The following is a 72,089-nucleotide window of genomic DNA, read 5'->3' as shown; positions in this document are numbered from 1 at the left end:
AAGTGTACATACATACTACAAGTTAGAAGGCCTTTCATTAAACTTTTACATCAGTCAAAAGGACAGAAAGATATGCATCTACTTGCAGCATGCAAATTATTTAGCAAAGACATGCCTCTTGTTGTCTCTGTCAATAAATTTTTGGGATTAGTCTCAGAGAGTTTGCTATTGCCACTGACCATTTTTTCTAATATAACTCTCAAGTGCTCATCAAATGGCAGAGTCTGTTCCCCACAGCAACACTTCCAACCATCAAGGCTCCTGCCTATGCCAGGGTCACGCACATAATGGTCCTGCAGATTCTAGAGGATGCTCACAGTCTGGGCTGATGTGCAACAAAACAAATTCATCATTCTACTGATCATGGGCATGATTTAACTTGTGCAAGACCTATGAATAAATCTGTACTTACAAAAACAAATCAAGTTGGAAAATAAGCTAAATATTCCAAATATTTCCTGGGATACTGAGAAGAGACTACATAAGGGAGGGGAGGGAAGGGAAGGGAAGGGAAGGGAAGGGATTAAAAAAAAGAAAATGCTTTGAAGAACTAAAATTAGAACTTTTAAAACACAAATCTCTGGGCTCTCATATTCCTACAGAGCCAAGCTGCCCACAGTCACACCGTCTGAAAGCCTCCATCCAGGAGCCTACAGCTTCACAGCTACAGAGCACAGGAACCTACAAGCCTGGGAAGTCCAGAAACCTGGAAAGCTGTTAGTCTGTGCAAGGGATGCCAGGGAGTGTGGGAGCTCCGAGACATGGGCAAACCGGCAGGAAAGCAGGCTAACCTCATTAAAAGTTCAGGGGAGACCGAAGGGTTGCATGGCATTGTGGTTCACATTCTACACACTGATTTTAGAAAATAAGAATGTTTTTATGTGGCATTACTAATTTTCTCTTAGGTTTAAAAGCACTTATTTTTCTTTGTTTGCTTCCAGAGGGCTAGTAGAAGCATAAAAGTTTTAACATGAGTTTGAGATCTTGTAACATTTTCTACAATGGGAGTTTTCATTAAAAGGACACTTACAGAAATCACCATTCCATATATTCTATATACCATTAGCAAAAATTCTGGCAAGTTACACAAATGACCTCGGTTTAGGTCAACAACAACATAAATGCAAAATAAATGAAAACATAAATGTCATTAGCAAAGGAAAGGACAAACCAAAGGTTTTCTTTCCACCTTTCTTCAAAAAAGTTTTGTAAATGATGGTTTGCAATAGGTAAATCAAGCACATTTTACTACCTACATCATGCTTAAACTTTGAAAGTCAACACCAAGAGAGAGTCATGTCTACTGCAAATACGCTACTATTTTTCAAAAAGTCAAGCACAGCAGAGAGGAATAGGGGCAAGCGAAGCTCAGTCCAAGTAATTCTGAGCTGTTGATGAGTCCTCCCACAATAAAGCAACATGAGAGCAGAATCTGGTACTTAAACATACTGAAATTGGACAAAAGAGTGAAACAAAAGTTCAAAGACGAGGGATCCCTAATTGCAGAAAAGATAGGCTAATGCCAAACAGACATAAAGTAAAATCTTCCAAAGTAAATTGCTTATACTGCTTATTTTCCTGTTACTTCTAGTCAAGAATCATATTTCTACTATTTTCCAAGGTCCCACAGATAAACCACAATTCTGAGAGGCCTCACATTGGAGTCAAGGAGAAGAAAACGTGCACAGAAATAAGACAAAATATGAGTTTTAAATTGTTCACTGTTTCTTAGGATCTGGAGTTAAATAACCTACCTATCAAGATTTAAAAAACGTGATAGTATTTTAAATACCACAGTGTGTTTACTACTGGAGAATGCTTGCTTAAATATGTTTGCTTTTATATGCAAATATTTCCTTGAATTTTAACAAATTCAATAAAGCTCATCAAAGTTTTCTTTGGAAAGCCTTTAAGGAGTGTATCTAAATTAAACAATGCTGGAATGCTGTATTTTAAGAAATAGCCCGCATGTATAGTAGTCTTTAAATTAGATCACCCTGGATTTTGGAGGGATGAGTCAAGGGAAGTGTTTGTAAAGAAATGTATTGCCTTTTTAGTAAAAGAAATCTGATAACAACGTGGCTCCTACTGCTTTTTGCTTCACAGGTACTGACATACACATTTGCCCCTCACATAGGATATACAAAAATTTCCAACAAACAAACAGTGACTTCTTGCGAGTAATACAGGTTCTAGGTTAAGAAATTCTTCCAGAAGGACTACGTTAATTTTGATTTTTTCTAGTCAATTATTATAATACAACTACGGTATGAAGTTGTTGGCTTATTTTAGTAACAGATAATGGAAGTATGTTTTATATTGCATGCATCTTAGAGTGCATTCACTCCTGCATAGGGCAACAGTTGCAGTTCTTGAAGTAAAAACACTGAAGAAATCTTTCCAAAGACTAAATAAACTATAAGATCATGTTCTCTGACAAGCAGAATGTACTGTACAAATAAACTCATGCGTAGGCTGCTTCTTGCTCCAAGACACATAAATTATGCTGGAGTGCGCAATACTTGAACTTCAAATAATAAACAGAATTACATATAATTGGCAGACCAGGATTGCCTCTATTTTAAAAAAGCCTGCTATTTACTTGTACAAAGTAGGTAATATAAAAATGTCATCTATTCCCACTGTGTATATAAGCTTATTTTTTACAAACTTTTTTATTTCTATTAAGTGGACATGTGTATTGACACATACTCACAATGCATATACATTTTATGGGTATTTTGATATAGAAAGAATCCTTATCCAAAACTCTGTGTACTTTTACTTAGGGATTTAAAGACAAATAAACAAAGCTAAAGCCGTAACATTGATCTACTTACCTCAGTAAGTAGAAAATTAGGGAAACAAGCAAACAATAATCCACATATAACAATAAACTATGAGCTCCAGCCTCCTTCCTGGGAAGTGAAATAGGTGGTATTACAAGGACACACTAAGGATAAAGAGACATAGACATTCTTAACAATTCTTACCGTTTTCACTGTAAAATAAACGTCCTACAGTATGCCTTGAGGACTGGGCCTTTTTTGACCTTAGAGTTCAAGCTCAGAAACAACGTTTAATTCCAGTTGTAACTGTATTCCATGATCTCGCAATGATCTCCGAAGCAGAAGGGCAAAGACAAAATGGCAAAGGGATTAAGGACATTCAGAGATAGAGATGCATCTCCAACCTCACAATTGTGATTTGTGAGACAGTCAGAAGGGATGAAGATATGCGGGAAGACTGCATGCGTCTGCTTCTGCATGTTAGAGACATTAAATACACATTTGGGGTCTGCCTATTGCGAGGAAGAATCAAAGAAGGTATTGTCCAGCAGTAGGTCTTTATTTTAATTCTTGTCCACAAGCACTATCAAATGGCTTTTCTATACACGGGATAGATTCAATGGCAACAGAAGACAATATTTAGCAATTACCACTGAAAATATTGCAAAAATCACTGTGTTGAAACACAGTTAAAAAGTAACAGACTCCCAATTGTGAAATCCTTAATAGAGATGTCTATTAAGTGGTTCTTCTTTTAACTTCTGATTATATTGTTTACCCAGATCTCTCATACTATTTTTCTGCTCTGTTTTTAAAGCTTCAAGGAGATGATTCCCGAAAGGAATTTGGACTAAAATGCAACACTAATACACCATCGCACTCCTGCATTTCTGACAAAGCAAAGAGCATGTATCCAGCCTTGCTGAGGCAATGTACTGCTGTGGGGGCAAGGAGAGGAACGGAAGAAGATAAGGAGTGCAGCATGTCATTAGCCTCTGTATCCTTCTTGCCTCTGCTGAGGTGGCCTTCCCTGCCATCTCCTTCTTCCTCTGTGCTCCTTCCCCCCACCTCCTTCTTCTTCCCTTCCTGCCCCCATTGCTAGAAGACTAGGGCAAAAACTCACTGTTTTATTGGGGTGGTATTTTTCACTTTAAGCTGCTTAAAGAGGATGGTGCCTGAGGGAAGTGATTTATTGCCATGCCTGAGCCAGTGCTGTCTAGATGGATTGCCACAGTCACTACTACCACAATGGGAAACTCTCTCTTCTGCAAGCTGTGTTTTTGTTCCCCCAACTAGGTAATTCTCTGCTTTGCTTATGCCGAAAGCTAATCAGGCACAAACTCGCCTGCCTTGGGATCTCCTGCCAGTAGCAACTGCAAAAGGAACTCTTACGCTCACCTTCCCAAGCTGTTATTTTGCAGCTATCATGCTTCACATGCAGACTGAAATGTAGGAAGATGTACTAACCACAAAGACTCCAGTGATACACGTGGCTGGCTGGTCATCTTTGTACATCTTTGTACTTCCAGCTGACCTGTGGAGACCGTCCTGAATCCCTTTTGCTTTTGGTCATAAACAGTGTCACCTCTGTCATGTCATAAAGAATTTTCAGTGTCATCACCACAGTGGCACCTTAGATGTAGTGGACAGCATGCTAGCTGAGAAAATACAAAATAGGATTATCTCAAAATGTATTAATACTTTATTGGTCACTAATACTTATTCTGTAAGGGGGACTCTGCACAATGTAAGTTGAGATAGGAGTACAAAGTTGTGATTAGTAACATTGAAAAATCAGGCCATTTATTAAGTAATTATTGGAGCAGTGTACAATACTGTACAACAGGGTGCTAATGTATAGTACAGCAAGTCCTTTAAAAGATTTGGCTCCTGCATACAGGAATATCCTTGAAAATTACATTTTCATCACCCTGGCACGAAAGCTACATTTTGCAACAAGATCATTCCTCTAGATATAAAAAGTTATTAAACTAAATCCAACTGGAGATTTTGGCAAGCAAATCCCTTTGAGAAACACGAGCATAGTTATTTGCTCACATAATGCCAATTTTTCATAAGTGTCTATGCTTGCCTTGTTGTTACCATTTTTTTTCTTTTATTGCCAAGCTAGCATTTGGAGATATCTACATGTTCACCTCCCCATTCATAAGATAACCAGTTAATAACACAAACACACCCCAAGCAGCTGGAAACTGAAAACAGCTAATCTGTGTGAAATATTCATGGCCTACAGCTTAGAAACACCAAGAGGTGACACGTACACATACAAAAATATTTTCTGTGCATGTAGTAGTGACTAGATCAAATCAATGCAAAGCTAATGACACATTAAAGTATCTGACTGAGTCATCATGTTTGTTTTTCTTTAGCCTCATGAGGTTTATCAATCAAGGTGGTTGCATATGACAGATCTCATTTACATTTCATATGAGAAGTTACATAAATGAACGTGAAGGATTATTTTTTTCAGAAGAACATCTCAGAAAACTAGTAAATACTTTTGGCTCTAGCTGGAATCAGCAGGTGCTGGAGCTTCTAAGGACTTCCAAGAATCAAGGCCCAGGCGGTGTTAGGACGGGCAACAGTCTAATTGGCTGTCAGACACTGCCAGCATTAACCGGCCTTAATGGCCCTGATGTGCATCACCCAGGACCCCCACTCACCCCCTCCTCCCCCAACAGGCCCAGGAGCTCTATTTAAGCTCAGGAAGAGCACTCTCTTGTCTTTTCTCTTGGGTGGACCTTGCTGTATCTTTATCTCTAATCCTACTTCCAGCCTCCTCTCCTGACTGGACTCCCTGGACCTGATTCATCCCCTTGCCTTGTCTGGGGCTGTTGATGGGCCCCTAGACCCTGCTGTGTTTAGGTGCTGTGGGACTGCTCCCTGGTCAGGGAGGGCACAGCCTGTGTTGGGGACCTCCTGGCACCTGGCTTGTCCCCCCTGCCTTTTTGAGCAGCCCTGCTCTTGCTGCTCCCTGACACTGGCTATATGAAATTCAGCTACAGAAATGTAAGTAGGTAGCTTTTTCTTTGGTTGTCTCTCAGACTAAGTGTGCTTGGGGAGGGGGAGAAAAATGGGGGAGCACAATGAGCATGTCAAAGCAAGCTTGAAATTCTGGTGTGCCAGAAACTATTAGCTGTAAAAAACACATATTCTTAATACAGAAAACTACAAGAGAAATCACATTTTACAATCATGTTTTTTACAATTATGTTTTAGGTAGTGGATGTTTGAGGAATGAGTTTCCCATGCATCAGAATGACTGGCTATAAGGATTCAGAAGAAATGGCCTGTGCATGTGTAGAGAGCTACAGGTATCCCTGCGTTATCTAAAAGCCCAAACACTGCTTAAAATTCTTTTCACCTGTGGCTCACTGTATGATGGTTCTCTGGCTTCTGAGGGACTTGTTTCCCCTCTTCACTTCCAGAAAACAAAAAGAGCATGTGAGGAGAAGAAAACTGAAAAATTGAGCCTAAGTTTTTTTGCCATTGAATTCACAGAAACCAGGATTTTATCACACAGTTGAGTTATACCATGATGACAAAGTACTTCTGAAAAGGGTGTGGCATATCAGATGCAAGTGGTCTCTCTTAAAAAAAAAGTTGTTGACAGATTCAGAATTGGGAGTTTATGTACACGAAAGTACTGCTAGCAAGAAGAAGTCACAGTGGTGGTGGTGGGAAATCTGCTATATTAGCTAACATTAAGAATAACACTTTGAATGTCAGGTAAAGTTTCTAATGCAATCAATTCAAGTACAAAATGAAAGAACAAGTGACAGATGTTCTCTGGCATGCTGTTTAACTTCATGATGGAAACATGAAAGCTGGGAAAACAGGGGCAAGTTGAAAGCTATCTTAGGCATGCCTGGAGGCTCAGGAGGCAAACATGCTGTTCCAGTCCTTTGAAGAATAATTCCGACAGCACTTTCACCTAAAAAGTCAACAGGATAATAAATACTGAATGCTTCCAACTGGTAGCTATACAGAACATCCTGATTAGAATTATGGGTGACTCTTAAACTGTTTTTTACTAGCAAGTACCCACAAAGCAGAAAAGCAATAGAAGCACTAAGCATCTAGATGGTTTCTTAGAGCTAGAATTTGTCTTATTTACTCATTGCTACAGTTTTTGCTTGGGACCTTCAGGTCGCAGATGTGCTCCTCAGTATTTTGACCCAGGTCAATGTGTGAGAAAACTTGCCTAGTGACCATGGGAAGACTTTTCCTGCTAGACTCCTACATTACCCTATTCCAAGACAGGTAAGATCAAATAAAAGCATGTTTTGACACCTCTTAAAAAAGGTATTGGGATATTAGACTCTTAGTACTCTAGAACAGTGATTATAAGGATAGCCAAAAATTAAAGGAAATGGAATGCATGTATGTTAGTCAGGTACCTTGAAATTGCCTAAAACTCAAGCCAAGTTTCACTAACAATCAACAAATATTTAAAGGATCTAAAACAGCACTTTATCCTGAAACAATCTGTCTTTGTTCAGCTCTTCCTGGCTTTCCCCATGCTTTAAAGACTTGGTTTTCTTGCATACCTTACATCTGAGACTGTATTCCCCAGAATACCCTTTGATCTTTCCCTTTCTATAGGGGTTACATTCAGACTCAAATCTTTATCTCAAAGTTAACTGACTCTTTAGAGGTGCTTTTGATCTTTCCCTACAAATGATTAGCTGTCCTCAAGAGTCGAGAAAGGTTAGGGTCCCTTTTACAGATCAGGTACTACTTGCTATATTTAATGAGTTGTTTGGGGAGTAATACCAAAAACACACTTGCCTGAACCTATCAGTAAAATGTGAAAGTCTTCCATGCCATTAATATTACTTCATCTAAAAAGTGGTGTTTATACATGTGGATTGTTTCAGTTCTTCATTTAGATCCTTTCTGGATGACAGTGAAATTGAACCCAATCTCTATTTATTCTGTATTTGGGGGATCCAAAGAAAACAAACTTATGAGCTTCATTCCTTCAGCAGTCAACAAAACTGTTCAAGGTGCAAGAAAATCTGAATAATACACCTTGATTCCCTGGGAAGTTATGGCTAAATTTTATTAGAATATGAATAAATTGTCATAATATATAGGTAAATATATCCTAGTGTGAACACAGCTTATACCAGCAAAACTATGACTTACTAGTAAAGCTTATTCCAAGGAAATTAGTACACAATAAATAAGGTACATTTTTATGGTCTACCCTATCAACAGTAAGGCTTTCTGTTAACATAATTACACCCATACTTCCCTACATCCTAGAAAAGTTGACAGAAGTTGGTAGTGTTGATGTGCCATAATGAGTGACTTGAGCATCCTAAAATATTACAAAATGATCTTTCATTTCCTATGGATTTGAGGTTTTGTGACCATTTAATGATTTGCAATGATCGAAACCTCCTTTAACGTCTTCTAGTCTTTACCTTCTCAGGTCCCCTTGATATCTTTAATGTGAGTACCCTGCTCATATTTCCTAAATTCCCACATCCCCTTATTTAACAAGAGTTAAAGTTTGCGTGACTGGCTCAGCATTACTGCTTAATATTCCAGTAATTTAGCTTAAGAAATATTGCTTTATGAAACATGACTAGAAAATTAAGATAGCTTTGTGTTGCTGAATTGATTTATATTGCTTAGTCATGAAGGAGAAAATGGTTTTACTTATCTATGGGGTGAATGTCATTCAGAAGGGCTGGGGAAGAAAACACTGACCTCAGTTCTACTTCTGTTCAGAACACAAGTGCACTCTTCCATTCTTATATCCATACAGTCACAATACTATCTGTACTTTCATTTCATAGCAACTTATAAAGTGGAATATCATGGTGCAAATGCTGTAACTGTTCAGGAAGTAAGGAACAAATAATATGGTGCTATTTTCTTTGCCTGAGTAGACTACTTATGCTAAGAAATTCTATAGCAAGAAGATTGTATAGCAAGGCTTGTATAGTCCCCTATAAAGTATGTATGTGTATAGGAATGCTCAGTGCATGAATGGACTTGTGTTATATGCTAGAAAACAAAATGCTACAGCAGGCAGAGAGTCAGTATAGAATCTCTTCCATTTCCCTTCCCTGCTGCTACATGATTCTCAATTTTCTACAGTAAAGGCAAACAGATATAAATTTTGCCTCCCTTTTGCCAGCTGATCCTGGGCTTCTGCAGTTATCTTCTCCTACCTGGGGTCTATGGAAACTTAGGTGACATTGTTCTATAAGACTAACTTATAAATCAGTGTGTCTCCCACTGACTTGACCATGAGACCTTTTGAGGTGTTTTTTTTCACACTAATAAAAGGTGCCACTTCCATATTTTCTCAAACCCTCTGACTAATGCAATTGTATTGAACTGAGAGTAAGTATTTCATAGCTGCCATTAACTTGAAATTTACTGTTGGTGTTTCAGATTAAAGAAAGGCTTGTGAGTTTGAAAGATTATCTCTTTATTCCTGCTACATCATCTTGGCTAATAAAAGTTATCTGTACAAACTATGCCTCACTGAAAAGACATCTTTACAGATATTTCCTTGTAATGTTGTTTGTTATGTTGGACAGCAATGTTGGATTCTGCTTTAATCCTGTCTTTGGATTGCATGCTCTTTCTGAAGTCTTGTTTGGCCTTCAAATGATATAGCAACTACAGGACAAATGGTAAGTATGGTTATATAAAAAAACAAACTCCAAACCCCAAAGATGTATGCATTCCCTAATGATCTTACATAATTCTCACTTAACGTTTTCCCACTACCGCAAGTCTTAAATTTTCTGATAAATCTTACAGAAAAATTGCTTATGAATCCTTTTCTGTTGTAAAAATGTCTTTATTAATATAGAAGCCTTCATACTTTCTATAGTGTATTCACCACATGGCCAGGATCAATTTCTATCCATGTTGTGTAAAAGTATAGTTCCATGTAACTTTAAAGAAATCTTCGTGTAGATTTGAATAGCCGTGCGTGACACCATTCTATTTTAAGAAGCACGAGCCAGGTTTTCCAAGTCTTCAATATGCTTTAAGTTGTTATAATGTAATTTTTGATTAACTGAAAAGCTATATTCCAGTGCCTGACAGTCTTTCACCAATCATCTTTAATTTGCATTTCTATGTCCCTCTGAAATGTAAATGTGCACTAGGAAAGGGTCACATGTAGCATTAAGCTTTGCAAATCAACAGATGTGCTGTTGAAAATGTTTGTGTCAGACATTAAATTTTTTTAGGGAAAAGCCAAAATACAAATAAAATGAAATAGCATACAATCTTGGTTACTCAACAAATTCTGTTTATTTTACTAGGATACATACAATCCTAGTAGGACCTGTTCACATAACTAAAAGAATCTCTCTACCATTATTCAGCCATTCATTCCAGATTTGCTTATTTCTTTTTTGTTTTAAAACCTAGGACTTTACTAGATATAAATTGTGAACATTTAAAGACAATTATTTTACTTTAATAGAAAGGTAATTGATTAATGACATGTGAGGAGTTGGAAAATGCATTTGCAAGGAATATTGACTTTTATATGAAATGTATATATTATGCAACTATGTTTTTAAAACAGAAAAAGATTCAACAGATTCTAAGAAAGAATTCTCTAGAGGTGAACAATCTACAAGGCTATTCCCACACTGTGAAACTGTTGTCTTCCCTCCTTTTGCTTCAGCTTTATTTAATCACATTTTACAAGAAGAAAAATTTTTCATCAGAAAAAAATTACAACTCCTTTATATTTCATTATTGGGTCATACCATAGTCTTGGACATCAAAATGTTTTCTGTTGGAGAGAAATTGAGCAGAATAATTTATAGCATAATAAACAATTCAGGGCTCAGTGATTTGTCTGTTAAGAGTTCTCTGTAGTCAAGAGTAAATCACATTCCAGCTCATGAAATGTTACAAGAAGCTGATTAATGGGTAAATTTCTTATTACGCTTTTGGGCTCTTATTTACTTAAAAGTATGTCATTACATTTAAGTTTCTTGGAGTTAAACTTAATAAAGGGTTTGGGGCAATATGATTTACCACCTGCAAGCATCTTATGTTAATTTTAATTTCATAATACATACAATTTTTCCTAGAGGACTATGGCTTTATTCAATGCATACAGTAGCTGATATTCACTTACCAATAATTCAGCATTCTGTGTTGCACATTGACCAATGTATACAGGAAACTTAATGCTATGCTTAATGCCAGCTAGCTAATGCCAGCAGCAAAGATGATTTTATTGATTTCTTCATGAGCCTTTCAAATTTATGCTATTTATGTCAGAAAACATTAATAAATGTGCATATTTTTCCATTGGGTGAAAAGATGGAACTGTCCTTCAGGTAGAGAGCCAAGACACAGAACATGAGATTCAGCTCTCCTAAATTTAGAGGCTAGTCTCAGCCACCTAAACTTGGGCATTTAATGCCAGTTTGGGATGTCAGAGGTATCAGACACTAGCAAATATGACACAAGAGCTCAGAACCATCTGGAGAGTCATCTGAAGATCAGGCATCTTTCTCCAAGGCATCCAGAATGGCACAAGATGCCTAGTTGTGGTTAACTGATTCAAGCCCTGGCTACATACAATGCCTGCACAGAAGCTGCATGCTTATACTTCTCTCATAGTGGAGACCTAGTCAGGGCAGCCAGGCAAGCATTTCACCTTATCCTAAATTAGACATCAGCATTTGGTCAAAAAAATGACTCTAAAATCTCTTAACTGTAAGTGATCTTCATTAATTATAGTGGAAGCTTACACCAAACGCTTGCATGTGGACATCCACCTACCTTGCAGGCACTGAAAGTTAGGGTAAACTCAATCCCACAGGGAAAAGTTAGTCAGATGTGTCCACTAATCTTTAAGAGCCCAATTTTTCACTATCCCATTTAACATCACATGTAAAATATGACTCCTGGTGTCTTCATCTATAGTTGTGTGAGTAGCCACCAAATCCAAGAGTCTGAGGGTTTTAAAGGCTAATGTTGGGCATACAGCATGGCTAAATTGCCCCCAGTTTGAAGACAGTATAAATGGTTAAGACAATATCACATGGGATTTCTGTGGCACAGGCAGGAATCAAATCCATTTCTAGTATTAGTTTACCTATATTGGCACCATTTTACTTTTTATTGAAATCTACTGCCTTGGCTTATCTAGTCTCTCAACAACTGAAAACTACTGAAAGCCAATTCATATGCTATACAAATTCTCCCTCTCACTTGGGGGAGAGGAAATTAATGCTTACTTTTTACAAAGAAAACTTGGATAATGAGTACAGAGGACTGCAACAGTTGCTGTGCACAACTGAGAGGAACAGAGACAATACAGAGATTGCAAAACCACAGTTCTCCTTTAAAACTAAGCATTTCAGAGTATCAGAGACTTTATACTGGGATCTGGCTCATTTCTTTTCTTTGGGATTGGCAGCAATGATAACATCTGAAGTACAAAATTCTTCCTCTCTGCTCTTATGACTAATGTCTTTGGCGATGTGCTAGTCATTAGTCACCTTAGTTAACACAATCACCTGCTTACTTGCCTGTCTGATTTCTAGCTCACAGTATAGTTCAAATGCATCTTTCTCACTCAAAGTCTATATTATTGTTTGTATGTCTTCCTTTTGTGCTCTATCAGTTACCTATTACCTATTGCTTTTTCCTTTCATTCTCATCTGTATACCCCCAATTTTTCACAATTCTGACTCTTTCCATGCTTTTGTTCTCATTTGTTGCTGCTTCTGCACTACACCATAGAATGTCTCGCTCCTCCTTTCTGTCTTCTTCAAGGTAATCCTTGCATATGTAAGTATCTTTCAGCCTCCCTCCATCATCTTTCAAAGCAACATTTAAGCATGTCTTCCACAAAGTGCACATTCCTTTTCATTGTGTATTATTTATACATATTCATAGTTGACCATGTGAATCCCTAAATAAAAAAACTTCACAATTTTTATATTACCTTAGGTAGAGGTTACTGTAGCGTTTAATTTATTAAATTATTTAAATGTTTTTAAATGAAAACACTGGCCCATGAAGTTGCATTCACTTAAGCAAGTTAAAAATCTGTCTCCTCATAGAAGGTTGGTCTTGAAGTGATGCAGACCAACTTAAACTGAATATTGCTGTCTTCCTATAAATTTACACTTCATATACTTCCTATAAATGTATGTGATATACAACATAGAAGCAGATACTTCTGTTGCACCTTACAATTATATAGACTCTACATCAATATAAAAATAGCAGCCTACTGCCACTGTCCCCTTTGAAGAGCCATCAAATCTATTTATAATCTAATCTTGCATTATTTCATTTGCTTGAATTTGTTTCCAATGGATGTCCAGACAGGACCCATACAATAATGCTATGTCTGTACCTTGTTCATAAAATCAGGCCTCAGTCTCAGTGGTTAAGACAGAAAACTACAATACTAGAGCCAGCTGAGAATGCAACATAGCTCTCTACTTGTTCTTCTCCCTTCCTTCATGGCATAGCCTAATTAGCCTAGAATTAAAAAACTTTACAATCAAGTCAGTCTAAACCAGAGTTTTGAGCTAAAGTTACTGACTCCACAGTGGAGCTGAACAAAGTAAGATCACTCATTATTTAACATAGTTTGTTTGATAGTGCAATGAAATAAAGGAGAAAGGCCCCAAGAAGGGGTTAGAAGCATTCTTAGAGTTGAAAAGTGGTTTAAGAGGCTACTGCTTACTACTTCTCACCTACCTGTTGGTGCATCTCAGCCCACTTTTCTCCTTGATACTGTTGTTCCATTCTCAGTACAGAGGAGAGCTCGGGCAAGACAGTTCTTATGATCATTGGGTTTCAAGGCAAGAGCTAAAAAGCTTTCTCAAATCACATTAATAAATGGGAGTATGAAGCTGAGCTCTGACCTGAGTCAAACACACAGTGCAGACATCTAATAGTAGGTGAGAACATGCTTTTTACTTGCTTGAAAATACTCCTGTTATAAAACAATTTGTATTTTCAAATAGATTTTCAAAGAATCTGGTAACGGTAGGTGTAACTATGATTTCAGACAAAGGAGTCTATTTTTGCAAAGGCGTTTGACATTTTCTGGCAGTATTTTGCCAGTATCTGGGCAATTCTTGGGATACTGCTGGAGTATAAGAACACTTCTATACAGTGTATGACAATTTTGACACCTAAGCCTTTGATTAATAAGTAGGTATATTCCAGCAAGCTGTTCATGTTACACGATTCAACTGCATTTAATATTACTAAAATTATTAAGATTTTTTCTTAAATAAAATGCTTAGTCCAGGCTTCAATCCAATTCTTTCATCTTCCAAACTTGACAGACTCTTAAAAAGAAATAGCCTCAATTTCACTTGTAATGGACTTTCTGAAATGTCTGTGAATAGTGAAAACATTCTAAGAAGGTCCATGATATGTAATATAAATAAGTAATTAAAAATTAAATACCTGACTATCACTTTGTATGCTTCTCCATCCTCAGCCCTTCAAATCTTGTCTGTGTGAAAGTGCTGTACACTGCAAATGAAAATAGAAAGCTGTTTCCTTTCTATTCAACAACATTCAGAAAGTTGAAGTATTTCATCTAACAAAAATATTCACCTCTATTCCATTTTTATTTCAATTTTTGTCTTAGGAATTTGAACAAACTGGACACTTTGAGGTAATCTCAAATTTACCTTTTTAGCATTCTTAAAATGTGGACCAGGCATTATCTAATTGTTATAACAGTTGGAATACCTAAATGCACTTAGTAGTTTTGGACAATCTGAAGGTAAAATATATCCTTGTATATTCACCCAGCAAGCTTCACATTTATTAAAAAGATTGCAGGAAGTGTTGGTATTGTAGGAATAAAAGCAGATGAGTCAGATGTGCCTTAAAACCACTGCAAAAATACCATCATACTACCTAAATAAAACCCAGCTCAGTACCATCCTCACCATTATAAACAGCCCTTGTCTGTGTTTCATGAAGTATTATGAAGCTCATAAAGCTCTTCTCCCAAAGAAATTGCTGATTTGCACCCTTAAAAGGGGAATCTGAGGAAAAAGCAATGAGAGGACAGGACGACTTTTACAAGGAAAAAGAAACAAGCACTGACAACTCCGCAATTCTAGCAAATTTACCTATAGAGGAAAAAAATGACAAAAGTCACGTTTTTAATACTTTTTAAAATTTGCTTTATATTTGTACAAATCAAATTTTCATCTTTCATTATATTATTATCCAATGGGCAGAATGAAATTTCCATTATTCCATGTGTTCCCTGTCCTCAGTTTCACAGCCACAAAAAGCAGAATGAACTGTACTTTTTCTACTAAGATTAGCAGGGGACTGGTAGATACTCTACATCCAAAAGCAGATGAGTCAAGTCTTTCCCCATAAAGAAAAGTACCTGCTCTCGGATTGCATAATATGGAACATCCACCAAAAAGCCTCAGGAATAAATTGATGATTCATTTGTTTAGTTATTATCCTTTTATAGTTGTTCTTTCAAACAGAATTTTTACATCAAGGAAGGCACTATGAACTGTGATTTAGAGTGACCTTTATTTATAAGTTTTTGTGTTTACAGAACAGAAATTTGTATCATTTACTAGGGAGGGGGCAGTCTTGTTGTAATACTCTGATAATTTGAGGAATTTATTTGCGATTTTTGAATTATATCTCTTTGGTTCTTGATTAGTTCTTCTTTTGCTATTATCTTCCTATTTTGTGATTATCTTGGGCTAATAGAGCAATGTCATGTGTGATATGCTGCAAACTTGTTGCCATCCTCTTGTGAGAATGCAGGTTTGTCTCTTAAAGAGTCCTTTGTGCTGTGGTCTAATCAGTGTGGGCCTTTTTGGGCTTGCCAGAAACAGCACATTCCTCAATTTGATTGCCTGGGAACCATCTTCTTCCACATAACTCACCTTTTTAAGCCTTTTTTTGCTGTTGCTTTCTCACACACACACACACACACACACATTTCCATTCATACCTCACTCATATCAATCCTACCACTTCTGTCACAAGTTTCTAAAAAGAGGCTGTGGAGATCCTCGGACACAAAGAAGACAAGTTGAGCAAAAGTGGGTAAGATGCTGACAGGACTTCATAGCTGAGGTGACCTAGCTGAGAAACCCACAAAGCTTAGAGAAAGAAAGCTTTGTTGGAAAAACTCCCTAGTTCAAAGTAGACTATAAATATTGCATGGTGGTCTCTGAAAAAATTCATGTAGTTCATTTATTGTATGTAATGTTTAAATACCATAACTGTCATATGTATTTACAATATTTGAACATTCAAAATTGTGATATGCAAAGTGTCTCTGCCTTCATAAGAAAAGCAATATAGTATAGGCTGGTTTAGAGGCTGGAAGAATGACTGATATTCAGAGTAGGAGAGAAAAGCTTGTAGACTGGTAGGAATAGAAAATGGCTGGAGATTTAGCAGAATGACAGACAGGGCTAATGGGCTAAATGCAGGCTGGATGAATGGGATATCAGATGAGTGTTTTAGAGAAAGATCAGGGCTGTTATGCAATGAGAGTGGAGGCACAAGTAGTCATTGGAAGAAAAAAGAAAAAGAACTGGAAGCTGTGAGACATCTGGAAGTAGGAAGGCAGGATTCTAGAAGGAGTACACTGAGCGATGGTTTCCTTTTGCTGGTCAGGCTTTGCTGTGCTCAGGGTTTCTACTGACGGTTGTGCTAGAGAAGAGGGTTAGCACATTCTTTCAGATAGGGGAGTCCCATAACTATTCATAAAATTCAAGAGAGGAGTCTGGAAGAAGTATCCTCTGGGATACAAAGATCTTCATTGGCCAGAGAAAGAAGACATCCCTTGACAAACTTCAAAGAGCACAAATGACATGGCAGGCTGGTTTGGTACCTGAAGAGGACAACGGAACAAGGGCTGCACTGTTCAGCATTCGGATTTCAAAATGAAGAAAATCTCTTTTGGAAAGAAGAAAATTTCAATATCAAGTGTAAGCTGGACTGATGAGAGGAACGTTCTTGTTGGTATTGCAATAATACTCAGGAGCACCAGTTCTTGACTATGTCGTCTTGGTGTAATATTGGCAACAAGCAGACCTGTGATGTGAACAGAGTTAGATGAGGTGTGGAAAAGGAACTGACAGAGCAGAGGTGTTCGTATTGTGAACTGCCAGGCCTTAGAAACTGCGGAACTGACTTCAGAAAGTCAAAAATATCCAAAATACACTTATATCCTGTAAATAAATACATTTGCTAGAGTCCACACTTTTAAAATAAGGAGGCAGTAGAGTCAGGCTTTCAAATTTTTCTGTGACAAGCATGGGGGCAGAAAAGCTGTCATGTGTAAAGCATGACCTCAGCTTCTCACGGTCCACGTAGCTCCAGGCTCTGCCGCGCTAAACCCCACAAACGCCACATGCCGTGTGACTCACCGAGGGCAACCGCAGCGCCCGCCTGGGTCCGGCGGTGTGCGCATGTCCTTGGGGCGACAGACCAGAACGGCAGCGGGGCCAGCGTCGTGTCCGGGCGCTGACTGCTCCTGGCCAGAGGTTTCCCCTGGGCGCCTGCACGGCGGGTCAGTCTTGGGGTGAGGGATGGCAGAGAACAAGACACCAGCCTCTGCGGTGGCGAGGCGCGGGCGGCCGCCCGCCTCAGCGCGGGGCGGCGCACCTGGGCCAACGGCCGCGAGTGGCTCCGCGCGGCGGAGCCGTTACGGATAACGGACACCGCCCCGCGCCCTGCCCGCGGCGGGGCTCTCCGCGCCCAGCCGCCGTCTTCCCCGGGAGCCGCCCACCCTGCCGCGCTGCCCGCCGCCGGGGCGGGGTGAGGCCGCGGAGGCAGGAGCGAGCGCCTTGTGCGAGCGGCTCCGCGGCCGCCGCCGCCGCCTCGCCCGCACCTCGCAGCAGCCCGTGAGTCCCGACGGAGGGAGAGGGGGTCGCCGCGGCCCCGGCCCTGCGGGGGAGGCGGCGGCTGCCTCCGCTCCTGCGCACCTGCTGCCCGGCGGGAGGCGGCGGCGGCGCCTCAGCGGCTCTCGCCGTTCCCCGGGGCCGTCCGGGCGGAGGGGACGCCGCGCCGCGCCCGCCTTGCCGCCGGCCCGATGCTGCCCGCCTGGGTGCCGGGCGCCGCGGCGGGCGTCGTGTCGCTGCACGTCATCCAGAGGCTGCTCTTCCCCTACTTCTGGGCCGACCTGAGGTACCTGCTCAAAGTGCTAAAGTACGGGCTGCGGGTGGAGGCCTACCGGCTGCGGGGCCGGGTCGTCACCGTGCTGGACAAGTTCGTGAAGCTGGCGGAGAGGCAGCCCCGCAAGCCGTTCCTCCTCTACGACGGCAAGGTGCACACCTATGGGGACGTGGACAGGAGGAGCAACAGGGTGGCCCAGGTCTTCCTCCAGCGCGGCGCCCTGCGGAAGGGCGACACGGTGGCCCTGCTGATGGGCAACGAGCCGGACTTCATCCACGTGTGGTTTGGGCTGGCCAAGCTGGGCTGCGTGGTGGCTTTCCTCAACTTCAACGTCCGCTCCAGGTCTCTCCTGCACTGTCTCAGCAGCTGTGAGCCCAAGATACTGGTTGTGGGAGCAGGTAGAGTATATGCCTGATGTGCGCCCCCAAAGCTTTTAATGTCATATCTCCCCCATTTATGCCTCTCTAGTTGCTTCACTGAAAACCTGATTTTCCCAGGTGTTTGTGGAATCAAAGAAACCTAGGGCTGGGAAGGGCTTCAGGAGATCATAAAGCATAAGCCTCTTGCGCTTGAGACAGCATCAAGTATACCTGTCTCCAGGGGACATCCATTTAACTTGTTCTTAAAAAATGTACGTTGCGGGAGCATTTACAGCACCTGAGTGCAGCTTGTTACAAGTGTTTAATCACTTCAATAGTTGCTTAATGTGTCTCAGGGAAGATTAAAATGGGATGTTAGGAATCATTTCCCATTCTTAAATTTTTAAACAGCTAATTTTAATCTTATTGAGTCATGTTGTTCTTTCTTTTGTTGTACTATACCACCATCCTCTTGGTGATCAAAACCACCATGAACTAGGAGGCCTAAGCTGCAGGTTGTACAATTTTTGTTGCACAACCATTTTTGGAGGCATGATTTTCTTCCACAGGTTACAACTTAAGAGTTTTGTTTTATAGGTGTAGCACGTAGGAGGTTGATTTATAATAACCAACTGACATTGGATTGTAGAAGAAATTGCTTTGCTTTGATTGAATAGGCAGTAATAGTGTGCTTTGTATTAGTTTCCAACTTACCACACTTTTTTTTTTAAGTGCTTCAAAAGAATTTTAAAAATGTTGACCTAGGTATTTTGTACATTGTATATTGTAATTAGGTTTTAATTATTGAGATGCATAAACCAAAACCAGAGATTCAAAATCTAAACTTGGCTTGTAGAGACATTTCAGCATTTATGGTCAAAATTTGTAAGTGAACCTACAATGCTAAAAGATTACACAGAACCTTTTGTCTTTTTCACTGGAGGAGGATATTTTAAAAGATCAAATACGAATGTTGTTCTGCCTCTAAAACTGCTGTTCTTGAGTGTACTCTGCCTTGTTTTTAGTTCACAACTTCTTGTCTTATTCTTACTACGCAGTTTGTGGGGTTTTGCCACCATGACACCTGATTTTTGCAGTTTCCTTCCATCTGCTCTCTGCTGCTGCAGATTTGTGCTTTAAGAAAAACTTATTTAAGTTTTTTCTCTGGCAGATTGTTAATTTAATCATAAATGCTTTTAATCTGATTGTACATATTATGCTCATTTAAGAATGGTAATTAAAACAAGCTCATGAAATGAGAGCCAACTTAAGTATGGTCACAAAATACATAATGACATACTTCTGAACAAATGGTTTTTCATTTTACCTTCTAACTTAATAATAATAAAAAAAATCTCTGTGTGCTTTTCAGTGTATGGATTGAGGAACAGAATTCATGTTCAGGTAATTCTTGTTCCTGGATGGTGATTAAGGAGAACTTTGGGTCAGAACTTGTATCTAAGAGGAGTTTTTAATAAAACAAGAGGTTAACTAATGAGTGAGAAAAGTACTTGTGAAGCAGGAACTGGGCCCATATTTCTCTTCTCTTAGTCTGCTAGCTGCAGCTGACAGGAACAGCAACTATGGTGATCTAACACAAGTTAGAGCTAGGTTCTAGGACTCCTGCTGGGCCAGTCACCCTTATACCTCTGCCCACTAGAGAAAAACCATCTGCAGACAGATAATACAACAGAGATACCAAAAAAATTAGTCTCCAAGTTAGTCTTTTGCAAGTTGGTTGTCTTCCTTCGTGGGTTTTAGTTTTTGCATTGTTGCTCAGTCCCCAGAGCCTGATGGATTCTTCACAATATTCTTCAGCATGTAGGGGCTTTTTTTCCTCTCTTGTGAAAGAAGTTGAAATTCTGTGTGTCCTTGACTATTGGCCATGACATATGAAAAAGGAGCCCCCTCCAAAGGGGTCCAAATTTTGCAATTCAAGATTTGTATGCTGTTGTGTGGCTGAGGGCTAACTCATGTAACTCTTTTTGTATAATAATATGTTTTTGTCTAATTGTTATACATAATACTTTTTCCCTAAAGCTTATAAAAATTGTTACTCAGTATTTAAGACTGAGGATACAGTCAGTTAGACTAACTCTCAGGTTAACATCTTTTTGTCAGGTGTTAGTATGGTTTTTTCAAGGACTTCTGCCTTGTATTATCAGTGGGAATGATCTGGACTTTTCTGTATGTTTTGCTGTTGTATCATGGCTTACCACAGGATTCTGGATAGCCTGAACATGGTGTGCTAAAAAGTATGTTCTTTTGCAAAATATTTACACTATAGACTTTAACTTGTGATTCCATCTATGGTTGCAATGGTCATGTATCATGTTTGGCAACTGAAGTTTTTTTTTTCTTTTTTCTTTCTTCCTTTTTTCTTTCCTTTTTTCTTTCCTTTTTTCTTTCCTTTTTTCTTTCTTCCTTTTTTCTTTCCTTTTTTCTTTCCTTTTTTCTTTCCTTTTTTCTTTCCTTTTTTCTTTCCTTTTTTCTTTCCTTTTTTCTTTCCTTTTTTCTTTCCTTTTTTCTTTCCTTTTTTCTTTCCTTCTTTCTTTCCTTCTTTCTTTCCTTCTTTCTTTCCTTCTTTCTTTCCTTCTTTCTTTCCTTCTTTCTTTCCTTCTTTCTTTCCTTCTTTCTTTCCTTCTTTCTTTCCTTCTTTCTTTCCTTCTTTCTTTCCTTCTTTCTTTCCTTCTTTCTTTCCTTCTTTCTTTCCTTCTTTCTTTCCTTCTTTCTTTCCTTCTTTCTTTCCTTCTTTCTTTCCTTCTTTTTTTCCTTCTTTCTTTCCTTCTTTCTTTCCTTCTTTCTTTCCTTCTTTCTTTCCTTCCTTTTTTCCTTCCTTTTTTCCTTCCTTTTTTCCTTCCTTTTTTCCTTCCTTTTTTCCTTCCTTTTTTCCTTCCTTTTTTCCTTCCTTTTTTCCTTCCTTTTTTCCTTCCTTTTTTCCTTCCTTTTTTTCCTTCCTTTTTTCCTTCCTTTTTTCCTTCCTTTTTTCCTTCCTTTTTTCCTTCCTTTTTTCCTTCCTTTTTTCCTTCCTTTTTTCCTTCCTTTTTTCCTTCCTTTTTTCCTTCCTTTTTTCCTTCCTTTTTTCCTTCCTTTTTTCCTTCCTTTTTTCCTTCCTTTTTTTCCTTCCTTTTTTCCTTCCTTTTTTCCTTCCTTTTTTCCTTCCTTTTTTCCTTCCTTTTTTCCTTCCTTTTTTCCTTCCTTTTTTCCTTCCTTTTTTCCTTCCTTTTTTCCTTCCTTTTTTCCTTCCTTTTTTCCTTCCTTTTTTCCTTCCTTTTTTCCTTCCTTTTTTCCTTCCTTTTTTCCTTCCTTTTTTCCTTCCTTTTTTCCTTCCTTTTTTCCTTCCTTTTTTCCTTCCTTTTTTCCTTCCTTTTTTCCTTTTTTCTTTCCTTCCTTTTTTCCTTTTTTCTTTCCTTCCTTTTTTCCTTTTTTCTTTCCTTCCTTTTTTCCTTTTTTCCTTTTTTCTTTCCTTCCTTTTTTCCTTTTTTCCTTTTTTCCTTTCTTTTTTTTTTTTATCAGACCTCATTTCATGTTTGCAGGCTTGACTTAGTAATTCCATTTAATTGAATTGAAACAGGAACAAAACTGTGTTTTCAGTATTTTGGACGACCTTTAATGTAGCTCATATACTGCAGCACAATAGAAATCATCCCCCTGCAATTTGACCATTAATTGTCTGTGCTCAACAAGACCAGATTTTCTCTTGAAATTCTTGTCTGTAATGGCACATTAAATCAGGAACCTGCATTCAAATCTACTTAATACTAAGATTGCATTTGTGTTGATAGGGACATTCCACTTTCTGGTGATATCTGGAATGGTTCCCACAGGTAGTTAGTTACTGCAGAATCGTCTCTGCTCAGAATGCTGGTATAGCCTCCCTCTGTGTGAGATAATTGCACCTTGTTTCTTCTTTTGGTATATCCTGTCCTTTTCTTTCTTTCTTTTTTTTTTTCCCCCTTCCAAAAATGTTTTTGCTTGTTACAAATGGAATACCTTTATCCAAATAGGCTGGGTACTATTTATGCTTGCATTTTCTTCCACACCTTGTTCAGTCTTTCGTGCTGCCTCTTGCAAGAGCTCTCTCATTTTGTGGACTTTTCTTTGAACTCTTCAGTTTTGTTTTGCGACTGCATGTTTTTCTGAGGTTGTGGTTTGGTAACCCAGTCCAATTAATATCATCTTGCCTTTCCTCCAGCATTTGCAGTCAGATCTTGTTCTGGTGTGACAATTCTGATATTTTGATCGCTTTTTCTAACACTATATTGGGATCTTCTAATGGTCATTAAGTTTGGGGGTTTGGTTTTTGACCTGGGTATTCCACAAACTCTCTGCAATTGAATATTTGATTTTAAGTCTCAGTGTGTTATAAAAGCTTACAAATTTCTCCCTCTTGTTGTTTTCTCATATGAAATAGATACCCTTAAAAGGTTTTTTTTTGGGGGGGGGGGTGTTTGTTTGTTTTCCCTAGGACTGTAATATTCTTTTAATTCACTTAGCACAATCGAGTAACTTGCTTTCTTCCTTCTCATTCAAACACAGGCTATAAAGCAAATACAGACTGATTTGCCAATATTTAAACTTTCTGTTCATCTTCCTTTCTAGTATTTCCATTTGGCTTTGTGGTCGAGACAGTTTTGCTTTAGCCCCTTTCAATTGTCTGCTGTATTCCCAGAGCATTTCAACTGCTTTGGGATTTTTAGCTCTTGCTTTAATTTCTAGTGTAACATTTTCACTTTTCCATTCCCAGGAACACTGTCTATCATCCTCCCCCACCCTGTTCTGGGGAATGTTTCTTGAAAGAGATTCAAAAGTTGGAGTTTAGAATTGCATCTTTAATAAAACAGCAGTTAACTAACATGTAAGTAAACGAGCAACTTGTGAAGGAGAAGTTAAGAGGCTGTATGCCTTCTCTCTATCAGAAGAGAAAATCTAGCAACATTAACTTACAGCAGATGCTTCCAGCTAGAACAGTCTGACCTGTTTAAAAGGTGTTTGTCCTTACTACGTTTGTTACCAGATTCTGCCACACTTATTCATTTTAAAACTACAGGATAAACTGAGGAGTAAGGTACTCCCTAACTGCAGCTTTTAAGGTGTCAAAACACTGCTTCCTTCCTAGGGAATTTTTCTAGTTACTGGAGTCTTGCTTGAACAAGAAAGCACACTTTATTTTTTGAGCAGTAGTTGTGTGAAAGCAATGGCTATTGAACAATATTTATAATCCCACCAGAGAGGTACGAATGGAATTTTCCAGTGCATTTATGCTGTGTAGCTACTGGGAAGAGTTCAGCTCTTAGTAGGACATCTCAGGGTTGCCATCATGAGCGCTGATTCAGGGGTTCGGCGGTGAAAGGATTGCGTTACTAAAGTCCATGAGTTTGGTTTACATCAGTCCTCAGAGCAAAGGGAGTGTACGGAATTGTATCTCCCAGCTGTTCAAAGCAGAGCATTTTGCTGGCCAGGATTTCCTACTCCTGAGGCATCAGCAGTGCCTGCAAGCCTTCCGGCCCAAAGAAAAACGGCTATTGCCTTCTGCCACTGTTGAGTGTATTTTGAACTCTTTATCATGTGAGCTCTGAAGCAGAATTTATGCTGGCAGGAGTGAAGTTCAGCCAGAAGAGAGTTTACATCCTGGAGAAGGAAAGTAAACAAAATCTTCTTTGGTGTTTGTGATTTAAGATCATATGGTGTGATATACAATTAGCAGGATCGTCACTCACATGTTAGTCACTGATTGTATGGAAAATGAATGGATGAAAACTGTTAGGACTTTGCCAAAACTTCATCTTTTCTTAACTATGTGGAGTAAATGATCAAAGCTATCTCTAAACATCTAGGGCAAGAGAATAGTGAAAGACCTGCAGAAGACACTCCTAACCGCTCTATTTGACACTGTCTCTCTCTAATCGCTTGCTTCTCTTTTAGTGTGTAACTTTATCACAGATACCCTTTGATTGGAAAGCAGTGCCAACTGTTTGTGATTCCCAAGCCTGCTTGTGTTTACTATCTTTACTGCCTTCAGTGGCGTTTCAAGATGCCACACTGATCCTGAGCCACAACTGAGTTGTAAAGATTTCTGTTATTATTTCTTGGTGAGAAAAGGGGGTTCAGGGGACTGAGTGTAGAGAGTCACTGGGGAATCGGGTGCAGGTGCCAGTTATTTTTCCGATGTCAGACAGTGTGGGAAAGGGTTTAGACTTTCCATAGCTTACTGAGCATATCAACCAGGGTACACATCAAATTTCTGTAAGAACCATTTCATACAGCTTTTTTTTCTGAGTAACTTTCTGTGCAGTACAAGTTGATCTCATAATCTGATTTATTCCTTTCATCAGTGTAGGACTGTGTCTGCTTGCCAATAGGCTGCATTGTTTCTTTGTTAGAAAATAATGTAAAAAACCCTCTGTGCAACTTGAAGCCCAGGACAGTAGTTTAAAGCCAAAACATATTTTGTCTGCTTTCTCAAAAGATGTAACTGACTTTTATGTATTCATGTGAATTTAATGTAACATACTGTTTCACCAACTTTCTGTTAAACAATGAGACACTTTAAAGGCAAGAGGGGAAAAAAATGTTGGGAGAAGCATCTTCATTTACAGCAATTACAGATTTTATTTATTTATTTATTTATTTTAAGTAGAACCCAACTAATTAGCAAATGGTGAATATTCATATACAAATAGAATGTAAACAGCACACAGAACTGCTGGTTACATTGCCAAACTTAAGACAAATAATCATTTCTTCCAATGCAAATAAACCAAAATCTGAATGTAATTTCATAGTTTTAAAAGCAAACAAGTACCTGAGATGAACTGCAAGCTTAAAGTATCTAGATTGCTTTACTATATGGTGACGTACACCTACTAGGTACCTCTAGAAATAATTGAACTATAGCTTCTCCATGTATTCCTGACACATGGACAGGGCCATATATAAAGACCAACAAGCTTTTTACAACCTCTGGCACAAAATTCTTTGTTCATGGAACAACACATTAGTTAGCTATCATCAGAATTATTCTTTGGAAATATATTAGTACAACTGAGAGTTACCTTCAAACACCCCATGTTCATGCATGTTCAAGAAGCAATTTCAAGCTTCTGGCTCTTTGAATGCAGCTGTTTTAAATTACCCTCCCCCCCTTTTATTTTTCTTCAGGAAATCACTTATTGTTTCTGCTGTTCTCTGCTATCTAACCAGGAATCTCTTTCAAGATATACAAACAGTTCATATATTGTTCCAAGTACCAAATTCCTGTGCACAAGAGAAAAAATCCATTGTATAATCAGTTCATAGAACCAATGTTCAATACTAGTTAGAAAAAACAAACATGCCCATGTACGACAACAAAAACCTTAGATTGTATGAATAACTTTAAAAAAATAGTAAATCCACCTTAATTATTTGGAGTAAATGTTTCAGTCTAATGAAAGGGAGCTGGGTCCTGCTTTCATGCTTGAATCTTAATTTGTTATGTCTATATAATTGAAATTAGTAGTTGACATTGTTCTCCCTTCAGAGGGGAATACTTGATTAAGCTTTATTGCAATTTAACTACTAAAGTCCACTTACTTTTTATAGACTTTCATTTCATGTTACTCAGATACATAAAGAATTCAGTGCACATTTTATCTGGAAGTACTGTACACTAAAAAATCAGAAATACATTTGAATGTCTTCATGTTGTGTAGCCATCAACAAAAACTTCTTCAGTAGAGAAATCAACAGTTGGTAGGTAATACAGCTTCATTTTCATAACTTTCAAAAACATAAACAACAGAACAATTTAAGAAACTGAAAGCAGGACTGAATCTATTTATGGACAGTAAGGAGAGTAATGGCCCCTTTGATATCTGCAGTCTCCATGTCACCAAAAAATGGTGATACTCTGCTGGTTTTTGCCATGCCTTTTTCAAGAAAATAGTTTGCAAGTAAACAGTAGGTAAACTTTCAGATAGAATTACACTTTACTTACAGTAAACATGATAATCTTATATGATGACATTTATTGGGCAGTTTTTCCTCAGTATTTGTACATCACACTGGTTACCTGGTAAAGATGCGACACACAGGATGGCCAGCTGGGTCTGGGTCAAATGATAACTGACTGTTGGAGAAACCAAGAAATCTTTATCCTTAGGAAATCATCTCTGGTATTCCTTTCTGCTCCAATTCACAGATTTGTCAGTGCACCAATAAACAGCGAGAGTTTTAGCATTTTTGAGAGTGGAAATGCAGCTCCAGCCACTTCAGACACGTGTTTCTTTTGCTAGGTTCTCAACCCAACTTGTGCCAAACAAACTATTAGTGTGTTTAGGAGACATGCTTAAAAGGAAGACAGAAATTGATATGCGAAGCTAAATAGTATATTGTTATGTGTTACACTAGGTTTATTAATAGCTATTTTTCATTAGAAATAGTACTGTTGTATTTTCATATTTATGACTGCGAAAATATGCCCTAATTTTATATTATGGCAGCAAAGCAGAATGCCAATGGAACCTGCATTTTCAGTGCATCAGGTTTCTTGCAGTAAACACTATTGTCTTTAAGATTACTTATATTCTGTCTGTTATTATATATAGTGGAAGGGGACTGTACTCTAATATTTGAAACAGGAGGCTGTCTTTTATATTTCCCTAATTCTTTGGGTGATTTCTTCTTGAAATCATTCTGCTGCGCAAAGAAGTTAGTACAGAAAAACATAAATGTCACACTCCATCAGGTATATTTGCTAAATCTTATATAGAACACTGCAAAAAATCATAGAATATACAGAATTTGTCCTCTATGGGCTTCAGGCTTGTAAGATATTGTTTAGTCAGGGACTATAGGCTCTCTATCTATTATAGTAATGGAAATTAATGTGTTATTCATTAAAACATATACAGTAGTCTGTCACTAGAAGAGTGTTTTCTGAAAGATGAAAAATTTTTGCTTATTTTGGTGTAAAATATATGCAAAGGGTTTTTATTAGTATCTGTATCTTTGAGAAAAGAGTTTGGGTTTGAAGTCAGGAGTTCAGATGCTGGCTCTGGCAATGCCTCATTATGAGGTTCTGGGCAAGTCATTTCAACTTTGTTTTTCCATCTGTAAAAACTGAGATAATAACTTACATTTATACCCACAGGGCTATTTACAAGATTAATTACATAGGCTGTGATCCAGCAAAGCACTTAAGTATAAATGTATCTTTAAGTATATGAATAGTTCTATTGACAAGAATATGAGTATTTCTATTCTTGGGAATTTTGCTGGATTAGTACTTTAATGTCTGTGCAGTGTTCTGAGAATGTGACAGATTGTAAAATTGCTAAAAAATATAAACATAAATACCAAATGCATTACTTAAGAATTGGCCTCTATTTCTATATTTTCTTACTGTTTAATCTGGAACACTCTTTCTTTTTTCTTTCCTGCTTATTTATGCTACTGTTTTTATTTTATAAAATTGAATTTGTATTTATTTTCAGGAAAAAGCTAATAGAAGGAATGGCTTTCAGTGAATGTACATGTGGTTCTAGGAAAATAAAATTTTCTAAGGTACCTAAAATCAGATTTGCTGAGGTATCTAAAACACTTAAAGAACCACATAAGTACCCACATGGTTTTTCAGAAGCGTCTGAATAAGCAGGTGCCTGTACCATATTTTCATTCTGTGAAATTCAGGCACCTACGTATACGATAGTGTGGACTTTTTTTTTTTTAATGAGTCACTTCTGTGCTTTTGGAAAAAATCCTGCTTGATGATAGATTGCTGCTGAGGGCATTCAAGGAAACCTGTGTTATAATTACTGGCTGTGTATATATTTGCCTTGCATCATTAACTGATTTCTTGATCATTTATTTGAAGTTGAAGCTTAACTATACTGTATTCTGGTCTTAGAAATGACCAAATGTTATCCAAAGTGAGGTGGGAACCAGAAGATAGCAATCAAGGCTCACCGTTTTCCCTTGATGGCTTGTTGACATTTAGATCACATGGGGTCAGCAGTATTTGTGCCAAATTATACGCTATTTTCAATGAATTTCCATTCCAACTCATCATTATTTCATTGTATTTATTTATGTCCATTATTCCTCTTTCTATTATAAAGATTAAAACTGTCAGGGAAAAAATACTTCATTTAAATTTAGTTTTGTGAACATGTAAGGTAAATAACATTATTTTATGTTGAATTTCAAGATTTGCTTGGGACTCTGGAAGAAATTCTTCCTAATCTCCAAAAAGATGTTAGTGTTTGGGTAATGACCAAAGACTCCACTTTGCCAAGCGTGCATACCCTTTTAGACAAAATAGAAGCTGCATCTGAAGACCCTGTTCCTGCTGATCGACGCTCTGCAAACAACCTCAAGGCATCTGTTCTCTACATATTTACTTCAGGAACAACAGGTACAGGTCTCCTAAAGAGTCACATTTTCTTAAACCTTTCTCTAGAAACTTTTTTTTTGAAGCTGTTATGAATCTTTGTATAATTTCATATCCAGAAACATTATGGTTGGAAATAAGCACGCTTCTTATCAGTGACTATTTATATCTACTGTTTTATGAGCTTCTCTTCCTTTTTTCTTGCCAAATTGTGCAAGTTTTATCCCCTCTTGTTATTTAACAACTAAGGTAGTTGTAAAACGTTTTGCTTATTCTGGGGGTTTGCAACTGTGATAATACTGTTTTGTGATCGCAAAATGCAATATTAGCTATATTAGCTATACGATATCTAGAACATTAGAGCTAATATTATATCTAGAACATTAGAAAGCCATTTTAGAATAAGCAAATATACATTTAGTTGTTCTTCATTAAGTCCCCTTGTATGCAGGTCACTGTAGAGACAGAAAATAGGATTAAGTTATTAGCCTTTTAGTTTAGAAACAGATGGCTGAATTTATTACCAGTGCTCCGGCAGCTAAGAAGCTACGACTTTTTAAATACTGATCACTGACATGAGAAGCAGCATGATGTTGTTAAGATAAGCAGATTGGCATTCTCATTCAGTTGAACACTGCAGTTTTAGCCATAAGAAGATTTAAAATCAAGATGCATTTTATGGCTTGATTCTCCCACACAAATAATTATGTGTTTGTTTTGGATTCTGGGAAATAATCTGAGAAATAAAAATGTAGGTCTAAAATAAAAAAAAAATTAAAAAGCTATAAATATTGTTCAGAGATCAGGTATGTCTGAAATACTATTAATACAAATCTGTTTGAGCTTGCTGGTAAAAGTAAGGATTTCTAGCTTAACAATATTACAGAATCCTCCAGGGAGGCTGCAGTCTTGTTCTTATAACTGCATTCAGAATCTCTGTGTAATGTCTCTATGAATTTTTGTCATATAGGATTTAAAATATTTTTGAATGGTTGTATGTATAACGTTAATTTACATTGCATTTCTTATGTGTACCATGTAATTAGAAAAATAAGGGTTGTTTAGTTTGAAGAGTATGGAATACGTAGTTTTAATCGGAAGTAATTCAGCATTTTCACACTTTCTGATAATGCAAGAACATAGGGTTGCTCATAAAATTAATGGCCAGTAAACTTCGTTAAAAGAGAGTATTATCTTGTGAAGTCTGTAGTTAGCTGTTTGTAAAGGCAGAAGAAAAAAAACTCAAGACCTTCTCTACAATATCTCTTGCTGTGAGTGGTTCATTGACAGCATAGGCTTATTTCCTCTTCTCATCAGTACGATGGGTTATGGAATTCATCAGTTCTGTTTCATTACATTTTTTTAAATTGTAAAAGTTCCCTGTGTTCCTCATCAGGAACAAGCCTGGATTTTGTGCGTGTGTATGTATGGGTCTGGAATGGATATTAAGCAAGAACACTCCCCCTACTCCAAATAATGAGTAACAGAGAGTAGGCTGAGGAGAGCTCTTAGCTCTAGCACATGGGCCTTCATGTCACTGAACAGAAATTCTGTGCTGAATGTGAAGGAGCTTCCTGAGAAGAGCCTAATTAGAATGGACTCTTAGCATCTTCTGCTGAAAATGTTTAATTCTGCATAGCCTTCACAGTGTTCTAAATTAAATAGCTAGACTTTAGAGGAACACGCTTTTAGATAAACAGCCACTAATTGATCTACCTGGTGTAGATCCCATACATTTCCTAGGTATATTACACTTACTGTGTTTTTTGCCTAGAATGCCACTTCAGGTTAAGGAAGTCCCTGTGTACCCTAAGTGCTTTTTGCTCTCCATTGATTCTCTGTAATTTGATAGTGCTGTAGCTGTGGAGTTTCCTCATGTTTCCTCCTATCTGAGTTGACTTGACATCAGATTAAATGACTAACACGTGGTTACAAACTGGCTTATTTATCTTTGTGTATGGAACGAACGCATACAATACTGTATTAAGCACCCACTTGTCTGTTTAGTTAAATGGATGGCTGAAAATTTGGCTATGAAAGGAAGTATTGATTGTGTTATAATTGTAGAGACCTCCCAGAGAAAAAAAGGAATTTTGACTTCTCTCTAACAGATTCTTTGTATGTACTTTTGTGTTTTCATTATAGGTCTTCCAAAGGCTGCAGTCATCAGTCACATGCAGGTTCTCAAAGGAGCTGCTGGGCTGTGGGCTTTTGGTGCTACTGCAGAAGACATCATTTATATTACTCTGCCTCTTTATCACAGTGCAGCATCTCTCCTTGGTATCGGTGGATGCATTGAATTAGGTAAGGCTCATTTAATTTAATTGTATGGTTAATAGAGAATCAATTGTTTAAAAAACATATTAAAACACATTTAGGTTCACTGCCATTACGGGAACGAATGCTTTGCCTAAACTGAATGAAAATTCTTTTCTGAGTAGTTGTATGGTTCTGTATTTTTGGGGTAGCGGGATGTGTTGTAACAGAGAAGGATCTCTTTTACCAGCTGTTTTGGGGATATTGAAAAAGGATTACTTATAATTATTTCTGTCAAGATTTTTTTTTATTTTCTTTTATATTTGGGAAAAAATGTAGGCAGATATGTAATATTTTGATAGTGTGTATAGCACATTAGCGTACGTATGTAGCGTATTGTACATTGGAATAGAGTTAACATGTGCTTAGGTAAACTTAAAAAGACTGAAAAATATATTTATAGTAAATATATTGTTTTGTGATATATCATTACGTGAAATAATAACTTTTTATTTTCGTTTAAGTTGTATTCTGTTTTGGCATGGACTATAAAATAAATATTTTACTGAGACAACGTAGGTGTCCTCAATGGTTCTCTGAGGATAGATTTATTTGGAATTTAATGACAAACATATCCTGTTTTCTGAAGTATCAAGCCAGAGCAAGGGGGAAGATCAGATGCATAGGATTATGGATTAATTCTGTCTGAATTTGCATCAATGAATACTTTTTTTGCTGAAAAGTGAGGTTTCAGTGATCACCAAACTATTTGCTAACTCAGGCTGAATTTGCTGAATATTTGCTGAATCTTTTTGGATAATCTCAACCAACAAAGGGAAGCTGTCGTCTTCCTTTTACCCCTGTCTATCAGTTGGTTTACTAACTCAGGAAGGAGACTGGGTTCATGTCCTTTCTTTGTCTACCAGGGTTTGAACACTCATCTTCTAATAAGACAACTTAACTGCCAAATTATATGGTTCTCTGAATTAGAGCGGTCTCAGTTCCTCTCATGTTCTGTTTTGTAGAAATAATGAACGTATCTAGCTAAGCTGTCACATAGAGAAAATGCTTCATTTCCTGTTTTACTGTTTCCATAAAGGTGCAACTTGTGTGTTAAGAAAGAAGTTCTCAGCTAGTCAGTTCTGGCATGACTGCAGAAAGTACAATGTGACTGTCATTCAGTACATTGGAGAACTTTGCCGTTACCTTTGCAGCCAGCCAGTGGTAAGTAGAATCAAAATGATGGCTATCCAGCTGGAAGTTCTTTGTACATTTATTGTTCTTGCTGTATTTATGCTAAGAGGGAAATAAAACTGTACTGAGCTTGTCCCTCAGCTCTTCTTCTTATGTGAAGTTCCTCAAGTATTTGGTTGTCTGTAGACGGTAAAAAACAAATGGTTGGAATTAAGAAAAAACATATTAAAGGAAGAGATTTACAGTGGGAATGAAAACTGAATCAGTAGAGTTTGGTGGAAAAGAAATATTATTTCAAGTTTCACAAAGTTAGTTCAGAACACCCAGTTTACTGAAAAATGCCTTTTCGGAATTTTCAAAACTTTGCTTCTTGGCACATAAATGAATGAGAAGTTTCAAGTTTTATAGGTCATGTTTTAACACTCTTTTGGCTTGTGGGACATGCTTGAATTTAGAGCATTTAGACCATATTTTACAATTTTGAAGAGGTTTGGTCCAGGTCAGCGGCTCAGAAGAAGAATGTTAATTGTTCCAATTAGAAAGCTGTTCCAGACAACAAAGCTAGTTTTGTTAAAATGCCGTTCCTGCCTGAATCTGTTAGCCCTAATTTCAAAGTACTTCTTTTGCTATGGCAGTCATCAGTGTTGTCTATCTACAGTGTATCAAGTACTAAATGTGTTGAACCTGTTGTAAATGCCATTAATAACTGACTCAGGTTAATTAATTTAACTCGCAGTCTGGCTATTTTATGGTATGTTCCTGTATCTACCCACTGGTGATAGGGGAGCCCAAGATGTTTAGGCTAAGTTAAGTGCCTAAAACTTGATGGAATTAATTCAAGATTTAGTATAAAATAACATAGCTAAATGGATCAAGGCCATGACCTTTTGCATAGCAAACACAACTTAATTTCTATCCTCAAGTGCTTGGTTTAACTGGGTCAAAATGCATTTGAAACAAATATTCTTAGTCCAGTAGAAACTAAAATTCATCTTGCTATTTCTAGTGACTGCTGTTCCATCCGTTTTATCCATCTTTTGCAGGTTGTACTGTTATGTTTCAATAATAAGCCCTTAATATGAAATCATGAATCATCTTACTTGGTAAAGCATTTTAATGCTTTTACACAGTAAATTATGATCACAGCTTTTATTTTTAATGCTAAATAAAACTAAATAACTGCTTGCAAGTACATGTATTATATTAAGCAAAAAGAACTGTGTCCTCTTTTAATTTAACACATTGTTTAAGAGAACACAAAGAGGTTTGTGAAAAGGTACAGAAGTTGGGTGCATTGCACCTCATATCTCTTTGAACATTCTCCCTTTACCTTTGTAAAATATCATAATTTCATTTTGGACTTCAAATACATAAGCAGGGGTTTATTTCTTTTTCAGTGAATTTTATTCAAATGACTCCTCTTTCAGGAAATGGTGGCAATAATTCAAATTAATGAAACTGAAAATTCTTTTCTAATCCAAGTCTCATTTTATGATTTTCCAGAATAATAACCTTCTCCTTCAGCAGCATTTAATCAATTACAAAAGAATGCAAGTCAGGCTTGTTTTCCAGTGGAATAAAAATTTGCATTTATATCTCAGTTTGCAGACCGAAGAAGTTAATGGAAAAGCCTAGTGTTCAGAAGACACTGTATCTTTTTTTTTTTTTCCTCCTGAAAATTTTCAGAAGTGTATTTAAATAATGTAGAGGTAGGCTCAGAGTTTCTACACCACTGTCCATGCTTGCCTCCCAGCAAAGAGAATATTTCCGGATTAAAGAGCATGACTACCAGGTCTGATGTCCCAGTGACCACCACTGGCTGTGATGTGAATTCAGAATAGTGATATATGTCTGTCTGTTACTCTCTCGCACGCTCTCTCTCTCTTTTTTTTTTTTTGTTACTTTATAATTATGTAAACAGAAAGTTATAGTATATGAAAAAATCAACACAAAGTCTTTCTTTCATTTCTAGATCCTTCCCAAACCATAATAAAGTTAAAGGAGTTTTAACTCTTGCAAATAATGTTAGTCGTGCTATCTTTTAAATAACCCTCCTATTTGTTAATAGGAGCTGGCATGTGAGGCTGGCTTTTTGCTTGTGAGGCTACTTTTCTACTTTTTTACTAGCCAGCTAAAAAGAAACCTAATGTTCCTTCTCAAAAAAAAAAAAAAAAAAGAAAAGCTTATAAAATTAATACATTTTAAAGCTTATTAGATTGTTAGATTAGACCTAAAGAAAAATAGTTACTATTTGTCACATTAGAACTGGAAGAGAAACATGTTCACACAAATAAGTGGAAGGATTCTAAATATATTGTGCAATCCACTATTATTTTTCAAGTAGGTGAAATAATTTGTCAACTTGTCTCTTTTTAAGTGTCATTAACTTTAGAAGTAATACATATACTGTCAGCGTGCAAAAGATCTGGCTAATAACAAGTTTTAAAACTCTATCAAGATACCATGCAGGCTGCAGGGGCAGTGTTCTCAAGGTTAGAATTCTGTAAAGCCCTTCCAATGAGCACATATTAAAATCAAAGGAATTACCTAAAGTGCTTCCTTTGTTTCTTTAAAACAAATACTAAATTTGAAATAAACTGCGTATTTGTAAAGAGTTCATTATGGACTTCTAAGCAGAAAAAGCCATAATAAATGAAGTGCTTTTTCCTCTCCTGCCTATAGATGCACTCTAGCACAAAAAGCCATTTAGCTCTTTTCCAAAATATCTTTCTGACCTGTGACCTACCAGTTCACTGGTATGTCTGTCTTATCCCTTGTGGAAAGAAAACAATATGGAAGATTTATCAGGAAGATCTGTGGCTGAGGCATCAACACAGGAGAGGCCCATGCTGCGGCCTCCATCATGTGAAATTACTGTCATGGCGCTTCTCATTTTATACGTTTTGGACAGAACTCTTGTCAGGTCTCTGTGGTAGCATATAGATGCTCGACTTAGCTGTTCTTATTAGTTCTGTTCTGTTTGATCTTTCAGCCTCCCACTCACATCTGCAACAGCTCTTGAAGACTCTTTTGCAGTGGAATTTCTCTGCAATCTGCTCTGCATCCAGTTTGTTCTAGTAACAAACGTGTGGTCTGGAAAGACCACTCATTAGAAAAGGAAGCCTTGTCAGCGGCTCTCCCCGCCCCACACTTTATTTCTCCTCAAGTACAAGGACCTTGAAGTGCGTGACGTGCGTAGCTTTTGCTGGGCTACTAAATAAACTAGAGTTTACTCCTACTTACATTGAAAGTCTATTTCACAAGCCATTAAATGATTACTTAGAAATGTTCTTTCAATATCTGTCCTTTTCTGTTTCCATTTGATATTGAGCAGGTGTTATCATTTGGCATCAGTAATATTTCCTATTTCCTTGGGGTTACCTCCAAATGTATAAGAGTATTCATACCAACTTTCAGACTTTATTTCGTTAAGCTGAAACAAGCCAATCTGTCTACTAGATCCAGTTTGGCCAAGGTTCCTTTGGATGGGATTAAGCTCTCTGAAGTGTCTTTAGAAAAGATTTATTTTATTAAAACTCTTCTGCCTTAGAACAATAGTGATTTAGAAGAGGAAAATTGATGCTGCTGGGATCAGCAAACAGGATGAACACTTATTTCCCTGCTGTTGACTCAAGTGTTGTGGGAAGAGAGGAAGAACAGGGCAAATATTTGTTAGATAGCTCTGTCTTCCATGTGGAAGCTCATTTCTTTGAAGGAAGAGAATTTGATAGAGTGAGGAAAGAAAGGAGAAATGAGTCAGCGGGCACCACTCTACAATGCCGGATTTACTTACTATTCCATTTCATTCCCTGTTAGAGACATGCTTTTGTTCAATTTATATTTGAGACTAGATATTGTTCTCTGTCTTAACAGGTGGAGTGGAAATTTGACAGGGCCTTAGCAAGTTTTCAGCATAAACATTTTGTTAAATACCCCAAACCAGTAATGTATCACAGTTACAGACAGCTACGTCTCCACCTTCTATCGAGGTCTCTGAATACTCTCTATATGACATTATGATTTTACTTATCTCAGCGTGTGAATTTTGTAATTCATTTATTCTTCTTGTAACCTGTGTTTTTTCAGTTTGTGACCGGTTGCGTAGGTACTAAGGAGACAGCGTTCTTAAACCAAGTTGTTAGTGATTTACTAAGGTATGAACAATGACCAAAAAGAAAATGTAAACTGTGTTAGTACAAGGTAATAACTCTTAATGGAGTTCAAAAAAACAGATAGACTTTTAGACTAAGAATATATTTAGCACACTTGATAAGCTACGAAACAGACCTAAGGATTGGAAGTGTGCATTTTTTCCCCCCAAATTATATCAATTGATCTAATCTAATAAAAGATACTATGTATCAAAGAAAACTTTGCCTATGTGATAGCCTTAAACTGCCATGTCTACAACAACAGCATTATTGACCAAAAAAGGATTTAGAAACAAGAGTCTATAATCCTGTCCATTTTGCCTCTTGCCTTCTGATATTTAAGTCCAATAGCCTTACTTCCCTTGGTCTCTGTCCACAGGATGATTATGTCTCTCTTCTGGTTCTTCTTACCAATAACCTTTATCTTCCTGCAAAGGTCTGCTGTAATGCTCCTAGAGTTTCCTTGTCCTTAGGGAGCACTGGTTTTCCAAATCCAAACCAGCATTGAAGGCTAACTGATAACTTAGCTAGTAATTCTGGCATGGTGTCTCAAGAGTTTTTGAGTCTTTAAGAGGTCATATAATTTGACCAATTCTCTACCTTCCAGTTTGTTTTCCTAGATATTTGTCTTTTGGGGTTGAACTGCTGCAGTCATGCAGAAAATGTCTCAGTATTGAGGCCAAGGAATTACATTCATACTTTTACAAAGGGAAGCTCCATGTTGTCCTCAGGATAAGAGGAATGCAGGGAATATTCTGTGCCTGCTTTAATTCTCTGAATCGACCTCTGTAAAGTTTTGTGTACTATATTTTTACTTGTGGGCTCCTGAGACAATCACCAAAAAACCAAGGATCTACTTTGTATTTCTGGGTGGAATAGGGACAAAAGCGACTTTTTATGGTGGTAGATAGTCTCTAAGGTAATAAAAGTACAGGTAAAGAAAACATTTCCTATTGGAATAGCTAAAGGAAGAACAGTTCTATTAGAATCTAATCCTAGTAGATTATTAGGAGATTCATTAATGAAAGAGTGCTGGGAATGAGCAGTGCTACATAGCAAACAACCAGTTCCTGAACTGGAAGGAAGTGTCCTGTTCCTCTTTATAATAAATCTAGAATTCCTGTTCCCCTTTCTTATGTTGCCTGTCTTTACAATACCCTTCGTGTTTTCCTTTCCTTTTATTTTTAAATTTGAGCATGTATTTCTCTCAAAAATACTCTAGTTGCAGTTCATAATGGGGTATTACTGTAAAGTGAATGTAAGCATATATCCTGAAGAATTTATTACATCTGTCAATATAATGGCAGTAGGATATCTCTCATCTCATACTCACTGTACTACCTGCCTGATGCTTTTTTTTTTTTTTTTTTTAAACAGGCCTTATGGGTCAATAGGAACTTGGTGAATGCATTGTTACATACACTTCTTGTAAATACATGAAGATAAATCTTATGTGGTCTGCACTTATTTTATATTTAACAGATGTTTGAATTTCTCAGGCCCTGAGATTGCTCTTAGTTTCACCAAGGCCATAATACAGGAAACATTTCAAGTCTCCTTTGCTTAAAGTTGCCTTTGCTTCTCTCCCACTCAGCATTTCCTGCTGCAGAAATGGTAAAATTAGGACAATGAATCTATTTTCTTGGATTCTTTTAAGCAACTGCTGAATACATTTTTATATTGCTGCAGTCATGAATCCTTCCCACACCCAATTAATATACTGTTGATGGCACTTTAAAAGGCATTTAATTTATCAGTGACTTAATCATGTATGGTTTACCTAGTTTACAAAGAACATTTAAGAAGGAAAGACTGGCAGATGAAAAATCCCAGCTACCATCCATGTGGTGTTTAGTGTAATAAGGCAGATCTTGACTTGTCAATTAATTACTATACAAATGAAACAACCACTCAAAATGGAGAAATAGTGTGTCAAAAACTGATTTATGATATATGCAGACATTTGGTATGTGGTTCAAAGAGCTTGGCTGAATGCGCTGTAGAAAAGTCCAGCTATAAGGTGAGAACAATGCTTGTTTATTAATGCTTCAAAAAGGTATTGTTTTTACATTTTTTTGTTAAAAGTAAGTGAATATAGACTGAATCCTGATTGTGCTTCAAAATCACTTCATGAGGAAAGAAAATCACAGTGCAGGAAAACAAATAGTTAGAAAGTTACTAAAAGTATAGAAAGTATATTAAAGTTAGAAGAATATTCTAACTTTCTGTTATTCTAAAAACAGTTTATAAATCCTGCCTTTCTGATCACCCATAGAGAACTATTAATCACATTCAGAAACACAAAGCATGAATAACTGATCACAGGACACAAGTTACTTGAACTGGTCTATGATGGTCATCCAGGGCAAGGCACTAAGTCTGTGGTAAGTAAGGTCCTGTGGGGGAATTTAGCTCTCAGTGAAGGAAGTGTTAACTAGTTCCTACACCACAGCAGACAAAGAACGTGCACGCAGACAATTACTGCAGAGCGGCTGATGCACAGTAACGGGCTGATCTGCCACAACTTGTTCAGGTGTCAGGAATGGTACAGGGATTGCCAAGCATACTTCCCAGCAAAGGTGTGTACTTCATGACTTCTTGAAATCTCTCCTAATCCTACAGTTCTGTGCACCATAATGATTGGAAGCTAATTTTTGGTTATATCTGAATATGGCAGAAATTGAAGCATGACTGTTTGGTGCCCTAATCTGTTTAAAGTATATGTGCCTGCGTATTTAGTTTATTTGGATTTTCATACATATCATACAACACCCTAATTGTGCACCTCCAAACCATATTTCTAGAATTTGTTGGTTTTATCATCCTTCCCTTATTTATTACATTTTATTCAGAGCCTAAGCTTTCTGCCACAGTAACTGTGGATACCTATATGCATGCACTAAATTTGGACTCTGGCAATAATCTGGACAGTAATACAGATGATGAATACTAATAGATTAAATCATGAAAAATATGTTGTTAAAAGGGTTATACACATTTTATTGAAAGTGGTTCACTTTCCATAGCAAGTTAGTTATACGTAAAGCTGAGAGGAATTAATGTCATGTATTAGGTTATATATAAAACTTAGGTAAAAATCTGTAAAAGAGCTCTATGAACTTAGTTACATGTTTAAAGTTATCATTGTTTAAAGTTTCCCTCATTTATAATTATTCTCTCTATACTTTCTAAACATTTAACAATAAGGAGACTATATTGCATAGGTTTTCCATTCTTATAGTTGAAAGACTGCTAAAATGTGTGACAGTTTTAAGGCTTTTTCTCTGGAAAGCTCTGCAGTACTCTTCAGTAACTCTTGCATCAGCAGATGGGTACTCTGTGATAGAGCTGACTAAATCGCAAGTACTACAGTTGCAACAATGCAGTCTAATAGGATATTTAGCTCAGTTGTGAATGATGTGTGAATAAGTGAATTACCGTCCTCTGTTTTAAAGAAAACTTGCTTTCCGCAGTCAGGTTTTGATGACTTCATACACCTTCTTTGTACTTCTGCAAAAGGGCTGAGCCTTAAGAGAGCATCTCCTGAAGTGCAGTAGCCATGCCGTGTATTGGCGATAGGTATTACTGTTGCAAACGGAGAGGAATACTGGTCAGAGTGTCAGGGATAGCTTGCCTCTTTTCCACTAGAAAAACCTTTAGCATGACTTTGTGCTTTACTAATATAAACTAGCCAGAATAAAATCAGGAATTGAAGTAGTTGACTCTATAAACAATGCTATCTTTGTCCTTTTGGGGAAAAAAAGCAGAGTGTAGGTCATTGTTTTCTAGTTCATCTTAGTTTGTGTTTCTTCAGCAAACTTCTAACAATACTCCTGTTATTCTTAAAGTATAAATATAGAAGCACACTCACCTGTTCGTTAATTTGATTTCTAGAGAGTTTGAATGTTCCTAGCCTAATGAATGACCCACTCAATCAGTGTGTATACATACATGCATATTTGTCTCTTCTGTTCATTGTGGAAAAAATTATTTCTGTGAAAGGATCTCTTGTGCTGTTTTTCATACGTTAGCATAGGCTGTACATTTGAATAATTCAGTGACCTCAGCAAGGGGTAATTGCAGTTCACTTACTGACACATTAATTTCAGTTTAATAATGAAACTGAAAGGAAAATATCGCATATCACAGCTTAAGACAGTGGATGATTTTCTGGAAAAAGGGTTAAAAGCTTTCCTGACAAAGTTCAAAGTAGGACTGAAACACTTAAAAAATATATATATATATTATATATATATTTGTTGTTCATTGACAGTGTAATGATCTGTGAATGTGTAATGTAATAAACATTATTTCAGAAATATGAAAATCTACACTGTTGCATTTGAAGTTGAAAAATCAAACCACTCAAAAAAATTACCTCTCTAGGCCATTGTAGAAACTTTGTTACTGGCCATGTCCACCTGCAGTTTCCTTGCACTTTATAATGCAGCTTATGTTAATAATGATTTGACAGGAAATTAATGAAATATGTGATTACCTGTTTAGAAATGACTGTTGAAGCTAAAGTAAGGTAGGAGGGGAGAAAGAAAAAGGAAAGAATCGGGTTGACATAAAAGCGTAATTGAACAGAATGGTTAGTGACAGAGGGAGGCTTGTTAGTGATGCAGTTTTGGATAATATAGCAGGATAATGCTATACAAGATCCTGCTCTGCTAAGAGCTATCTGCATATTCATTGCTGGATCATTCAAGATCAATAAAGGACTTTTTCTTCCTCCTATGAGTTACTGATTCTGAAGAGGGAAGAAGAGAACTTAATCTTCACGATTTAGAGCAGGAACTTGAAATGTTGCTCTGTGTGCACCTTTTGTGACAGAAGCGACAATTTACCATCCTCATGAAAAGCTCCCTGAATTTTTTCCAAGGCATAAGCCTCTGAGGAACAGTACTTTCTATGTATTCAGTAGGCACTTCTGTGTTTTTAAGCTACACAATGTTTAAAGATTCTCCTTTCAATGAGCACACCTGGATATCTCAAGGCGTGCGCGCAGACTGACCAGATCTCAGTGGGGAGGGGTGCAGTAGACTGGAATATAAGAACAGAAAGTAGGGACTTTGTTTTCTGTAAAAAGTATATGTACAGATATAATCATTATATATACACAGAGAAAGAGTTATATACAGATATAACTTTATATATATATATATATAATATATGTATATACAGGCAGTGTACCAATACCAAAGCACTATGCAATTTTAAATATAGGTGATAAAAAATGATACCAAACTCCTACATTTAATTTGTGCTGTCTCATTGCTAGAATATTCTGTATTGGCACTTGCAACAATTAAAAAGTGAGCCTGATTTTAAAACAGTGCAGTAAAAAAAATACATTTTAGGTCTTTCGCCTTCTAATGTTTCAACCTAAATCTGAATGTATTTTTAAGGAGCTCCTTGCAGTAACAGGGTTCAGGAATATATTCATAAAATTAGGGAGTCTCACTGAAGTGGATGAACATATACTATCGTGTTTCTTGTAATAAAACATGAGATTTGACAACAGTAAAGACTGAGAATCACTAGGAAATAATGTATTCCAAGTAACACTGTACAAAACCAGTAAGTGTTAAACCTGAAAGAAATACAGAAGATGACTCACATGGTTTGAGTAGTAAGGAACAGAAATTACAATTGCATGAAATCTTCATTGTTTCTTATAACCAGTCGGAAGATACAAGAAAGTAACTATTAATCTCTGCTGACTTTAGTCCCTTGACAGAAATAATGCCTGCCTTCCTCTATTCTTTCAATTTTCCTAATTGTGCTAAGTGGAAAAAGAGTGACAGGATAAACCTTTTAAAATATGGAAGTACTTATATAAATTAATGTAGTCATTATTCAGGCAATATTTTGCTTGTGCAGTAGTTATTGGCATACACATAATTAGGTTTTTGATTGCAGAGTTTGCTACACTGTAGTTGTAGCCTCGCTATGCCAGCTTTCTTTAACTTCTTAACTGTTGTTGTTCTTATTTTTTTATGTTTTATACTTGATTTATTTAAGCAGGTACATTTCTTCCATAATATTTGCAACAGTCAAATACAGTTATCAGAATATTCCTTTTTTTTTTTTTTAACAGAAGGAGGGAGAAAAAAATCACAAAGTCCGCCTAGCAGTTGGAAATGGAGTAAGAAATGATGTATGGAGAGAATTTTTAGACCGATTTGGTGCTGTTAAGATCTGTGAGTTTTATGGTGCTACTGAAGGAAACATTTGTTTCATGAACCACACAGGACAAATTGGATCTGTGGGACGTACCAACTTCTTTTATAAGGTGACTATTTAATTCTATTTTACTTTGGAGGGAGTGCTGAAGGCAAATGTATTTCTCAGTTTGACTACAGGTTATAGAGCTGCAGTCATAAGTCCAAGGTAAATTTTCTAATGTAGTTATTGCAAGTTTAATTGACCCTGTAAAATCTTGGAAGCGACCAAAGTATTGCAGATAGTGCTTCTTGCCAAAACAAGTCAAATGTTCAGCAGGAACACCAAGATTTTTCTTAGAATTCAAGAGTGTCAAATAGGTCTTCTCTTCTGAGAGCTTTGAGTTGATTCTGAATGTTAGTCCAAATCTCTACCATATTAAAGGATAACAGAGGAAGTTGGATTTGTTTTAATACCTAAGAATTTACGATCAATGAAGTATACATACAAGTCCCATGTCCTGATTTAGTGTTCCACAGAATACGTTTACAGCGGTTTTCAAAGGATATATTTGTATTGCATACTACATGTAAACATTTAGCATAAATAAGAATTAATAGTAATAAAATAAAAGCAGAAATACTTTTAAGAGATTTTATACCTATGTACAGTTAAGTACAAGTAACTCAAACTACTTTACATCCAGTCTGTTTCATTACTTCTAAATTTCAAAGATAAAAAGTTAAAAATATAATCACTATTATTTACATATGATACACAGTATTTTCCAGTGGTATTAATTTAAAAATTCCATGCCCCTTTATCTACCAAGTGTGCTATATTTAGTTTGCTCTAGTTTACTAAAATTCAAAAAAATATATATTTCCACTATTTCCTGCATAGTCTCTGTTTTGTATTTCATCAGCTTTGACAATGCAGGTTACATGTTTTGGGGGAAAAGCAATAAGTGTTATTAATATCACACATGCTGTCTTCTCCTTCCTCCTTCAAAATAAATGAGGAGGAAGAATTATGTGAGGGTCAGTTTACAACTTGTGTCTCCACACACGTCCTTTTATTCCAGCTAGAAATTCAGATGGATTTTCCCTTTGTGTCCTATTAATATCATCCCTTGAATGGTTAGAGAGGTCAGTAAGTAATGTGTGTTCCAGGGTTTAGCTAATGAAGTAGAAGATGTCTTATTAAGACTTTCTAGCAAGGAGACTGCTTATTTCACTTTATCTTGTTGTTTATGCCCATTTTTACTCTTCTTGAAATAAACAGGACTACATGGACAGGCTATAATTTGCAAAAGGAATTGAGATGCCTGTTGATGAACACAAGTCCTGCTGATATAAGTGGCATTTGTGCTCTCCTGAGGCAAACTGGTAGTAAAATGTTCTGACAAAACTGTTTTCACAGAAAGATGTTAAAATATTGTTTGGAAACACATCTGTTCAAGATAAGTTCTAATGAAGTGCAAATAACTTTCTAGACAGCATAGGTTCAGGGTCCACAACTTCAATACAGCATCACTACACAGACTACTTTACAATTCAGAGCCCAGAAGAATTCCCAAATCTTCCCTTCAGGGACAGGGACCTGGGAGCCTAGGTCTCAGCTCCAGACTCTGCAGGGAGGAACCTGGAAACACTCAGAAAGAGACCACAAGAGAGAACATGTTTTTGAGAAACCGTTCAGAGCTTGGCAAACTCAGCAGATTTACTCTGCTCCTTTTCTGAGTTGTACATGATCTATATTCTGCAGTAGGCACAGTGGATGTCTGGTTCAGATGCCTGTGAGGACCTCTAGAAAGGTGCAGATCCACTGTACAACACCAGGTATCTAGAATTTAGGGAGCAGAAGCAGAATGAGGAACCTTAGAGCTTGTGGTCACATTTGTTTCAGACTTTTCTAAGCCACGTGCTTTAATTCTTTTTAAATCTTTTTTTTTCTTAGAAATCTTATAAAATTTTACTTTTGTTCCAAGCCTGAGTAAACTTGTTTTCAGAATTTCACAACTTGTGACAGAGTTTTGTCATAAGTCATTAATCTTCTGGAAATGCCATGTATAGGTTACAGCAGATAAAGGATTAGGCCTGAGGTTATCTATTCATTGATTTATTTTTCTGTATTTTAAACAACCTAATGTGTGGAGTGTGATATTTTGCATGTGTTAATATTGGCATTTCATATATCAATAAATGCTGTTTGTATTTCTGAAAGGAAGATTAATATTTTGTTTTTCTTGCACATGAAATGTGCTACTTGTTTCTCTTTAATTATTAGACTTGAGACTGCTTAGATTTGAGTTAGTCACTGCAAATGAGAAAAAAATAGCTCCTGCAAACTGCAGTTAAAAAATAAATGTAGTTGTAACTGTATACTTGACCTCACTAGACATTTTTGCTGTAATTTATATATAATTCCAAGCTGGAACTATTTTAGTCTATGGAAACAGCAATATAGTCTGTTAAGATAATTATGGATTGTCCCCCTGCTTACTCAGTACAAATATGGAAAGACCATAAGATATTTTATGAACCGGAAAAAAGCCGTTCATTGCATTTGGCTTGGCTTTGAAATCAATTTATATTCTGTCTTTGTCAATACTCTGTTTTCCCCAGAAATAAATCTACAGTAAGAATTCAGCAGTTATTTCTGTACTTTCTGTTCTAAGGAAGGTAACTAAAGCACATATTTGTAAGCAGGCTAAATATTTAGCTATTACCGTTCTCCACAGGGGCCTGTGGTATATGGCTCCCAACCGCTACACTAATGTACATAAATTTGGCATTCGGTGTCTGTAGAGTCTGAGAGGAGAATAAAGGTTGTCACTGAAAACCAGATCCAATGTGGAGACAAATGGCCTCGTTCTCATTACATGGGCATGGTGTGTCTAGCCACATTGGTGGGTGGATTATATGACCGGTTTTATATGGGAATAGATCTGTCCCAAATATCTTCCAAATGGAGGAGTTTTCAAGTACTTCTCCAGAGCTCCATCAGGACTTTTTTCATAAGTAATATGTCTTGAGGCAGAACATTTAGGGCTGCCTGACCTCTCTCTCTTTGAAAGAATCTTTGTCAGTGGAACAACATGGCATATTAATATATCTTTTTTTATATTAGAGTAGTTACACGTGTCATATTAAAAGTCCTCCAAAGAAAGAATCTGCAACTGCTGGGGCTCTGAGGCTGTCACCCGTGCAGTCTCGCTGGAATGACAGTTCCTTCAATCTGCTTCATGCCACTTTGCAGTTTGCAGGAGCAGCCAGCTCCCCCATATGTTGAAACAGAGTAGTGTTCACATGAACCAGGGCTTGGTTAGGTTTAGTGCAGTTTCAGAAAAGAAAAGCCTAGAAGCGGTTGAGAGAGAGTGAAGGAATGTTAAAAAATATCATAACATGTACCTTTTGTTATTTTCACATTGTTAAAGAGATACAAAAACTGAAGTTTGGGGACCTTCTTTTGTATGTGTTTTTGATTACTCTGCAATTGAGTACTGTGACACAAACTGGCTCTGTATTATAATGCTTTAGATAAGTTAGTTTGGACTGAGTTCAGGCTTTTGTTGTTTTTTTTTAAAAATACATTTTACAGGTTTCAATCATCGGACAATGCATTTTGCAATAGAACCGCTGTGTTTGTTTTACTTTACTCTGAATGACATCCACTGAACATCTAGCAGTATGTAAAGGAGAACAGCTTTATTTCTGTTTCTCTGACCCTTGAATGATCTGAAGTTGGCAAGGGAGACTGTCTACTGGTGGAAACCAGGGAATGGCACAGGAAAAGGCCCAGGCACCCAACTCCTAAGTGTTTCTGTCAATACAGTTGTCTGAGGGAGCAGGGAACATTACTGAAATTTGAGAAGAGAAAAAAAAACTGCTATAACTCTTTTTGAAACCTTATTCCCTTGACATGTGGAGCAATGTAAGGAGAGATCCTCAGATATACTCTCTGGGGATTTCCTAAATACCTTCTTCTTGAACTGGGAAGAGAAAGAAAACTGAGAAAGGGGAAAAAAGAGTTGTGTGATAACGTGATATAGCAAAGGAGATAGAGGAAACACACTCTGGTGCAGTTACACAGTCAGAATAAAGTAAATGCAGTATAAAACTCCATACATACAGATATTGAGACTACCCAGAATAACAGGAGGTAGGTTCAAAGTCTAAGATTTTTCGTGGGAAAAAAGAAAAATAGGAAGGCATTTTGGCCATAAGCAGTGACATTGGCACAGTTACTAAAGGTGAAATGCAGATAAAAGTTATAGCTGCACTGTAAAAGACAAACTGAGCTCCCAGAATGATGAAAGGGAGTTTTCTGTCATTAACTGCCAAAAAAGGGAGGGAGGGAGGGGAGTGAACACTGATGATCAATATCAGTGTTCTCCATAACACATTACTTTCATAAATAATTTGGAAGAGACAATAACAGGTGCAACCCACACAAGCCACTGCGTGTGAAGTGCTGACTCAAGGCAGCGTTCTTGCTTGCACTTATTTTCACACTACTTATATAAGAGGGATTGGTTTATGTGCTTGAAAGCATCACTGTGATACACGAATAAATCCTTCAGTAAGGATGTCCATGTAGACTTGATGAATAGAACAGTATAAACCTCTGAATAGCTTTTTAGCTGTACCTCTTGAAATGTTTTACAAAGAAGATAGTGTATAGATTAACATAATAATATAGTACATTACTGTTTAATATTTACGCTTGACATTCATATGCACATAGTTAATGATTAATATAAATCTTGTATGATATACATTATATAGATATAAAAATGTGATATGGGAAAAAGCTGTAAGACTCTCAATAGCACTTATTAAATATGTATGTTAAATCCCTGTCTTGCACTTAAAATATATTCTGTGTGACAACAGAGAAGATGTAATGGGAGAGTGGGACTAATGAGATCCAAGGAAGCTTTTAATAAGGGCTAAAATTAGTCCATGATGAGTCCTCCTGAAAAAAGGCATGTAAAAAATCCATGTTCCGAACTTTATTTATAATTTTTTTATTATTATTATTTTAAACCTAAATATCCCAAGTATTGCGGGAATCTAAATCTCTCGTACTCAGAATTGAATGGATTAGAATCAGATGTGAGCTGAAAAATGTTTAAATCTTATCTTATGGCAAATGGAAATAAAACAAATTAAAAATCATTTCAACAGATAAAACATTTTTCCATCCACACAACAATGCAGAATGGGTATTATGCACTTTTTTCAGATAGCCATAGAACTTAAATGGCAGAAGAGATGCATTTTAACATAAAAGCAAAATTTGAGGTCAAGTTTAGCCAAATCTTAAGACCCTGGAAAACTATATTCACAGAACAAACGTCGATATGTGTTAATCCAAGCAATCGAAGCACTTAAGTTCAGGGCCCAGTGGACAGCAAAGGCTAAAACATAATATCTGAAAACTAGTGTTGTTGCTGCTGCTCTTGAGCTTTTAGTTTTGAGCTAAAATAATCTAAGGTACTTCAAGTATATTCCAAGATATCTTCTTATAATATTATGTAGTGGTTCAGTTAATATCAAGCTTAGTTTTAAAAGCTTTTTTGCTTGGTTTTGCTTACTTTAGCTAACCTAAGTGTGCGGAGGACCTGCACATCTAGTCCTTCAGCATAAATAAAACATTACAAGTATATTTTAAAAACATAGGTAAGATATGATGTTGCTGTGCTTCAGACTTTGTTTTCTAACATTACACTTTATCAAGATGGTTGGACTTAAGTCTGATAATTGTAACACTTTATTTTATAAACAGATATTCTCACAGAGAATTCATACTATATCACCTTTAAAACAAATAAGAAACTAAATAAAATGTAATAGCCTGTGATATTTCTCTGAGGAAGCTTCTCTGATCATTCTTTATAAGTTTAAACTTTAAGAATTTCAAAACTATTTTCAAAACAATATTTAAACTCACTTATTTCCAATCACACTGTTTAAAAAATAAATAGGGTTACGTGATGTCGTTGTTAGATAAGCTCCAAGCAGCATAGTAATAGACAGTGCTGTTGCAGTTCAGCTCATTGCAAGTTTCAACTAATCAAATGGTGGGGTTTTGTTAGATACATTTACATGGTGCTTTAGGGAATAAAGTACAGACAAAAATAGATGAACACTGTATTCAGTACACTGTGAGAATAATGTGGTAATGCTTCAATAGTTTAGGCCCTCTTTTCCAATAATTTCAAATAATGAGATAAAACTGATATATGCCTGTAGCCAGACTACATGCTTTGCTCTAGTGCTTGCATTTTCTAATATTCAACATGAAAAGAAAGCTGTTTGCATAGAGACAGTTGTTTGCACAAAATATATGTTAGCATCCAGTTTCATTGTACAGGTCTGATGCAACATGTGTTGTTTTCTTCTTATTTTAATTGCATATTTGCATGTCTATTATTTCAAAGAGCTAACCGGAATTGGCATAGTTAATACTAAAGTTGCAGGCACTAAAAGATGTAAGCAGAAAAATAAATAGCAAAACTTGCAACAGCCTTTGTTAGATGATCTCACGTACCTAATTAAAACTTCTAAGTATTTAAAACAACTTAAAAATAATGCATCAGACTAATACATTGGCAAAATACAGCTATTAAGCTTTGAAGCAATGAACAGATAAAAATGGAACTGAACAGGGCACTCACTTGTGCTCTAATGAAAAATATCAGAATAACATTTCATTTTATACTATTTCATTGTTGTTATTTATGTTTTTCACTGCATTTGGTCTGTCATATAAAATCTATCAAAATAGTAAATATCAATGTGTAAAAAGAAAGTCAAAAAGAATAGAAATTAAGTGGATAGAGCCAAAGAAGAGATCCCAAGGAAAAAAACCCCCTTCCATTTATTATGAATACCTCCCAGTCTGTTCTACCAAGAATAGTATAGTTAGTTCTAATTAAAATAAACTCTTTAACTTTCAAATTCATGACTTTGCTAAATGTTAGTCTGTATTTATAAAAAATTTCCCCTTCACTTTATTAGAAAAGAGTGTCAGATTCTTGGATCATGACTTGAATTTTCACACTACAACCTTGTTCCTTTGACCAACAGTTAAAAATATCTTTTTGTTTCAGACTTTGGGGAGAAACGAGATACAGTAGTGAATTTTGACAAGACTCAGCAGATCAAGTTTGTCTGTGTGAGGCTGAATCTGCATGCTTAATGTTTGGCTTCAAGTTGCTATTTATTCAGACATCCTTGAGAACAAAGTGATGTGATATAGCTGCAGCAAGATTTAAAATTAGGATAAAATCATTATGTAACTCTGCATCCTAATTAATTGCAGAAAAGTGAAGGGATTTATGTTTTGGCATCCTACCCATTACTTTAGTCACCTTCATAATGCCATCCTTCAATTACATTTCATTTCTTGCTAGTAAGAAATACAGGTGTATAGTGACAGTTTTTTGTTTTTTTCTACTTGGCATGCCAAGATTTTTCCAGAAGAAGATAATTATATATCCTTGGTTAGCCTAGTCATGATGAAATACATTCCTGATACGATTCTTTACAAAAGGGAAATGAGAAGACTCCAGAGCTGGGCAAATTGAATCCTTAGGAAAATAACTGCAAACACAGTGGTCCATACAGTATCAGGTATAGGTCTCTTAGGTCTAATTTGGATTTCTATCAGAGTGGAAAAACAAATGAGAGTCAGACCCTGCATACTTAGAGAAAAGAAGGGTTGTGATACCTAGTGTTGCTACAAATAAGTTGCCTTCTCCATCCACTTCCCCAGTGCCACACGCTTTGTGAGCCTCGTACAAGAGGGAGGCTAGTTGTGTAAGCCCACGCAGGTGGCCAGCCAAGTCAGCAGCGTTTGTGCTCAAGGGTTCACGGTATTTCAAAGGCAGGTAGGACTAACCCTGACATGTCTATGGAATGCACACAACTACATAATCACATCAAATGACCTGGGAATACATCTCTTTCTGGTGGTGCCGATGGTAGCGCTCTCCAGGATGTGGCAATCTGAGAACGCCAGAGGGAAGGACTGAGGCTAGTTAAGCAAGAATAAAGCACAACAGGGAGCACGTTTCCCTCTGTAAGCAGGTGGAGACCTTGGCTGTGCGTGTTGTGTTAGGAACCAGAAAGCCCCGAGAATGCTTAGCAAATACAGACTGCTGCTTAGCAAATCCTTCTTGCGGTGTTGCATCCAACACAACGCTACGCCAGGCAGGTAAAACCTGAGCCTCATCAAGTGTAGTGAAACAGGATACCAAATTATATTGCTGCTGATTTAGCCAGAGATTTATTTTCCAATATTTTGTAATGGTGTCTCCAGACACAGCTTCAGTAACAAACAACCTCACTGAACCTGTGAGCCTGATCTTCTAGGTTACAAACTGGCATTCCTGAGTAGTCACAGGAGCTATTCTGATTAAAATCAGAAAAGAATCTGGTTCCAGGAGTAGCTTTGGGTCCCACAACTCAGTTGTATGAAAATGAACAAAATTACAGATCTGTGTTTTCACCAAGTATTTTTGAACATTACAAGATTATTAAAATGTTCTGATGTTACTTTTCTCCAGCAAATTGTCTAAGTTTTCATACAGAATATTTTGCGGTTTTAAATGAAACTGCATTCAACATTTTGACAAGCAAGACTGCAATAAAAAAAATGGTTTCCTTGCTTATATTTGCTGCCACCAGATGTCACTGTGTATATTAATAACTGATGACCCTTTCCCCCTTTTTTAGCTTTTCTTCTCATTTGATTTAATCAAGTATGATTTCCAAAAAGATGAACCTGTTAGAAATAAGCATGGTTGGTGCGAGAAAGTTAAGAAAGGTAAGTATGCATTATAATAGGATACAATAGCCTTTTGATTTTAATACAAGTACTCTAGAGATTTTTTTTTTAAGGAGCCTTGCTACTGCATTACTGTGCTACGCCAACATCAACTTTTACTCTTTACTCTTACAAAAGCAGTATGTTTCTTGATCTAAGGCAGAGCAGTATTAAAGCTGTGCTGACATCAAAAGAACAGTCACTTTGCATCTAAGGGTGACTACACAAGTTGCAAAGCAGTAGAAACAGGTAAGTTGCTATTATAGCGTCATGCCTACTGAAAGAACCCTGCCAAACGTGGCTCGTGGTCTTTTAAAATTATGTGTAGCAAATTAACATTAAGGTAAAATACAGGAAATATACAATGATATCTTATGTTTACATTCATTTCAACTTCTCTGTGTAGGTGAGGCTGGTCTTCTCATTTCCAAAGTGAATGCAAAGAACCCCTTCTTCGGTTATGCTGGCAATAAGAGACACACAGAAAAGAAATTACTCTGTGATGTGTTTAGGAAAGGAGATATTTATTTTAATACTGGGGATCTAATGGTTCAAGACCAAGAGAATTTTCTTTATTTTTGGGACAGGATTGGAGACACCTTCAGGTATAATCATTGTTTCTTATTACATTTCTTCATTAAAAAGCATAGATGTACAGAATAGAATAATACTGTTTTATTTGTTTTCAGCCATGAGTGTTTGATTTATAACTGTCTTGATATAGTTTATAACAATTTTGAAGTGGATGATAGGGGCTTAATTTTGTAAATAATGCACCTGCAGAGCTGGCTATCTAATTTTCAGAAGGTTTGGTATGAATTACAGCTTTTTGAACATTCTTTCTAATGAGCATACTAACAAATGATAGATTGGTTGGGAGCTAGGAGAGCTGGATACCAAATTAGAGAAAAATGTGTCAAATACTGAAGAATGGTCACATTTGACATGTTTAGATGTATGTCAAAGTTTTGAAAACCGTTACATGAGATTATGATGAGCTTTCATTGTCCTTTGAAGTGATATCTAATATCCAGTCCCATTTCAATGACAGATGCTGTCTTCCGGTGATCAGACCGCTAAACAAAGGTGACAAGTTGGAACAAATAGAAGGAGTTATTAATCTAAAATGAATGAGTTCCTAGTAAAGTTAATGTTTTTAAGCACAGATGTCCATATGGTTGCATGCGATTAAATTATTTTTTCACTTGTTTTAGATGGAAAGGGGAGAATGTTGCAACCACTGAAGTTTCTGATGTGATTGTAATGTTGGACTTCATACAAGAAGCAAATGTGTATGGTGTATCTGTGCCAGGTAAGAGAAGCATTAGCTGTGTGGTCTTTTTTTCCTCAAGGTTTTGTTGTTAACGCTCATAACTTTTATTTCATGTTATAGACCTATGAATCATTTCTGATAGAGTTAGCTGTTTAATACCTAGCTAAAATGGAGCTGCAGATAATAAAAATACCAACAGATTGTGAATGAGCCAGTTAATCATGCCTTTTGATGTGTATTTTTGAAAAGCTATTTTTCCACGAATTTGTGATAGCTACATAATTTAGTTTAAAGTGTTATTAAATTCACATCTGTGGAAAATCCACATATCTATGTGTCAGAATAAAATCACGTCAACAAGCTAAAAATTAAAGTTATTCTAAAGAAAAGTATATTCATTACTAAGTGAAGCAATTTTCCTGTCTTAATTCACTTTAACCGAGCCTAATAAACCATCTATAAACAGGAATTTTTCAAAAACCAAGGACCAGATAAGAGAGAAGAGGAGAAGAAAACAAATAAACTATATACTAAGAAAGAAAAGAATATAATTTCTTCTCAATAATTTTTTTCTTTAGTTAATTGTCATGCAGAAATCTGGGCCTGATTTCCATTCATGCTAAATCCTCTTTAGAATATTCTTGAATGATAAAAGAGTTTTAAATTTGATAAAGGTGTCATTTACCCCTATTTTAAGACCACCACACAAGAAAAATCGTAATAAAGAAGAGTAACTGAAAAGTAGACTCAAGATTAAAACATGAGGGCTTCTCATTTTATATACAACTTTTACCTGCAGATTCTTACCTTTATAAAGAAATAACTGAACCAGTTTATGTGACACTGTCTTGATAATTGTAGTTAAACATGCACAAAACAATTTCACCACAAAAGCTGTAGCATTACCAGAAAAGGATTGTAAGGAGGCAATGGTGGAATGTCTCTGTTGTTATTGCTAGCTGATAGTTAAAATGAGCAGTTACTTTGAATGCTGAAGTTTATTGTTTTTATAATATTTTACCTGTTTCAGTCTTTCCCATAGACCCAAAGTGCTGTCTCCCTTCCCAAACAAACCAGTTAGAACTTCTTGACACTTCTGATCGCTCTCTCAGCCAAAAACATTCAGATCCACAGCCTTGACAGAAGAGACTGCCAAGAGAGAAAAACTAAAACTGATGAGAAGACATAATTGGCAAATCTGGGAAAGAGGCTCAGTGCTCTGTTTTTGAGAGAGAGGGATGGTATTGATGTTTATCAACATGTATTGATGAATACTGAACACAGATAGATGGTACTCTATTTATGCTTAACCACCTAACTTGTTTATGGCATTATTTCTTAACTTTAACAGCTCAATCTCCAAAAAGATGCAATACCATATAAAATATAAATACAATTTTTTTGTGTTACTGAAACTCAGAAAATGATATGTTATTGTCAGTTTATTCATGTGCTATAGTTTTTTTTTAAATTAAGGTTAATGACAAAAATCTAAATTTTATTAATCTTTAAAATTTTATGTCTCCCTTCCTTTCCTCCAGCTCATGAAGGAAAAGCAGGAATGGCCTCTCTTATTTTAAAGGAGAATACAACATTGGACTTGGAGCAAATGTATAAGCAAGTTGTGACCTATCTACCAAGTTATGCCTGTCCTCTCTTCTTAAGAGTGCAGGTAAACTGCATTACTGCACCATGCATATAAACATCTACATCGTGTAAACATAGCAATGGTTAAACGAATAAAAGTCAGTATGGCAAACAGAAAGAAAGTGTTTGCTCACGTATCACGTAATTTAGTTTTTTAGTTTTTTAGTATTTTGTGAACTGGTCCTATTTACTATCTTCATTAATGAGGTCTTAGAAGAGGAATTACACAAACACATAATGCAATTTGCAGATTATGTTAAACTGGGAGGAACTGCATGTATCTGTAAGGATAGAGATCATACAAAAGGATTTAGGGAGATTAGAAGCACAAACAAAAAGATTCAGATTAGTAAAATGAGAACCAGTGCATCTGGAGAAAATAATCTAAAATCCATTTTATTTAGTAGAAACGAGAGAGCAGAGAAGTAAAGCTAAAGCAGGAGACACACTGATAATGCACAACAGATGAGATGTTATTTGCAGTGTAATACAGCTGCAAAAAGGTTAAAGCATTAACAAATGTACCATATTTATTGTTTCCGAATTAAAAGTGTTTATTATTGCCACCATCATTATCATTAGAGTGCCTATCATCCCTAATTGTGTACTAGTACCTTGCTGTGGTTGCTGTCCAGTTTGGCATAAAAAATTAGTCCCTCCCTCAAAGAGTTCATAATTTAAATGTAATATAAGAGACTATATATGGCTAGAAAAAAAGGGATGGGTATAGAAAACACACACTATTGCTTATCAGCATCTTAACTTTCAATAAGTGTTTTGGAAACATCATGACAAAGGCAAGCAGCAAAATGTTTTTGAAGATGTTTATGAAGGAAGTCTCCTAAGTCTGAGGGGAAGATGAGAAAAAACAGATGGTTATTTGAAAAGAGAACACAGGTTATGTTAGCACTCTGGGCCAATCAGAGATGGAAATTGAAAAAATATATTTCATTAAGTCTAGGAAGATATTCTTTGCAGTAGCATTCTGATATGAACAAGCAAGAATACAGTTGAGAATGTTGCAGCCATCAGTTAATGAAATGATGAGAACCTAGACTAGATAAATTGCTATTCATATGTACAGAAAAGCCTTTATCACAGAGATGCTGTGCAGAAGGAATCTAAATCTTTGATGTATCTGGAACTTGGCTTCATCTGAATTAGATTTGAATTAAAATGCCCGCATTACAGATGAGTAAATTGTTGTATTGCTCTCTTATCAGGAAAGGAGGTAGTGGGTGGAACTTCAAGGAAAAAAAATGAAATTAAAACCTCATTGACCTTGATCTGATATGTAATCATACATTAGAATATGTCAGAAAGTTTTTTAGATCAACCAGAGCAGGTAGATCTGGATTAGATACAGCTCTGTGAATTGCTGGAGGTGATACTTTATTTTCTGTTTGCAGAGCATACGCATATTTGTAAATGTAAAGGTAGAAGAGAAGATGACAGAGAGAGGTCATAAAGTGTGGGGGAGAGGATAGGAGGATAGAGGAGAAGAATCAGAAGGCAACAAACTCTCAGAAGTCCAGGGAGCATGGGGTAGTGTCAAGAGCAGAATTAATGAATGCATTGGGGGCTGCTAACAGCTCAAGGAGATAAGCAATGCTTGCACTAATATTTTGTAAGAAAGAGGCCATTAGGAATTTGGCAGGAGTATTTAAGGCAAAAATGGAGTGCAATGGCAGAGACTTAACTGGAATCATCTAGAACGACAGTGGAGTTGTTGAATCCAAGACTGATTGTAAATCATATGCTGAGTGACGTTTGAGGTGAAAATGAAAAAAGGCATTCACTGGGGAGGTTAGTGGTGTCTGCAGCAGAAATTTTTGATGGAAAAGGCTAAATCTTATTTGTTTTGAATGTAGAAAGGACCAGGCCAGTGTGGGAGTGTAAGAAGAAATGAGTAGGTAGCTGGAGTGGAATTACTGGAGAACTGGATGTGTTAGAGAAACAAGGCAGATGGAAGTTGTCTGTTGTTGTGACAGGAGACAAGAAAAAGGAGGTGTACTAGACATGACTGCAGTGAAAGGAAAGGGGAAGGAAAGAGGGGAGTTTTATATTGTTCAAAGTGATTGGAAAGCAAGACAAAGTTTAGAAAAAAACTAAATAGCAAAAAAAAAAAAATTCTCACTGGAGATGCCTCCCACTCCTTTTCCTAAGGGAAACACTGACATTAAAAAGAAGCTTGAACAAAACAGTACAAAATGTGTGATGAGAGTAAATAGAATTACTCTTAGATCAAGTAAACTTCTGAAAATAAATGTGAATGTGAGCAAAAGAAAAGGATCTCAGTCTATCTACTGAATAATAAATCTTTATTTCTTCCATAGGAAACAATGGAAATGACTGGAACTTTCAAACTACAGAAATTTCATTTGGTGGATGAAGGTTTTAATCCATCTACAATCACTGATCCACTTTATTTTTTAGATAGTTCTAAGCAAGCATATGTCTTGTTAACCAAAGAAGTACATGAGAGGATCTTATCTGGACAAATGAAACTTTAATGAACCTAATGCTAGGTTACTAAGAGTCAGTCTATATGAGCTACTGTGCAAGAAGTGATAAAATTAATCACCAGTATTTATATGTAGTTATCCAAAATAACATTTTATATATTTGATACTTAAAAGCAGGTATCTCTTGTATCTTTCCTCATTTGATCATTATTGATCACTAATTATTTTCTACCTCTTGAGACCAAATATAACCAAATGACCTGTAAAACATGTCTGAGATCTATTTTATCTTAATTCTGGAATTTAAATGCTCTGAGTCTGCTAGTTTTTCTTAGTACTAAATAAAAACGAGGGATACGCAGAATGATATGTAGAAGAAAAGGACTCAAAAAATGAGAAATATGTGGTGATGAAGGTTATTACTTTGAGAGAGAGAACATGCCATAAACATCTCTTCTACTGTAGTTTCCACTTCATATATATATCCTTATGAATATATATTTTAAGAAATAAAGACTTGATAAGTGGTTGGAAGAAAAAACAACCCTTATGCAGAGGACTTTGATGCAACATAAGATGAAAGAGAACGAAGGAGAAAATGCCCTCCAAACAAACCTGAAACTAAAAGGTTTATACCAACATCACTGCTGAGACTTTTTGTCATAATCCATGCTCTTTCTTTTATTTGTAAACTGGCTGTTTAGATTGTCAGATTCTGAAGACAGGCCATGCTTCTATAATTTGTGTAGTACCGGATCAGCCACAGGCAGAGACAATGTGCATACTTAAAGGGGAAAATAGCTCTTATAGCATAAAAAGAATGATTAAAACAATAATATTAGCATTTTATATCATACATATTGACTAACAAATAGCTTCCTCGCTCTTGTTAACTGTTAGGGATTATTATTTTATGGGTACTAAAATATAGCAGAAATTTTAAAATTCTAAATCATGTTCTAATATACTGCTTTTTAAAAGTTTTCAAATAAAGCATAAATTTATTTAAAAGATATTCCACAGTGTCTTGGTTTGATTTAAGTCTGACTGTATTACGTCTGTTTTGTGTTTGTTCCGATATACTGCTCACGCAGCAAAAACATGGGGACAATGTTCTCCTCTAATGGATTGTGATGCCAGCTTTCATCAGTGTCCTAACAGCCAGAAGCAGTATTGTAGCATACTGTGAGGGAGATTCTGTTCAACACCAAACATCAGAAGTCACTTTTCCAGCATGACTGTGGAATGAAAATGCCCTATCATAACAGATTAGGATGTAATTACTTTAAAATTTCATTTTTTTTCTTTCAATTTTGTTTTTAAACAAGATGTTAGACCTTTATTGAAGTTGTGTCAACTCTTAATTTTTGGTTATCATTTTCATTGATTTTCCTTAAAAATGCCCACCAAGGATGCAGTAAAAATTATACAAAGGACTATAGCTTGCATATGTTCCTGAATCCCATATTCTTTATGGGATTGTCAGTACAAATAAGTGAGCTGGCAATTTTGCAATTGACAAAGCAGCTTTATGGTGGATGTTGACATAAAAGATTAAGAAATGCGTAGATAACAGGGAAAGGAGAGGACTGCCGGGTAAGGATGGAAGGCACCACCAGTCTAGCATTTCCTGAGCAGTTTTATATCTCTTTCTTTTTGTAGTTCCCATAACCGCTGTCTATAACAGAAAGCTGTTCTTTTTGCTGCTAATTCAATTGGTCCTGAATACCATTACTCTGTTCTGGTCATAGTTGCACTCTTCTAGTCATGGACTGCAAATTTAAGAACCAAGTGTTTATAATCAAATTAAACACAACTTTGCAAATTAGTTTATAATTTTGAGCAAAGCATTGGTTGCTTAAATCAAACACTATTTTACCTCTTATGCCCATTTAACCTTAATTATATGCTGACAATACTTCAGGATCCCTTTCTATTTATTACAATATTTATTTATTATTTATTTTTCATTCCTTTTTTATTATATTTATTTATCTCTTATTATTTATTTATAAAAATGATGCAGCTCCTATGGCAAATAATATATTTTAAAGAACTTTTTAAAAATTAGTGTCTGAGATCTTCAGTAGCATGTTGATCTTGTAATAGAACCTTGTAATAATATAACAGTAATCTTGTAATAGAACATAAACTAACGTAATGAAATCAAATACTCATTGCTACCATTTTTAATTCAATTTTGGTATTGGATTTACCACTTTTTAAATTTTGCTACAAAATTTGATCCTATTCTTGGCATTAATGAAAAGGTCCTACCACTTAGATAGAACAGGAAAGAGAAAAAAAAACATGAAGATAAAAGACAAGGAGATACAAAAAATACTTCCTATACAAAAAAACGGAATGAAAAAGATGTTTGGGAGTGTCATCATTCAGTGGCTTACACGTCAAGTATCCAAGATGTAGTGAAGAATGTTGCTGTGTGGGGAGGTTGGGGGAAGAGAGAAGAAAGCACTAGAGGAAGAAAAAGGCATATGGGCTACCTTTCATGCTTTAGCCACTACTAGGGCAGCTGATTGGTGATTCCCAGCTCTACAGTGTATTATAGGAGCAGTAAGACTTTCCCAACTTAGCTGGCTTGAATAGCCTGTATTTGTGTCACGGCAGCAACTCCCCTCTACTCCTTAGCATAACCTTGACAGTCTGGACAATCTGCCTATTTTCAAGGGGTACTAAAAGAGTTCTGTCCTGTACCCATCTCCAGAGGTAGGATGGTTGTGATGCAGGAAAAGATACAGAGCTGTAGGCTCCGTTTTTCCTAAAGGAAAAACAGTATATTATTTGTAGTTCAGTAATTCTTTCTTTTAGCAAGTAGGTTAGGTGCCAGCAGATGAACAGAAGCATGCTACAGCAAATTGTCACATTTCCCAAGGAGATGTAAATTACTGAACTGGCACTGAAGTTAGCCTGAATGATAATGATGTTTATGCAAAACACGAAGAAGGCCCTTACTTTCAGAATAAAACAGCTGAAATATTTGTACCAACCTGTTCTCTCCCTACCCTCATGCCCAGATCAACATGCAGAACAGGCTGAGGTCTTGAGCGTTGCTGCAAAACTGTACACCAGTATTTGCCCTGGAAGTTTCATTTTGTGTGGTAGTGGCAAAAGAAGTGGCTAGGGTGTGGATGGAGAGCTGCCCTGCTAACCTCACATATTAAAAAAAAAAAGAGAGAGAGAGAGAGAGAGATTAGAATAAACAAATGTAATCTCCCATCAATAAACTATTGATTGTCTTCTTTGGTGGATGCATAAAAATCTAATGATGTCACTGATTCAAAATGTCAAAGTGGAGGTTTAAACTTAAAAAGTACGTTGTGTGTCAGCCTCTAAAAAACAGACTGCTCTTAGCTTTAGACAGAATGGCACGCACTGTAGATTGTTTTCCACTTCACTAACCTTGCAATGAAATAATACTTGTAGTTGATAATTCTACTGTTGTTCTAAATAAGTGAACAGGTGTATGTAAGTGAAAAATACACCTCTTAAAGACTGCCATTATCTGCAATTCATAATGCCCTGTAACATTGGGAACTGGAGGTGACTAAGCCAATCAGATATAGTGAGATCCAGGGAGGAAAGAGGAGGTTTCAAACTCTTTACCACTTTCAGGTAGAGAGTAGCGCTTCTGGCTATGTAAGGTTTCGTTAGAAAGTGGAATGGAGTCCTTAGGCTGTGAAAATTCTTAAAAAAAAAAAACCCTGAATCAAAACATTAGCTATGAAAATTTGAACAGTACCCCGGATTTCGTAAGTCGATCCTGATCTCTGTAATAGCCCAAATCAAACTCGGATACAAAGAGACTATTATTTTGGAAAAGTCTGGATTAAGTTCCAAAGGCACACCACAGTTTGAAGCTCTGCTGCTTAGAACGCTTCCTGTTATAAATACCGTTACCATCTTTTTATGTACTTGTAAGCATATTTATATCCTGCAGCAAATGAGATCTATGTTTCTCCTTTATTTGATGCCATTAAATGGCTTAATTAGGAACAAGTGTTCCTCATCTTTGAGGCTAAATAGCTGAAGGAAACAGAGCTGCTACAGCCATTGTTTCAGTGCCTTATTCAAGAGCTCAGATGCTTAGTGGAATTCACAGATCTCACTTTGGGTGGTTTGACAGCTCCTTACAAAATGTAAGAGGAAAGTTATATGCCTGAGAATAGCATCTGCAAAAGTGAGCTCACAGAGCAAGAACTGCCTAAATCTACTAGTAGGGAATAGTGAGGAGAGGATTATGTCTTAAATCCTACTCCTGCCAGTACTTAGGAATCTAATCCTAGTTTGCTGGGAGCACGCAGATTGGAATTATACAAAAAATAATTTTTTTGCAAGTGTTTGTAATTCTACAAATTGCTGGCAAAATGATGGCCATACACATTCAGCTCGTTTTCTATCCAAGCATTTCATTAGAATTATAAATAACAGGTAGGAGAGGAAACTATTTGTTGATGATAAACGAAAGCACTATAATCTGTCATACACCACTGTCGTAACAAAGCCATATTCCCTAGTAAGATGTATAAAACCTCTCTGTAGTATAAGCAAAAAGATTCCATTTCTATTTTGCTGGCCAAATCCAATTTCTGTGAAGAGAAGTTTACATCTATACAAATACCTGTAATCTGCCATTAACAAACTGGTTTTGTTGGGATATTCTTATGCTCAAAAAAACATTAAGCGTGACTCACCATTGTCTGAGCCCATTTTTATACTAGGCTCCGCTACAATGACAAATTGCCTATGCCCTATGCCATTTGTCAGGTATATTCTGAAATAGCTTCAGGCAGTAAGTGCTCTCCAAACATACAGATGATTTTTAAAGACCTTTTGGCTTCCTCTTGTGTTATATAAAACCTAAATTTCATTGGAGGAATGTGTCATACTAGAAAGCAAAGTATGGTCAAAACAATAGCCTAAGATGCCTCACTTTGTTCATCTATCTCATAATATTAAATGAAAATCAACCCTCCCTACTGAAAATGTTGATCCAGTATTTTTCTTTAACTTTTCTACATGATGTTCTGTACAATTACTGTTTTTCTTAAAGAATATGTGACCTGTGTAAAATAATCTCTGCCTTGCTTTGGTGACCAAAACCAGAGAAGTGACCAGAGTCAGAAAAGGAGTTCTCCAGAAGCAGTTTCCAAGACTGAATGAGCATGATCAGTGAAATGTTAGTAGCTTCAGAATGGGGGTATTCAGTGATCTGCAGCATTTCTACAGAAATCATTCCTTCTGCATCCCATGAACCATAGTATCTCACCTTGTTTCACCAGCATCATTTCTCTGTTTAATAAAGCTGTTAGGTATTTTCAGTGCAAAAGTCTGCAGAGCCTTGAAACTGTGCAGACAGAGTGAAATCAATAGAAGTAATACACTAAACAGCATACAGTCTGCTGAATTTAGTATATTAAAATGAGAGCATGATTCATTTTTATGTCACTTTATTGAAAAAATAGTACTGTTTAAATGTTTCTTAAGCTGCAAGAGAATTATATATTTGCTGTGACATTAAGACTAGAGTCACCCAGAAACAGTTCTTTGAAAAATATGTCCAGTTTTCAGAACTGTAAAGTTTTTTTCTTCCTTTTACTACAAGACAAGTTTTTCCTAACAACAAAAATTTGTAGTACAACTACTAATTCACACATCTGACAACTTTAGTCATAGCTGAGTTATTCTCACTGTAAGTTCTCATAGAGAACAGGCCATTACCCCTAGCAATCTGGATGGTCAGGTACATAATTCTGCTGTCAATATTGGAGTTCTGCTTTCCCCTTCCTTTCCCAAATAATGTATATGCTCATTCTGCTTGAAGTAACTCCCAATGATTATAAGAAAAGAAAAAAGGCAGGGGGGATTTCAATTATTGAAATTCTTAGTAACACTGCTGAAGCCATTCGGTTGAACTCACTTAAACCACACGAGGAATCATTTTGGTCCCATACATTCTAGTGCATCATTCTGTATTTCCAAAGCCTTGTTCAAATACTGATTTGTTAGCTCTAACTTTCAACAACTATACATTCCACAATGCATCTTTGAACAATCAGTCACACAAACCCCACTCCTAGTGGTAAAAGCCCTGAAACCAAGAACTTTCAGGGGAAAAAAAAACATATTTTTTTTGCTCCAGGATTTTTTTCATCTTTTGCTTTGCAAAATGGATGCTACTCACAGCACTAAAGCCCACCTCAAGAAACAGTTTTTGTACTTATCAACGTCTCAGACACATTTGTGTATTTATTTGCAAAAATGGGTCAATTGCCACTCAGCCCTGCTGTCATGAATATAATCTGTTAATTATGGAGGTATTGCCAGACGTGGAGTGATTATAAGATTATTCATTCTGTTACCTCAAAGATACTGACAAAGACTCTGGCTAAAAACATCTCTGCTCTGGACCTCTTTTCTCCTACATTTTCTTCCTCCATTAAAAAAAGAAAGCTCAATCTTTCAGAAGAAAGGAGGCAAGGGATAATTCTTTATTTAATGCAAAATCACTCATGGATTAAGGATTCCTGGAATTAAATCTATGAATCTCATGAGGAATGAAAACCACATTTCCTTCAATAGCAGTTAATGCAGAGGTTTGTCAGGCAGATGTTCCAAATGACAGTAATCAAGTTAGAAAGCTTTTGAAAGAGCTCTTGCATTTGTAAATTACATCCTCAAAATAAAACATTTAGAACTGGGAAACCGAGGACTAGGGTGACTGATTTAAAAATAGATACAATGGAGAGTAATGCTGATAGTTAAGGAGTCAACAGAAAGTATTTTTCTCCTAAAAATTTCAATTAGTTTCCTGTTGTGTTACTGCTTGTTGATAAACTTGTTAAGACTGGAACTATACTTTCTGATGTAGGTCAGAAAGCACGTCAAAAAGGAAAGCATTTCAAAAGAAAATGCTAGGGCAAGATGTGATAGAACGAACTTTGCAGATTCTGGTGTCTAGTCACATGGGGAAAGGAGCAGAGAGAGCAAGAATTTAGATGTAGCTATATGAAGACTCAGAGTTTAGCTCCAAATAGTCTATTTGTATTTTTAAAGGCTGAAGGCTGACTTGTTCCTCTCTATCTGCCAAAACTGCGCTTCATACTTCATGCTACAAGGTTACAGACCTTTGTTGAAACCCTGCGTGCACCAAGAGGCTCTGTGACTTTCCCCCTCCTAGGGGTTTGGCGGCCTGTGTTCAAGGTCGGCTCTGATCAGAGCAGCCGCGTGGCCTCGCATCAGGTTGCTGGGGATCGTCCCTGCTTTGCTTGGGAGCTGTATTTAAGCGCAGGCCCTTGACTGAGCTACACTGTTGCTGCTGGACTGCTCTCCTCTTGCTCGGCTACTGTGGGACTTCATCCTTGCTGGTGAGAGCGCTGTCTCCACCTGCCTTGCTGTCACCCTCCGCTGCCAGCTTGCTTTCCCCGGCGGAACAGCCCACTCATACAGAATAAACCCTTCAGGCCAATTCAGTCATTTCTAGGATCATGAGATAAGATAGGTCAAAGGGTTTTGCAACCTGTAAAGGCAGATGCATTAGAGGAAAAAAAATACTAGTGACAATTTGACGGGCGAGTGAAGAGTTAACAGGACTGAAGTTTGTCAATTGATATGCAGAAGAACTGATAGCACAAGAGCTGACGTGCACAAAGCTGTTGAACAGAGGACTTAACAGGACTAAAGTCGTCTACCAGCCGATATGCGCAAGGACTGATGTGCGCAAGGCTGCGGAATGGCAGCATTAACAAGACTGAAGAGGTCTGCCACCTGGAACCTGCACGGACCCCCGGGGAGGGAAGAAGCAATACGGAGGTGCTGGGGTCTTGCCTCGCCAGCAGGGTCCCCCCAAGCAGACAAACAGACAGTCCTGTGACTGCGAAACTCGCAAAAAGTCAGCAAAAGCAGTGTTTGCCCAGAGCCCCAGCCGTATAAAAGGAGACTTGGGAGCTAGGAGAGTTTGAGCAGGGACGGGAACGTGACCTGATCATCCTCTCCAGCTGGACCGTGAGTATCCCCCCCCTCCCCTTTTCCTGGGACGCTGGGTTAAGGTAACTCCTCGAGGCTGAGAGCCCTCTCACTAGGAGAGTGAACAAGAAAGCTTTCAAGTAGGGATAAGCAGTCCTTCCCATTAATAACGCAGTAATCGACGGTTTCAGGTTATCCTTTCTAAATTAGTAACTGATGGTTTTGTGTTATCCTTCCTAAATTAGTAATCGCATTATTTTAATGGATGTTACTAATGCAAGAACTTGTGTGAGGAAATAAACATCTTTTTTATTATTATTATATTACTGTCTCAGTCGTTGCTATCGAACCTTCATAGCATGACAGCGTGACACAATTCCTTAAGGCCTCTTTTAATTTAAATATTGCCATCGGCTGAATTTAATGTCTTCAAGTAGCTGACTAAGAAGAGTTATAAAAAACTGGAGAGACAAAAGGCAGTTATTGCAAACTCAGTTCTGCGCTCAGAATGTGACCACAGGGATGATTCAATTTACCTTTGACAGCTGATGAAGTATTTCATCATCTTAACTGTTGAAAAGCATCAAATGCTTTCCTTGTTTAACCGTAAATGTAAGCTACTGCCTTAGTTACTATAGAAAGGCCCTGCAGTTTATAATTGGAGACAAAGTATGCCTTAAAGCAATGAAATAGAGACCACACATGAAAATGAGTAGCTTTTGTGATTCTATGCACATAAAATCACAGAATCCCAGAATAGTTGAGGTTGGAAGCAACATCTAGAGATCATCTAGTTCAACCTTCCTGCTCAAAGCACGGTCAACTAGAGCAGCTTGCTCAGCACATTTTTCAGTTACTAAAAACAAAACAGACAGTGTAATTTGAAGATCTGAATTATTCTTATTTGTGGAAGTGTCATGTCCTATAACAGGGTGCTAGGTGTCATTTATAGAGACACAATGTCTTGAATCCACTTCACAGGAAAACACATCTTTCAACATGGAAAAGGCTACCACAGTGTACTGAAGGGGAGAATTTGATTCTTACACTAAGAACTAGTCTTCTCGCCATAAATGTTCTTTTCCACCCCTAAAGGTGACCTGCACTCTCTGTCCAGAAGAACCCTCCTCCTGAGGGAATTCATTCCTCTAGGATGATGCTTTAGCACCCCAGCTAGAGACCTATGAACTTCCACACTGCTCACAATCAAGGCTCTCCACACAAACAACTATTCAGAAAATCTTGCTGTTCTGACCACAGTTATAATCAATGGCAACACATGTAATAGTATATCAAGTGTATATTGTCAGGTATTAGTACATAAATATACATATATATGCACATATATATTTTGTCTGTTGTGCAAAAAGAAAAAAACACAATAGCTGGGAACAAAGATAGGATCCTAAAGCATGAAGTCACTGAAGGAGAGCATAACAGCAGAACTGACAACAAAACTGAAAAGCAAATGGAACAATCCACTGGATTGTGAATAAACAGCTCATTTACAGGGGTAAAAATGTTAGAAGTTTTAAAAACCTAGTTATTTGGGGAATCTAGAAAGTCTGATGGTTCCCTGGGAGTCTGTCCATCTAACTAGACAAACTAGAACAATCTATAACTGCTAACAGCATGAATGAAGAGAAATAGGTATCATTTTAGACATGTGACAGCACTAAAAGATACTGCCTGCTGGGCAGCGTAAGCACTCCTAAATTTCAGCACAAAAGGTTTACTGAGATTGTGGAAACTCAACAGAATCAGCAATCACCAAAACACTGCTGTTTATGAAATGTTTCTGCCTGTAGACAAAATAAAAAATAAATGAAGCAACCTCAGAACATATGATTGGATTAAGGAAATTAGAAGAGTTTTGCTGAACTCTGAAGAAATTACACAATCCAGTAAGGGACTGGCACAGAAAATCCATTCAAGAATAGCTTGTGACTAAGGCTTACTTGATGCAAAAATGTGCAAGTCATTAAAGAAGTAAAATAAACTGAGGGTCAAGCAAAAGACACAGTAGAGGCAACACTAAAAACCGTGCCTTCACTATGGCAAATCGTGTCCTATGTGATCAAAGATTCCTTATTCGAAGAAAAAATTAAATCAAAAAAACCCAAAACCTTCCAGCACATAAAGATGATGCAAGGCTGACTGCCAAAGAAGCAGATCAATTATATCATAACGGAAATGTCCTAAGTTTTCAGATTCATCAACAAGCAGTTGACAAAATGGATTCTACCAAGGGTGTCTTTTTATCTCTATCACTGCTTAACTTAGAAAATATGTTTGCTTTTCTTTGTAAGAGGAAGAAGTAAAACAAAAATGGAATTTGAAACAGATAACTGCAGTACCTGTAATTTCAAATAGGATTATCAGGAAGAACAAAGAGAAAAATTTGGTGCTACTGAAGTATATACAGGGTAATCCTTACTTTGGGCATTATCCTAGAAATGCTACCTTGTTGTGAAGAGCATTAGCCAGCATGTACATGGGGAAGGAAGTCCTCTCCTGTTTGGTGACATTCTGTCTGACTGGCAAAGCATATAACTTTTGTACATTTACTTTTTTTATTTTTTGGTAATAAACTTGTCTCCAAAAGAAGCTTGACTGAAATTTTGGACAAATAGCAGGTGTCAGTCCAAATGATTCTGCAGTCTTAAAACAGCAGTAAAACCTGATCTTGAAGAAGAAATAATTCCTGAATTTTGTCAATTTTGTCCGTTGTGTTCTGTGATTCAAAGGAAGGTAAAGGATAATCAGAACATTAGGAATGTGCTTTAATAGAATGACTGTAGCACATTTAATGCCAGTAATGAAGAAGAATGCAGTTATCCATATTGGTGGAAATGTGAGGGGTAGCATTAACATAGTTGAAAAAGGTTTAACATATTTTGTTTTCACATATCACACTGAAAACAATCATATGGTTGTCTACTGAGAAATGCTTTTTATAAGCAAAAACATATTTTTATCAATATTTTAATTGCTGTCACATTTACTATTCTGTTCCAACTGTCATTACATCCAAAAGCAATTTAGGAAATAAAAAACAGCCTAAGTAACATGGTATCAAATTCATTATTTACAGTGTCGCTTTAAAACACCTATCAAGCTGCAAAATCAGGTTAGATTTGTCCCAGCAATGCACTTTTTTTCTTTGTTGCGGTATTATTATGTAGTGACAATCTTAAAAATAGAGAAATAAAGTAATCCGAAAATTCTTTACAAAAGGACCTATCCTGCTTCCAGTCACCATCTCCCTCCATCTCTACAACGTTGCCCATGCTGCCTTACAGAGCTGGGAATACTTATGTACAAGCTCTGGGGTGTGCATATAACCAGGGAGGTGTGCATATGACCACAGAAGAAGCAAAGTTAAAGACATTATCTGGAATAACTCATTTCCAAATCTTGCAAGGAAATAAAACTGAAGAGGTGGAAAACAACTTCAGGAGCTGTCTGCCAGTTGGATCTATTTCAATCTACACTGCTGCAAAAATATGTCTCTCTTTTGAACATATAGAGTCAACATAGTTTAAGCTAATTAACTCGTGTTAGCAGCCAAAGCTTACATCTATGCTACACTTGAGCTGCCTGATCTCAGGGTCAATGTGAAGTCTGGAACTCCCCAAAAGCTCAACTGCTCCATATCCAAACTACCATGATGGAAAATTGCAGCAGGAATACAGACATCTCTTAGAAAGGACCTTGTGCTGGTCGGTCTTCTCAATGTTGTTAATACAGCATTGCTGCAAGGGCAGATGAGATAAATGGAAGTAGCTGGGCCAGGCCAGGCCACACTGCAGTTGGCAGCAATCTACTGTACGAAGCATGGGCCTGCAAAGTCCTCCCCCCTGGAGCACCAGCAGAATTACTGCGGAGCCAGCACAAGGGACACTGTCTCAGATATGCAACACGGAGAGCTAGTAAATCTGGCTGTAAGCCCTATTTCAAGGCTAGTTTTAAATACAAAGCAGATCTAGTCCAATATATTAAAGTCAGCAGACATCAGTTGGGACTGCAAAGTGGGGACTGTAAAATTAAGCCATTTGGACCGAGCCGTGTGAAAATGTGGTTACATTGCTAGAACAAGGCAGCTAAATATAGGTTTGCAGGCATCAGATGCGAGGTCTAACACGGATTGTTGTGGCAATGCTGCTATTTGAGCAATAATCTTTACTGTTCAAATTAACGTGTGACATGCCCTCATATGAAATAAAAGCAGTAATTTGGACATGCGATGAAAATAATTCTGAAACATTGCAGGTGAATTGAATAACATTCAAATAACTGAAAGTCTTGAAACTGCACAGGCACTGCTCTGTATTTATGCATGTTAATTTATTAAGTAGTGTAGCAGCCCCTTTTTCCTTGACTGCCTTTCTCTTGGCTATATTGTGTGAATTTCAGGTAGATGAGATGCCACAGAGAATAATTTTGAGCTGTAAGAAAAAATTGTCAGCTCTCTTTGATTTTAAAACTACCTCATCACTTTGGGCTTCCAGAGCTCAAAACTGTTAACTGCAGGACATGCCTCACCATTCGCATTCTTCTCAGTGTTAGAGAGAGCATCACCAAAGCAGTAGTTTTATCTAAGGCTTATTTTGTGATTCTATTGTAATCTTCTACAGAATATTATGTGGAGTGTATAATTTTGGCACATTTGATATTCTGCTTTGTTCTAAAAAAGGTAACCATATAATAAGGGTTTCAGACAGACTGAAAAAAATATGCAATATAAAATAGAAAATGTAGTTCAGAAACTTTAAATTAAGAAACTCATACACCCTCATCCAAAAGTTACAATTCTGAACTGTTTTTTTGTTTATAAAAATGTAGGTACTTCTTTTTTCTTATTAAGAAGTTTACATTTTAATGCCCTGAATTCTAACCTTCAAGCGGAAACCTAATGCATGGTTCCACTTTGCAAGTGGACATGATCTTCCATCTTTCTTACTTTGTCCATCCTAGCTCTTGATGGAAGTGCTCTTTAACTGCTTGGAAAAAAAAAAAAAAGCTTTCCAAAGGCTACAAATCAGATGACTTTGCGCAGTTCAGCTGGAGGAAAAGGTCTCATGGCAGAGCCTTGTGTCTGTGTAGAATGCCAGTGGAGTCTTAACTTGTTAGGATAACTTGATATAGGCAGAAGCATTTCAGAATCAGGATAAGAAAATCTGGCCTTCAATTAAAAAGGTTGATACTCCAAATAATTTTTAATGAATTTCTTTATAGCACACGCTGTATGTACCATCCAGGAGGTGTATTTGCTATGATTATATCCTGCATTTTTTTATGACTTTGGCATATGCTGAGCTTGTAAGTGTAAGGTTTGCAGCATCTTAAAAAACAGGGTAGAGAGCAGTATGTGTGACTTCCTAGTGGAAGATACAATTCTCTGAAATGTGTACAAAGGCTGATTACACATTACTTGCTACATGAAGTGCCAAAGAGATGTGTTACAACTTGTCTTACAGTTTTGTTGTCCAAACTGGGTACAAACCACATCTTTGCTTCAGCCCCAAACAATGTTGATCATTGGACATTCTCCCTACGCAGTGCCTCGTATAGCCCCTACTCTTTCTGTGAATCAAAAGCAAAGATGTTATTAGAAAGAAGCTGGATTTTCTAGGCAGGTTACAACCTCACATTCATGATGGTGCCTTACAAGTTAATGAAAAACAATCTGATCTGCCACTGTCACAGGAACTGTATGAATAAAAGGCACATGTAAAGTCAGTGAACCAATATCCAGCCAGTGATACTTGGAGTGATATTTTGAAAACTGAAGATGAACAGAGGTAGAGGAGGGAACATTTGTAGTATGATAGTGAGAAAATCATAGTAAGATTTGCTTCCATCAGAAGTGTATTCTACTACAGGGCAGTATAGTCTAAGTTCAGAAGGCTACTCAAGAGGTATTTAAAGTACTTTCAATTCAAAAAAAAATTACATGTGCAAATACTGATGCTGTCTGTGCTAGGAGAAGAGAGCAAATTTGAAATATAAAAAAATTCTGGGTGATACAGTAAGAGAAGAGTCAAGATGCAGATAAAGGCCGAGGTTAGGTGTCACTTGGTAGGGTCACATGGGTTATGTAGTAAAAAAAGCTGCTATCAACTTTTACCTTCCTATGTGTGCTGGGATCAGGCAGTTGTGCCCTCCTCCACTGTGCCTTTTCCTGACGTTCCTCTGGCAAGACCTGGCATCAGCGAGGACCGGCCCTTTCTATACAGGTCTGGGTCCAACTCCCTCTTTGATCTGAGATAGGAAGGGGTGTGACAGTTAGTTGCAGCAGAGGAGACCCTCCTCATACAGATTTCAAATGAATGTAGGTGTTATTTCCTTGCCATTGCATAAACCTCACTCTGTTAGCAAAATGTTTTCTGTTATTCAAGTAAGTCTGAATCTTGCCAACATACCAAAATATTGGTTATGTATTCTGGATAATAACTCAGTAATTTGTATTCAAATATATTCACTGTAGACAGCAATTGTAGAAAGGTAAGAACTCACTATGGCATATTTTCTTATTAAATATAGCCCTATTCTGCAAAATGGAAAAAAGCAGCAGATTTAAGACACCATTGATCAATAAAACCACTACTTGAGCTATGTTTTAAAAATATATTGAATTTTAGAATGGCATTCAATTAAAATAAAGTACAAATTAAGAACTAGAAACCAATTTAAGTCACAGAAAATAAACTGAATTCACTGAGTATTGAATTTGTCACCTTTTCATCTGGAAAACTGGAACTGATTCAAGTCAGCTAATGACTGGGCCATAAAATTTTTCACCCCGTGTGCCTCTACAGTAATATCATTAAGTGACTGGCTGTATTCATAAATTAAATCAGCAGAACAGTAAGCATGGACAAATAATTAAAATAAGCTCTGAACCCTGGATGCTGGATATTTTTATGGTTGGCAGACAAGGTGGAATAAAGTTGCATATACTTCACAAAAAGCGCTTGTATATGTATTTCTGGAAGCAAAAATTTCTGTTTTCTCCAACTAAATATTGTTACATATGGGACTGGATCAAATGATTAAACAAAACCAGATGGACTGGATCTCTTGCATTTTCACTGATTTAAAAAAATATTTTATCAAAGAAATAAATTCATATCAAAGAAATGTATTCGGTTACACTGACAATATCTGCTTTGGAAAGCAGGTGCAAACTCCGTATAACCCCACTGAATTCACTGGCAGCAAACGAAGGCAGAATCAATGTATATTTTGGATTTGCAAATGAATCTTTATAAAAAATTACTTCATATAATTTCTGCCTAGAAACATTGCCATACCATTTGCATGTTTTTCCTGTAATATGCAAAAGCCATAGTACACTTGTTTCTTGGATGGAGTGTAAAATAATCACTTCAGACTGCTTTAGTGTCTGGCA

The 72,089-nt window shown here is 36.8% G+C and overlaps 1 protein-coding gene across 1 annotated transcript; it reads left to right on the top strand.

Annotated features, from left to right (window-relative positions):
- The first annotated feature begins 17,886 nt into the window (after positions 1–17,886).
- On the top strand, positions 17,887–57,613 carry LOC106487961 (long-chain fatty acid transport protein 6-like). The gene is made up of 10 exons (XM_067315401.1): positions 17,887–18,367; positions 28,518–28,724; positions 30,846–31,004; positions 32,056–32,180; positions 42,405–42,599; positions 51,217–51,307; positions 51,714–51,912; positions 52,522–52,619; positions 54,122–54,252; positions 56,564–57,613. The coding sequence occupies exons 1-10, from the start codon at positions 17,887–17,889 to the stop codon at positions 56,738–56,740; spliced, it is 1,863 nt and encodes a 620-aa protein (XP_067171502.1). The 3' UTR covers positions 56,741–57,613.
- The last annotated feature ends 14,476 nt before the right edge of the window (positions 57,614–72,089 follow it).

This window comes from Apteryx mantelli, chromosome Z (assembly GCF_036417845.1).
Source record: "Apteryx mantelli isolate bAptMan1 chromosome Z, bAptMan1.hap1, whole genome shotgun sequence".
Lineage (NCBI taxonomy): Eukaryota > Metazoa > Chordata > Aves > Apterygiformes > Apterygidae > Apteryx > Apteryx mantelli.
This window is presented reverse-complemented; position numbering and strand designations above follow the sequence as displayed.

Bases quoted from the DNA above. Each gene is read 5' to 3' on its own strand.
- LOC106487961 (XM_067315401.1), top strand. From the start codon at position 17,887: ATGCTGCCCGCCTGGGTGCCGGGCGCCGCGGCGGGCGTCGTGTCGCTG. The intron at 18,368-28,517 runs GTAGAGTATATG...TTGAATTTCAAG, and splicing joins GATACTGGTTGTGGGAGCAG to ATTTGCTTGGGACTCTGGAA. The intron at 32,181-42,404 runs GTAAGTAGAATC...TTTTTTTAACAG, and splicing joins ACCTTTGCAGCCAGCCAGTG to AAGGAGGGAGAAAAAAATCA.